Source organism: Gossypium hirsutum, chromosome D01 (assembly GCF_007990345.1).
Source record: "Gossypium hirsutum isolate 1008001.06 chromosome D01, Gossypium_hirsutum_v2.1, whole genome shotgun sequence".
Classification (NCBI taxonomy): domain Eukaryota; kingdom Viridiplantae; phylum Streptophyta; class Magnoliopsida; order Malvales; family Malvaceae; genus Gossypium; species Gossypium hirsutum.
The window spans coordinates 17,542,813-17,614,901 of record NC_053437.1 but is presented as its reverse complement, the minus strand read 5'-3'; the positions used below and the strand labels follow the sequence as shown (position 1 = coordinate 17,614,901).

The 72,089-nt window shown below is 33.5% G+C and overlaps 1 protein-coding gene and 2 long non-coding RNA genes across 13 annotated transcripts; 1 reads left to right on the top strand and 2 right to left on the bottom strand.

Annotated features, from left to right (window-relative positions):
- Positions 1 to 12,069: 12,069 nt before the first annotated feature.
- LOC121213891 (uncharacterized) lies at positions 12,070 to 13,042 on the bottom strand. Its single transcript, XR_005909414.1, has 2 exons — positions 12,973 to 13,042; positions 12,070 to 12,432 (listed from the first exon to the last, which is right to left on the bottom strand). It is a non-coding gene; the product is annotated as an uncharacterized lncRNA (long non-coding RNA).
- A 5,668-nt stretch (positions 13,043 to 18,710) lies between these two features.
- Positions 18,711 to 22,982, bottom strand: LOC121213890 (uncharacterized). Of its 11 annotated transcripts, none has more exons than XR_005909410.1 (7): positions 22,795 to 22,976; positions 21,426 to 22,389; positions 21,234 to 21,328; positions 20,710 to 21,030; positions 19,659 to 19,694; positions 19,007 to 19,258; positions 18,711 to 18,929 (listed from the first exon to the last, which is right to left on the bottom strand). It is a non-coding gene; the product is annotated as an uncharacterized lncRNA (long non-coding RNA). The 11 variants fall into 11 exon arrangements; XR_005909411.1 differs by having other exon boundaries at positions 20,710 to 20,775; positions 20,932 to 21,030; positions 21,426 to 22,970; XR_005909409.1 differs by having other exon boundaries at positions 20,710 to 20,772; positions 20,932 to 21,030; positions 21,426 to 22,969.
- Positions 22,983 to 68,067: 45,085 nt separating this feature from the next.
- Positions 68,068 to 70,039, top strand: LOC107917076 (cytokinin riboside 5'-monophosphate phosphoribohydrolase LOG1). Its single transcript, XM_016846461.2, has 7 exons — positions 68,068 to 68,612; positions 68,869 to 68,966; positions 69,054 to 69,084; positions 69,170 to 69,269; positions 69,344 to 69,414; positions 69,534 to 69,677; positions 69,759 to 70,039. Exons 1-7 carry the CDS (start codon positions 68,499 to 68,501, stop codon positions 69,852 to 69,854), a joined length of 654 nt encoding a protein of 217 aa, XP_016701950.2. The 5' UTR covers positions 68,068 to 68,498; the 3' UTR covers positions 69,855 to 70,039.
- The last annotated feature ends 2,050 nt before the right edge of the window (positions 70,040 to 72,089 follow it).

The window sequence follows — 72,089 nt, the reverse complement described above, 5'->3', positions numbered from 1 at the left end:
TGTGTGAGAAGGATCTTTCTCAACATTAGGTTTCCCCTATAGAATTCTCTGAGGAAAACCTTTTGGTTGTAAGCTCGCGTTATTTGCCTTTGATACATATGACTGTGCTGCATAGCTTTTAGCCTTTTCCTTTTGATCAGATTGGATTCATTCTGCCTCTTAGCTCAACTAACACCTGGAGAGAAAAGATTTTTACTGTAATGGGTAGAACTACCTCTATCCCTCAAACCAAAGAGAATGATGCTACTCCGGTAGGAATCTTGATAGATATTCAACCAACAAGGAGGGCAAATGGTAATTTCTCATGCCCGTCCTTGTAAGTCTCAGTCATCTTTGCAATTCATTGTCTTGTAATACAGTGACAAACCGTGGTGTCTGATTTTGAATTGATTACAGCTCTCAACTATCGTGTTATCATTCAAGTTCAATGCATTTTCCAATACCATCCTCTTGGAATTCTATATCGGCATATGATGACATTGACGTATGAAGCAGCCTCTAATGATCTCAAAAATGAAGCAATGCCCATTATAAGTCTTCGATAATGGTGATGACCATACCCTCTTTTACTCAAAATTTGAGTCGCTCTTTTCGGGTTTTCAACTCAAAACCACCTTTGGTCACAAAGCGCCCTTTACGGGTTTTCACCTTGGCCTCTCCTTTTCTTTTTCTCATTTTTTATTTTGATTTTTTCATCTAGGTTTTTCTCTTTTTCGTTCTTTTTTCTTTTTCTTTCATTTTCATTTTGACCTTGATTTTGATTTTTCTTTTTCTTCTTTGTTTTTTGATTTTTTTTGAGCTCATAGGGTTAGGCAAGTCCTCGTTATCCCTTTCGAAGAATACTCTTTGATATCGAACTTCTTTCATAGGGCCTTTTGGGGTGACACTGTAACTGAAAAATTTTGATTTTCCTCTTTCATCAGGATGAGATCAAACAAAACTTGAAGAGATGAAAACTCGACTTCAAATAGGCAAAGCTATGCTGAGCCAACGAGAAAGGCATTGCCCTGACAAAGAATTGCATCGTTCATACTGCAAAGTTCTGCGATCGCGCTGTTGTGCAGATTTCATTATCAGCGGTAAACCCAGGCATATCCTGGTATGACCATACAAAGGCCTCTTTGAACTCTAGAGGTGACTCGACGAGGCCCTACTTTGTTTCTCCGGCCATGCACGTTTCTTTGAGGTCGCAATCTCTATTATCTCCTTGTAGGGTAAAATTTCCTCTCTACCATCCTCAACAAGTCAGAAGATAGGTTACAATCCATGTCATTTTCAAAGTCACGAAATCCCTCTAAACACATGACTCGCTCAAAAGGAAAATCTGGGTCTATAGCAGAGTCATTCACGTAATTGATATCTGGGAACCCATAATAAGTACCGAAAAATGTACAAAATAATGTATAAATTCATGACTAATTATTTGTATCATATAATTATGAATGAAAGAATGATGTGGAAGATAATTTAAAAGAATAAATGAGTAATTATTTAAAAGAATGAAAGAATATTGGCTCAAAAATGAATGCAAAGATGTATTTTATTAGAATAATGACGTTCAGACATTAGTCTATTTCACAAAGGAATTTCTATCACTTTTAGGCTAAAAACAACAAAAATGTTCTGAACATTACTCTAAATAAGCAACAAACCTACAAAGAATTCTTCTGCAGTCCAATTGCTTAGAACGCTCCCAATTTTATAAAGGCGAACATCTAACAAGGTCCCTTTTCATTTGCTTTTTCGTCGACGTGATCATTTCCCACTCTTCTTCATGCATTGCATTTACTCCATTATTAATTATGATTGGGTAACGGATTTTCTACACTGGAGTCATCAAGCTTGACAACACCCATGTTAATGAGCCTTTCAACAAGCTTTTTAAAGACAGTGCAATTTTCTATCGAATGTCCCCCAATTCCCGCATGATAATCACACTGTGCATTCGCATCATACCACTTGGGGTACGGAGGTTGCAGGGGCTTTGAGTAAAAAGGGGTGACAATGCACGCATCGAATAAGCATTGATACAGCTCTTTGTACGACATCAGAATTGGTATGAACTAGAGCTTCTCAGTACTTGGTTTCATCCAGATTCTTATCTCAATGAACCTTGTTGACTAGTGACCCCTTTACCTGGATGACTTGCTGACCTTGAATAACCTGTGTTGTTCACCTCATTTTCTCTTCTCCTTGGGGTTGACCTCTTATTACTCTCTTCTGCCTCAATTTTTTTGGCTCTTATAGCATTCTCAATCATTTCACTATTCATAACTATGTCAGAAAAGCTTTTTGTAGCGCTTCCTAACATATGCGCAATGAACGGGGCTTTCAATGTGTTGATAAAGAGCATCATAGTTTCTTTCTCTAGGAGTGGCGGCTGGACTTGGACTGCAACCTCTCTTCACCTCTGTGCATACTGTCTAAAGCTTTCATTCGATTTCTTTTCCAAATTTTGCAAGGTGATTCTATCGTGGGTCATATTTGTTACATGCCCGTATTGTTTCATGAATGCCTGTGCTAGGTCCCTCCATGAACCAATTTCGATACGGCTCAACTGATTGTACCATTTTGACGCTGCTCCAATGAGGCTATCCTGAAAACAATGTATTAATACCTGATCATTGTTAATATACCCAGTCATTCTCCTACAGAACATGGTGATATGGGCTTCTGGGCAACTGGTCCCACTATATTTTTCAAATTCAGGCATCTTAAACTTGTGAGGGAGTACTAAGTCTAGAACCAAGCTCAGATCTTTTGTATCGATTCCATGGTGACTACCGGTTCTTTCCAAGGCTTTGAATTTTTCCTCCAACCATTTACACCTATCTTCCCACTATTTTCGCAATTCCGCGTTCGCCTTTCCTTCCTCAGCCGCTTCATCAAAATCCGGGACGGCAAGATTAACCAGATTATCACCAGGGTTAGGACCTGATCCGGCCAGAAAGTTCATTGGTAATGAAACATCGGTTTGAAACCTCTGAGGCCCAATTGAAATAGAGGATCTGGGCAGAGGTACCTCAGTTTGAACCTGCGCATACAGAGGCGTAAATCCTGGAGGATAGGAAGGTCTATCATTGTCTTCTTCTTCATCATTTATCATAGGACATTTCCCCTTATTTACACCTTTAGTCAGTAGATGTGTCAATTCAGGCATCGCATCTTTTTGAGCCTTGATCAATTTTTCCATCATGTCTTCTTAGATTTTATCTAGCCGCTCCTGCATTTGTACTTGTAGCCGTTCTTGCATATCCTTTTGCATTTGCTCCAATTTCTCTAATCTTTGATCCATTTCCTTAGTTTTGCGACGAGTACCGTAAGGATGTTTGGTTGGTTGGTTTTCCAGATTAGCTGAAATAAATTTTCTCAATTAGACCCTTTCAAAGGATTTTAATGCATGTAATGCAAATGTATGAAATGAATGCCGAAAGAGACGTTGAATCTGATTCAATTACATTTAGAAAAAATTTTTAGAAAGCAAATTCTTTTACATAAATCAGATGCATGCACGGCCTCTCCATTATATTCCAAGAGACAACATCGATCTTTTTTCACCCGCATGTTTGAGATAATCTCGCCAATTTCCAATAGATGCCACTGCTAGATCCTTTTCTTGATCTTGGTCGTGATCCATCATCTACCCATCTTTATAAGGCTCGTCAGCTTCTTTAAGGGAGTTGAAACATCGAAGGCTTCTAGACAGTCATCTTGAATCTTCGGGCCACGAAATGAAGTCACGAACTCTTTCATCGCTCTTCTTGTGTTTCTCAAAATATATTCAGGCAGCCGTATTGTTTTCCACTTTATCAAGGACACTTTATCAAGGAATCCGTATTCCATGACAAGCTTTCTAATTTAGTAATCGAACTTGAATCAATATCTCTTTCCTAAGATGCAAATGTAATGCAATCTCAATCAAAACACAACAAAAGGGTTTAGTACAAAACAGAAGTAAACAAGGAAAACAAAAAGAACCTAATCAGGTAACCACTAGGGATTTGGAGTGGCTCTACCTAGGTTAAGTTCCTAAGTCCACTATATGGGGTTTGGTTCTAAAGCCAAGGTACCCGAACCAGCAGATTCCTCGATCTTCAGCCATTATAGGCTCATACAGACCGAGTTCGGTTCAGGGCAATACATTTCCCTATGGCTGCACAGAGATGAATATCTCACGAAGACATAGGTACGGATGTATCCCGAAAGTGATTCACTATCCTATACGGAGGTGAAAACCTCACGAATGAGTAGCTTCTCACTCCCACTTAAAAGGACAAGACTAAATAGTCTTACGTAATATGATGCCAAAATATACAACTTAATTTACGATAATCATGCAAACAAGTGCAAAGAAAATATCGTAATTTTTCGAATCAATTTTCGACAATAAGACAGAAAACAATCAATTTTACGGCTTGACTCTCTTACTCCCCAGCGGAGTCGCCAAGCTGTCGAAACCATTTTTTTTGAAATTTTCAAAAATGGGGATCGAATTTGAAAATGGAAATCGGAGTCGCCACCGATCTTTTATTTTGGTGTGATCGAATCACCATTAAAAATGATTTTAGGTCTACGAATTTTGAGAAAACAGGTTCGGGAGTCGGTTACGCACGAGGAAGGGTTAGCACCCTCGTGACGCCCAAAATTGGTACCGAATTGATTGTTTAATGTTTTAATGTCAAAATTCTGAAAAGATTTAAAATTCGATCCTTTTATCTTGAATAAAATGAATTGGATGATAAGGTTCACTTATTCCAACGAAATAAATTGTCACACTCAGTAAATTAGAGTGCAACATTTCAAATCCTCGAAATTAAGTTTATCTTTTGACTTTTAAAATCTATGCATTCAAGAAGGATATCCGATTATTTGGGTCAAATGAGAAAATCAAAACCTAATAAGTTAGGGTTCGATTTCACAAAATTCCTAAATATCGAACATTGCCTTTATTTTTAAAATCCTCGTCTCGAGAAAATAACACGTCATATCCAATGCGTTAGGACACAACATGTCGAATTCCCGAGAATGAGTTTTTATTTGTGTTTTAATTAAAAAGGATGTTTGGTTTCTTAGATCCCAAGGAAGATTGGAATCCAGTAAGTTAGGGCACAATCTTTTCGAGTTTCAAAATACGAAATTTTGTTTATTTTAAAACCATATTAAATAAAATTAACTTAACATAAAATGGTAGGAATAAACACAATATTAACTTGTATAACAAAATGATGATGATAATACAAGCACAAATAATATACGCAATGATCACAAGAAATAAAATACATAAAATAAAAGAGTCAAGTATATGAGATAATAAATAAAAAAAACTAAAGCATTTCCTAAAAATAGTAACAAACATATGAATAAATAAATGAATAAATATTGAATAGAACGACAATAGCAATACAAATAATAAGAGATAAAATATCTACGTATGTATATTAGTAGATAAATTATAAAGTATACAAAAAATATAAGTACGTACATATATGAAATTCTAAAAGGTATATATATGCTAGTATGTATATATATACAAAATGAAGTCTAAAAACAGTATAAGTGGGTAAAAAATAATAATAATGTAAAAATCATTGCATAATATAATAGTGAGAAACAAATAAATAAATAAATAAACTAAGTTAATTTATGAAATAGCAAAATAACAGGAAAAGGCTAATTTGAATTTTAAGACAAATATTCGGGGCAAAATCGAAAGTGAAATAAAAAGGGAGGACCGAATGGGAAAAATGCACAAGTTCGGACACATGTCCGCTTTCAGTGTGCTGATGAGTTAGGGATCTGATCGAAGTCTAAGCAAAATTCTATGGGTAAATTTCAAAAAGGGTTAAAAATAAGCAACAGGACCAAATCGAAATAAACTGAAAATGCGGAAGAACCTGGATCGCAAATAACCCACCCGCACGAAAACACGTTGATCGTAGGTTGCGGGTCGGGTCAACACGAGGGTAGGAGGGGGTAAAACGGCACCGTTTGAACATGGATCCGTTTGGAATCGGAACCAAATATGCGGTATAAATTAAAAAGTTGAAGAAAACCAAACTGAAACAATACAAAACAAAGGAGGACTTGTGGCGTAAACAAACCAGAAAGGCTGGACGTGCGGATCCTTCCCCGGGTCGGGTCACCGCGTGGATCGGAGAACTAAATGGTATCGTTTTGAGGCTATTGAAACAAAGCCTAAACGGTACCGTTTCATTGTCTTCACAAAAATAAAAAAGCAAAACCCTGACACCTATTTGGCTATTTTGAAACAGATTAGTAGAGATCTCAGTCTCTCTACCGCTCGATCTCACCGTCCTTTTCGGAGACTCTCAGTCCCCGTCCACACTCCGATCGCGACGAAGCGGACAGGGATTCAACGACACTGAAATGAAGGTAAACTCTCTCACGTTATTTGCTTTTTTTCTTCTCAAACGTTAAACAAACAAGGAAAAGAATCAAAGAATCGAAAAAACTCAAATCACCTTTAGAAACTGCTTTCTATTGCTTTTTAGAACTTTTGATACAATCTCTCTGTGTTTTCTTTTTTCTTTTTCTTTTTAAATACAAAAGGCTCTATTTCTCTTATAGCTGAAATCCATGAAAAAATCCCCCTATCTTTTCTTTACATTTTTTCTTATTTTCCTCTTTTTGATTTGCTGTCGATTTCCACTCTTTTTTTGTCTGCTTTCTCTGCCTTGTTGCGTTTGTTTGTTTTTTGTCCTTTGTAGGTACGGGTACAGAGATCGTGCGAGAATGGGGCAAAGGGTACGGAGGAGTGGACGTGGAGGCTCGTAGATGTGGCACGTACGGAGGTGTGTGGGCGCGCGTACAAAAGCTCGTGTGTGAGGAGTGTCTTGGCAGCGACGCCTCAGCCATCAACAGCTAGGGTTTTTGCTGAAAGTTTTTAGTTAGTGGGCTTAGGGTTTTTTTGAGTTTGGGTCGTATTGGGCCTGTTGTAAATGGACTTGAACTTTATTTATTTATTTATTTTTGGGTTGGTTATTGTTTGCCTAGGCCCGGGCAAAATTTAGGCTTTACAATATTATCATATTATATAATAGTATATCATCTTGTTAGCAATTAAAACCAACTTAACCAACCAAATCGAGCCAATTAAATTTTGATTTTGGATCAATTCATAGTTATATATATTTATACTTTAAAAATAATTTATTACATTATGTAATACTATATCACATCTTTTAATAGTGGTACATAATATATTATTTATTATTTATCAGTATATTAGTTGAAATATACTTAAAGTTCCTATACTCTTCATATATTTGAAAGTCCGTCCTCCTAATATATTATATAATGTTAAATTATATCATATCATAAACAATATAGTAATAGTTTATATATATGCATTAATGATTAAACATTATAATATTATGCAATATTATATCTTTTATTGTAATATATAATATAACAATAGCTATATATATATTAATAGTTTTAGTAATAGTTATATATTATGGGGAGAGACCTACTCACACCGAGTAATTTTACACTCTTTCGTATCTATATGTATTAATAGTTTTAGTAATAGTTATATATTCGAATTTTTCAGTCTCGAACTTTCTTAACTCAAATTTTCTCTAACTCAAATTTTTTCAAGCTCAAATCATTACAAACTCAGACCCGCACAAACTAACTATTTAGAGAGAAAAAAATTGGTGATTTTAGTTTAATATCACCCTTGGAAAAAAATTGGAAATTGGCAGCCTGCTTTTGTTTAATGTGGTGGCAATGTGGCAAAGCGCGCTACTCTTGAAAAACACTCATTATAAAACACGTGTTTTAATCCGCCTTTAAGAAAAAATAAAAAAATCAATCGAGTCTTTGTTGTCTATAAAAGAAATTAATTAAATCTCTTTGGTAATGGTTTTTTCGATAAAATTAATTGACGAATTAATTAAATGGTAGCCCATGACATCTTCTTATTTAATCTTATATTTTTTCTAAAAATATCATTAAAATTCGTAAAAATTATTAAAATTAAAAAATATTAAAATTAGTATAAACTTATAAAAAATATAAAAAATCATAAAAACTTATAAATATTATAAAAATCTATGAAAAATATTATTTTTTATAAAATGAATAAAACATATAAAATATTTAATATTTTATAAAAACCTATAAAAATTCATACAAAATTATAAAAATATAAAAAATTCTAATAAATTTTAAAATTGTATGAAATTTATAAAAAAGTTATATAAATTATAAAAATTAGAAATTACAAGAAGAAAGTCATTTAAACACATAAAATCATAATGAACACATGACATCAGACCAACCATTGGATAATGGGAATAGTTGTTCGATCGTTAGAGTCATTTTCATGTTGAATTAATTGTTCTCAATCTTCCATAAAAAAATGATAATTGTAGGACCCTCTCCTTTTTATTGATAAATTATGATTTTTATTTTTAAATTTTTTAATCTCTAATTTTTTAAGTACAATATAGTAGTTTGGACCTTAAAAAGTTGAAAATTGTTTGCTCAGTATTGTATGATATGAGTATGTTTGCAAAGTATTGTAAGATATACCAAAAGTTGATAGTGATTACTAATCCCCTCATTGCGGGTGCACTCCAAAGAAGTAAATGGCTAGTCATAAAATGTGTTTTATTCCCATGAGTAAGGATCTCGACCACATGGTTAAAGGATGAGGTGAGCAACCATTAGGCCACACTTCATGGTTAATAACTTTTTAATTATATAGATGAAATAATAAATATGTAATTATATAATAAAAACATATATTTTAGATATAAATCATTATGTTAAATAAATTTGATTTTTAAAAACATCAACAAATTATTTTAAGATATTTTTCCTTGCACATAAAATTTTGTCACATATTGTGTGGTAAATTTTAATATTATATATTTGTATGCTTAATATTATATGTTTGTATGGTATTAAAATATTAGGTTTTTTAGGAAAAAATTTTAGTAATATATATATTTTTGCATGTAAACTATTATTATACAATTATATATTATATTTTAGTATTATATATTTGTGTTTTTTCACTTACATCGTGGGTATGATAAATTTTAATATTATAAAACTAAATAATTATTTTAAATATCATTATTTGTCTTAAATATAAGTTTTTATGTGAAATATTTATTTTTCCATCCATATCATGGGTATGAAAAATTTTATTATATATTTTTGCATGTTTAATAATATGCAATTAAATAATCATATTTAGTATTATATATTTTGAATGAATAATATTATACGATTATAAATTCATATTTTAGCATTATATATTTGTGTAATATTGTATGATTATATAATATTACAATATTTCACATAAATTTTATATACTAAAATTTCCCACACCCGTGACATAAATGGAAAAATAAATATTTCACATATAAGACTTGTATTTAAAAAATATATTTAAAATAATTATTTATAATATTAAAACTTACCATTACTCACAATGTAAGTATAGTAAATTCATTTTACATTTATGTCTGTTGTTAGTTCTTCCCAATGACAATTTTCTATTTGCCAACATCTTCAGTAGTATATTTGATAATCATAAGAGCCCCAAATTTGCTTTCCTTCCTTGTATGAAGACTAGACGTCAAAAAGTTCATTTGGAAGTGTGCAAATGATTGTGTGCCTACATACCTTATTAGCATGAACCAATAATTCTAGTTGCTTATATGAGGAATCAGTCGGTTTGCATTCTGTGAACGTGAATCCAACTTTATGCATATCTAGTATACAGAAGATGTGCTCTCGCCAGCTCTTGAAATTAGTCTCGTCAAAGGCTTCAATCTTAGAGATGTCAAGGATGGGCTTGGCATAGGAGAAAATATGCAGCATCAACACTAGCACGGTAACGACAGCAACATTGGCATTATTGGTTGTAGCATCGGCAGTAGGAGGGAGGTTGGTAGCAGAGTTGGCTATAGGATCCATAATTATCCATAAAATAGTTGCAAAATAAGCTTAAAACAAGCAAAGAAAAATATAAAAAAAAAAAACAAGAATCACTACTTGAGGTGTATAACATTGTTCTTAATGATACCTCACCCATAACGTATTGTTCAAGATTCAACAAATATTTCTGTTGTAGAAACGAACAGAGACAAGATGAACACTACAATACTCAACTAAGGCAAAGACTGATTGATAATTCTTTTGTTGTGCTTAGAAAGGTTGGCAAAACATGGTATTTATAACTACCATTGGAACGGCTATTTGTGATAATAAAGGAAATAACAACTACTTGAGTGAACATAGGAAGTTACAAGTAAAGAGAATGTTGGTGAAAGATTTAAGGAATTGATCAAATAAAAATAATTTGTTGAGAAAAAATTGACTTTTCCAAGGATCAATCAATATGTACTAAGCTACAAAGCTTTCATGCACACAAGCCCTTCTTCTCTACTAAATCTTACAAGCTCAATAACATATTATGACTTATAAACAAAATTCAAGAGTGAAATGCATCAATAAATTTTAAAGAAGAAAGTAGAAAGAAATAATAATGGGTGGGAGCTACTCGAATTCCTTGCTATGCTAGTTGTGATAATAGAATATTGGTTCATTTTATCCAAACAGTCTTTGGTGGACAGATGTCATTCCAATAATCTTTTAACTACTACTAAGTTCTATTACTTAGGGTGCGTTTGGTTCGCTGTATTGGATTAGAGGTGTATTGGATTAGAGGTGTATTGGGATTAGAGGTGTAATAGCTAATCCACTGTTTGGTTGAATGTAATGGAATAGAGGCGTAATAGTAATCTTGTGTTTGGTTGAATGGAATAGAGGTGTAATAGCATAATGGAAAAAACTAAAATGACTAGAATACCCTTAGCATAAAATTGTTTTGGTAAATGATTATTGTTATTGTTATTTAAATTATAATAAGATTATTATTATCAATAATAAATAATTTAATCATATTTAAACATAATTATTATTAAATATATTTTAATTAAAATATATAATTTAATAAAATTCTTAATAATTAATATTCTTATATTAATTTACTGAAATCATAATATATGATACTGTAAAATATAAATTAACATAATTATTATTAAATATATTTTAATTAAACTATATAATTTAATAAAATTCTTAATAATTAATATTCTTATATTAATTTACTGAAATCATAATATATGATACTGTAAAATATAAATTAACATAATTATTATTAAATATATTTTAATTAAAATATATAATTTAATGAAATTCTTAATAATTAATATTCTTATATTAATTTACTCAAATCATAATATATGATACTGTAAAATATAAATTAACATAATTATTATTAAATATATTTAATTAAACTATATAATTTAGTAAAATTCTTAATAATTAATATTCTTATATTAATTTACTGAAATCATAATATATGATACTGTAAAATATAAATTAACATAATTATTATTAAATATATTTTAATTAAAATATATAATTTAATGAAATTCTTAATAATTAATATTCTTATATTAATTTACTCAAATCATAATATATGATACTGTAAAATATAAATTAACATAATTATTATTAAATATAATTTAATAAAAATATATAATTTAGTAAAATTCTTAATATTAAATATTCTTATATGAATTTTCTAAAATCATAATATATAATACTACAAAATATAATTTAACATAATTATTATTAAATATAATTTAATAAAAATATATAATTTAATAAAATTCTTAATATTAAATATTCTTATATGAATTTTCTAAAATCATAATATATATAATACTACAATACTTACAAATTCTATTAATCTGGTCCTAACTTTAAAAAATTCAATAAACTTAACCTTCAATTTTACATATTATATAAATTTAACCATTATTCTTAAAATTCAAAAATAAAAATTAAAAAACTAAAAAATTTAAACATTTATTTTTCGATAAAAATACATACAAAATTCTAAAAATATTTATAAATAAATGAATATCTATTTTTCTCATTTTTTAACATGACATTTATTTATTAGAATAATAAATTTATAAATAAAACAATTTAAGGAGAAAAAGCAATGAAAAAGAATTAGACAAATTTAAAAAAATATTAAACATTAACTTGGCTGGATCTTGTACAAGGAAAACAAAGCCATTAACTTGGCAACCATACATCTGAAATAAGCATATGAAATTGAAGTTCAAAATAATCAAAGAAAATGAAGCTTCAAAATGTGTGACATTGAACACATAATCAATTACAGAAAAGTTGCTATGTTTTGGCACTAAAAGCAACCGCAAGCCACAACTACCAGCATGTCAAGGATTAAATTTGTTTTGGCACCAAAAGTAAACCACAAGTCACAAGAACCAGCATGTCAAGGATTGAATTTGTTTGGGCACTAAAAGCAACCGCAATCACAAGCCACAAGTACCAGTCCAACCCCTTAACCTACAGCTTAATTGCAGAAACCTTATGAGCCCTCAAACTGATATATATTGCTGAATCTTGGTAAGAAGAAGCAAATGAGAGAAAAGGGGTTTTCCAGGAATGAAAGAAACTGAAAATGAATACCTTGAAAACGGCATAATTAGAAAACAACATGCTCAGTTAGTAAGCAATAAAGAATATTTAGTTTAAATGACAGTAAGGAAGTCTAATTCATTATGCACTCCTTTGTGCTAATAGGAACCATTTCATAGTCGAGCATACGAACAATCAGAAACAGAAACTTATATAATATCCAAGGCAACACCAATGTTCGTGAAGAGAATTCAGAATTACGAACAGCCAAAAACAAAACTTGAAAATAACCTACATAAAAGCGTTCAATGGTATATTTCATATTTACTCCAGGCTAATGTTATTTTCTCCACCAATTTTAAAAACATTGAGCATGACTAACTATCCACAGAAGCAAGTAAGAAAACGAAATTCTAAATTCCACAAAAGAAACCAACTACTGCAAAACTTGAGAGCATCAGGAATAACCATTCTCTTGTCTTGTCATATGGTGCAAGAATCCCCTCATAAGCCTTCAATTCACACCAGCGAAAACTGCCACCCCATGCTTAGTCTTTGCAAGGAATCATCCTGCAATCAAAGAAAATATCAATTACCATAAGGACAGTCAAAATGAAGCCCAGTTATATACTCCATAGCATTTATGTCCTATGGTTCAGAAGTTCTCTAGTTTTCTCAAGATTATGAATCAGCCTTCATTTCTAAAGCATGAATATTCATCTTCATTTCTAAAGATGAATATCCATAGCATTTACTTGTGTACCAATACAAGCTTGCAGCTTGTTCATATCCATACTTAATAATAACAATAATAGTTAAAAAACATATGCTTTCTGGTTATTTAGCATGAAAATCCTAAAAAACAGAGACAAAACTATATGAGTTGCAGAATATTTGACCTGTTCCTTCTTATGCCTTCTTTAACAACCATTGTCCAACTCGACAAGCTCACCATCCTTGAGCTTTTTTCCAATGAATTTGAAGGCCCCATCCTGAAAGACATAGGCCAGCTTTCCAAGTTGGAACAACTGCCGCTTCACATCAACAACTTCACTGGTTATCTGCCACCATCTCTCATGAGCTGCACCAATCTTGTCACTTTGAACTTGCGGGTTAACCATCTAGAAGGAGACCTCTCAGCCTTCAATTTCTCCACCCTACAACACCTTAACACTCTTGATCTTGGCAACAATAACTTTACAAGTACCTTGCCTTTAAGTCTTTATTCTTGCAAGTCATTAACTGCTGTAAGATTGGCTAGTAACCAGCTAGAGGGACAGATATCACCTGCCATACTTACTCTGCGATCTTTATCATTCCTTTCAATTTCTACTAATAAACTAACCAATGTTATCGGGGCAATAAGGATTTTGAAGGAAGTCAAGAACCTTACTACTTTCATCCTCACTAAGAACTTCATGAATGAAGCAATACCCAATGATGAAAATATATATACCTTTGAAAGACTCGGTTTATATATATACTTTTGAAAAACATAAGACCTTTAGCATAATCCTAAATACTCTAACGGGATTTTTCATCATATAAACTATCAAAGTTATGTTACTTGCTAACTTACAGAGAAACAAAGAAATGGGTAATTTTCTTTTTGACAGAAAGCCCATTTCTGTAATAGAAAAATGGAGTTGAAAAATAAGTTTTAACAACTTCAGTGGTATAGGAAATGATCTTTTTCTTTTGTTAATTTATCAAACATGTGGAATGCAAAATGGAAAGTAAACAAAAAACATTACAAAAAGAAAATGGAACTCCAAAAACACTTAGGAAATTAGATAGCCAAACCACAAACACCAAACAATTAGAACTTAGAAATTTCTTCAAACACCATGCAAACCACACCTAAATCGAGCAAAACATGTTCAAAGGTCCTCCAAGATTTATGTTGACTTTATTTTTCATAAGAAACCCATGTTTTCTCTTCCTCGATGGATTAATCATTGCTTCATTAATTCAAATAAAAAATCAAAAGTCATCTCCAATTTCAATCAAAACATAAACCAAATTTCACACGAAACCAACAAGATAAAAGAGACAATACATAGATATACAAAAATTTATATCGATCCAAAAAAAAAACACCAGCAAGATTACCATAACGAAGTTTTTACGAGAAGTATGGAGCAACTTTCTTATTTCTTCCTTAAACTTGTCAAATTTCAAAGAAGCGAGCAACAGGTTTGTGATGTAAATCACTAATCACCTGCAATAGAAAAACAAAATGAATGAATGAATGAGCGAGTAAGAGAGAGAGCGAACGAATGGAAAAAAAGAATAAGCTAATTAAAGAGATGAAGCTTGATGAGGGCAAAAAAAGATTACCTCCCTTCCCGCTACTGTTTCTCAGTCGCTGCAGGAACTGGAAGAATGGTGAAGCCCTTTGGCTGTCAGCATACCTTTGGCCGGAAGAAGATGAAGGCGAATCGATTTGGCTGGAAGAAGATGTGAAAACGTGAAGGTGAATCGATTTGGCTTGATTTGAGGATATGAAATCGATGGGATTTTTTTTGGGAGAAGAAGGCAGGCTATTTTGGTCTCAAAATTAAAGAAGAAAACGATGAATAGCCATTACAAACTAAAACCCAGGAATCCCTATTACAGCTGCTGAGGGAATAGGTAAGGAATAGCAAAACCTCCGATTCGGTAAACGGTGAACCAAACGACGTATTGGGTGGGGCCACCGAATCGGGGTGTAATGGATTAGCCATTACACCCAACCAAACATGGTGTTAATTTTGGGCCTGATTTTGTTTTTCGAGGTTGGGTTTACTTGTAACATCCCTAAAACTTATGTCTGGTTTAGTTAAAATCACTCCTCAAAGGGACAAGTTTGGAATAATTGAAAGTTCAATTCAGTTAAGGGTAATTTGTTAAAATAGTCACTTTTGTTTACCCCAGGTTATATGTTAGTCACTTATGTTTGAAATGTTACGTTTTAGTCATTTACATTATCGTGTTGTAACATTTTAATCACTAAGTCGTTAATCGTGTAAGGTAAGTTAACTTGGCACATTAAATCATAATTTCAAACAAAATTTTTTGGTTAATTTATACAATCGGTCCCCATATTTTTTTTGTTTTGAGCAATTTAATTTTTTATTTTATGTTTTCTTTAACTTTCTTTTTTTTTTATTCTCTTCTGCTTCTCCCTCTGTTTTCCTCCGTTCTCCATTTCTTTTAACGTAGTTTTTCTATGTTTTTCATTTGTTAAAACTAGTCCCTATACTTTTATATTTTTGAACAATTTAATTTTTTTGAGTGAGGCGAGCTCGTGGACTAGTTTTAACAAATAGGAAACATAGAAAAAATAGATTAAAAGAAATGAAGAAAGGAGGAAAACAAAGGGAGAAATAGAAGAGAATGGAAAAAAAAAAGGTAAGTCAAAAGAACATAAAAGAAAAAAAATTAAATTGCTCAAAATGAAAAAATATAGGCCAATTGTAGAATTTAACCTAAAATTTTCATTTAAAATGATGATTTAATGTGTCACGTCATCTTACTGTTACACCATGAACGACTCAGTGACTAAAATGTTACAACACGATAACGTAAATGACTAATACATAACATTTTAAACATAAGTGCCTAAAATGTAATCCGAGACCTACAAAAATGACTATTTTGATAGTTTACCCTTCAGTTAATTGGAACATTATGTTTAACATTCTATTATTATGTAAAAGTGAATTTATTTTCCTTCAAATAGAATATTCTTTTGAAAGTTAGTTCACATAATCACTGAAAAATGATTGTGAAAACTGAATTTCGTGTTTAGATAAAATATAAAAATAAATTGCTGATTGAATCTTAACTTGATTGATATCAATATTATTGTCGGTGTAGGAAGACTTGAGCTCGAGCATGCTGAATCATATTTATCTTCCTATTAAAGAGTTTGAGAATGATTATAGGTAATTGTTGGCTTCGTATCAAGAAAAAAGAAAAGACAAATAAATTATTAAGACAAAATTATCCTTATATTATTTTTGGCTCAAGTATTAATTTGTTCAAGGTATCCAACATTTTTTTCAATGCTTTTATAATTAAATAAATCAAATGAGTGATTCTCAATTTAATCAATTTCACAAGTTTGCTCTCGGTTCAACTAGCCAAAATTTTTTTAAAAAAAAGTGAAAATAGGAAACAAATTAGAAAAAATAATTTATTTTAATGTCACTATTTTAAACTTTAAAAGTGAAATACTTTGAATTCACTTATATATTTTAGATAAAAATCATTCCAATTTGTGTTGTAATTTATACGACTATAATACAAATGAGATGGCAGCTTTTACAACCTAATCCCTCAACCATACTCAACCCCAACCCTAAAATAAAAAATATCATTTTCTAAACAAATTACATTGCTTTTTAAAGTAACAAAGAAACAAATAAACTTAAGCTCTTTTTTTTTTACCATTGGATGTTGAAAAAATCTAAAAATAAAAAGAAATATTTGATTCGATGAATCTAACTGATTCACGAATTAATTGATTAAATTTCTTATTTTAAATTAATATCCCGATCGATCAGTCAGATTTCAACAACATTAATTTTTTCCCCTAATCTACAATAATCTTACTTTTATAAGATTTGTTATATTGTATTTTTATGATTATGAATTGATGGTTATTTTTAAAAAAAAATTATATATGTATGTTTCTTCTTCCCTTGTACGATATTATATACTATATTTAGAAAGCATACATATTAAATGTGTAATAGGCCCAATTTGCCTGGCCCATATACATCACATATATAAACTAAATAAAATAGAATAATAGTCTAAAAGTCCAAAAGTCCAAAGAAATAATTTTTTTAAAAAAACAGCCTAATAACACCTAACCCAATACAATAGGTACAATTTCAAAATACCCAAAGCCCAAAAAAATACTACACCCAACAGACCCTAGGCCCGGATCTTCCAAGCTCAGCCCGAATCAGTGGAGCACCCCAGAAGCTTCTAGGGTTTCTCTGGCGCCGCAGCAGACGTCTCCTCGCTTTCCCGCACGTGCCATGCCTCGACCCTCGCGCATGCGCCATCGCCTCCATACCTTCACGTCCGCACCCCTGCTCTCCGTACCTGCAAGAGATGCACAAACAAGCAGAAGGCAGACAACGGCACAAAAAGGGGCAGAAAAAAAATGCTAAGAGAACAGAGAGGGGGGAGGGCGATTTGTTTTGATTTCATCTTTATTTTTTCATTTTCTTTTTTTGTAAATAGATAATATAAAAAGGACCAAAATATGTTGTAATACCCACGCAATCAGAATACAAAAAACACACCAAAACGGTGATTCCTTTTTTCTTTCTGCTTTCGAAGTTTTTTTCATCTTCTACATCCATCGATTTTTTTAAGGCAACAAAAAGGAAAAGACTTACCTCGCCGCCGGACCTCTTGCTCTTTCTCCGTCGTCATCGGAGTTCGGGAGCAAGGTTCGGAGAGCCTCCGAAAGGGGGCGATGAACCGTCGAGCGGCGCATTGAGTAAATCAATTATAAATTTAAAAAAAATTAAATTAGGGTTTAGTGTTTTGGGTTTTTAAGGAAAAATCAAATAAATTAAGGTTTGGAGTTTAGGGTTACTTAATTAAATTATTTGTTAATTCACTACACCAAAACAGGCCTTTTAGTGCCGCTAAAAGTATTTGCCGCGCTATTGAAAGCGCCGCAAAAAATGCCGCTGTTGTTAATGCCGCAAACATTTGCGGCGCTTATTCCACAAACGCCGCTAAAGATCATGACCTTTAGCGGTGCTTCTCCCACAAACACCGCTAAAGATCATGAACTTTAGCGACGCTTTTTGACAAACACCGCTAAAAACATGATTTTTAAAAAAATATTTTAATTAAATAATATTTATTTCTATGATAAATATTATATTATGTTTTGTTTTTTAAATTTAAAATTTAAACTATATACTTTTAAGGATAAAAATATTAATTAAATTAAAATTTCTATTAAAATTTTAACTTTAAAGCTAAATATAAAAACTAATGAATTTAAATTTAGAATTAAAATATTATGTTTAAATAAATGAGCACCTAAAATTCCAATCAATCCTAACGAATAATAAATTCACATATCTACCATATTTTTTTAAATTCATGTCAATATTATAAAATTAAAGAAACCAAATTATACTAAATTAAAATCAAATGATAATAAAAGGACTAAAACCATAATCAGATTGTAATAAAAATCAATCTTTCTTGCCTGAAATGATGAAAATATCCAGAGTCAAACACATTTCTATCCAGTAGGAAATGAGAAAAGAAACTGATTAGAAGAATAATTCAAACAAATCCTAAATCCAAATATTCAAAGATTCAAAGTTAACATTGCAAACAGGTGCACCATTGTAAGAGGGTCATCCAAATCTCTAAGTGCATCAATAAATGTTGGATACCTAAAATACCAAACACATTTAGATGCCTGCATCAAGAAGAATGCGTCCTATGATCAACATTGTGACATTCACCGCACCTGTATTGATAGCTCCTCCTAGGAAGAAGCTGACTGCACCAACAAGGATGCTGGCTCGACGCCCTTTGTTTCTAGTAACATAAGAGGCTCCAAATGTAGAAAGAAGGCCTGCGAAGTAGAGCAAAGACGTAAAAAGTGTGAGGAGCTGGTTATCATATTTGCAGTAGTCAGTTTCATGAAGATGTGCTTGTTTCCTTCTATATATCTTTGGGACGAATTCCTTCAAGAAATCATCCATGGAAGTCACTCCACCTGCAATCAATATTAAAAGATAAACAGTGTCATCATCTTGAAATAAGCATCTTATTGAGCTCTTTTGAATCAAATAACATAAATCTTCTAACAAACAGAAACAAATACATAATCTATAATGCAAGTAGCTTAGGAATCATTGATAATCCCCAAATACCAAATATATAATATATGAAGATGATATTTTGATGATTAAAGAAATTGTGTAGAGAGGGTTCTTCTCAAGACATCGTTTTGATTGAAAAGCAAATCAGTAAATCTGGAAGATAGGATACAAATCTAAAAAGATTTCAGCAATTGCTAATACTTAATATAAATGAATAGAATTCATAAACAAGCTGTAGAAAAAAACCAATGAAAAAAAGGAAAACAAAAGTGAATCATAGAAAAGAAATCTGACCAGAAACACTAAGATCATATCCAAAAAGAGATCCCCCTGTAGCAGCAACAAGGCAAGCAAATATAAAATAATTGGTAATCTTAAGCGACATTTAAAAGGATTAATGTACACTTAACAAGCAAAGTTACTAAAATAAAATTTACAAATTGACTTGAAATGGTGGTAACCAAGAACAAACAATGAAACAAAACCAGTAAATATGCGGCCTTCTCGATTATGGCTAGGCCATAAAAATAATTATAATAAAAGAAACAGGTGTTGTGCTAGACAATAGACTACAGTGCAAAATAACACTACAAAATAGATAAATTTGTCTAGAAATTTTATGAACAGGGTTTTATCTTATCCAGCTGAATCAGGATTTAATGAAGCTTTCCCTTAGATGAACAGTGCTGGGACAAAGTACCATCATGCTAAAAGTAAATTAGAATTTATTTACTCTTTTATTAACATTACATACAATTTTCAAAATAGAATAATACACATATTTTCATCAAAGTAGTACAACTTTTATTTTCTCTGCTAAATTCTGGCCACATATTGAGAAAACTGCCCAAATAATAGATTCAGAATTGCATTAAAATAAAAATAATCTCAAACCACATCCATTTTAGAACAGAAATTGGTTAATTTAGTTTTGGTAACTGAATTGTAATAGGAGAACATTATTGTTATAAATGATGATGATGATGATAATGGATGTTGTTCCAATTAAAAGACAATTGCAAAAATAGGTTTATTTTATCAATGGTGAAAATGAAACAATAGTGAATAATTACTGACACTTGATGATATTCATAGCTGCCTAAGAATACCATTTGAAATGCTTGCTTGAAAGTTACTTTATCACCATGTAAAATAGATAGAGACACTACAGGAGTAAGGCATGAAGGAAAAAAATCGGCTAAAAGTATAGTTACAACTGATCTGGAAAAATTAATAGAATTTGAAGCTAACAACATATGATTTATATTGAAAGGAAATTCACAGTCTTTTCAATGGGACAACTTTGTCAAGAAACACCAACTATCTAAAGAATGAAGGTACATACCTTGTTTTCCATAACCTGCAGTTACTTTCAGTAGGCCCCCAAGGTCAATGCGTCCAAGGTTATCTACTTAAGAACACCATCATGCTCATATCTCAAAAAGTGTAATTTTGACTACAAGTTTTAGCATCAAATTCATGAAAAATATTGAACATGCAGTATAAATTAGAATGACACTTTTATTTCCCCTTTGAGAGCCGACAAAGAGCAGTTTAAAGAACCAACCTTATGCTTTGAGCCGATTAGACCTGGGATGCTAAAACCATCCAATTGGAATTGAACTTCTAATCCTTCTTCAACATGATTTCCATAGACATCGAACATCTACAAAAGCACATTATCGTGTTAGTAATATGAAGACCACATGTCCAGTGTATAATTTCAGATTACAATCTTATGGCCTATGTGCCACTGTTTCCACTCACAACCACAGAAAAAGGTTATAAGAAAGAGAGAGAAATAAAAAGAGGCCCTCCTTCTATGTGTAGAACCAAACAATTAGCATTAAAATAATAACAAAGTCTCACCTCTAGCACAAACTGCTCAATTAAAAAACTTGGGAGTAATTGCTTTCCAGGAAGTCATGAACTGACTTCGATACGGTGTAAAGCTCCAAGAGTAACTAATATGCGCCAAAAAAAATAGTACAAAATAAATGATTAGACTTGTTTCTAAACTAAAGCTTTTGCTTGCAGAATAATTAATGTAGAGCAGAATACCTTGACATTCCAAAGGAATTGATGTCGACTCATCTTGAATATATATCATCAAGGTGGCTGCATAATATGGCCGGATTGAATAAAATAGCCAGTGTAGCTTCAGCAGTCAAGCTAAAAATATTCAATATACTTACCAACACATGAAGCACAATCACCAAACCCATGCCATTTTGAAGTTTTGATACAAGTATGCCTCTGATGCAAGTATGTTCAATATTTAGAAGTTTGACATTATCCCTTTCTTATTTATCCATCACATGTAAAACAATATTTAGAAGTATAAAGCTTATATATAATATATTGGCCAATCAAGTTTGACATTATCCTTTTCTTTTTAGTAAAAAGTTCAATCATCTAGGTTTATCTAAGTCTACTGCCTTACAAAAAATAGCACCAAGACACACAAGGCGTCTATGCCTCATTAAATGGGCCTCGCCTGGAAAGGTCTGAGGCATTTTTGTTGAATGCTGCAAAGGCACAGACGCACCTAGGTACATGCCTTGACAACACTGACCCTACCATTCAGCCTCAAACAAGGGACCCAGATTTCATCCATCCATGTAGCAAGTAAATTATATATGCTAACTATATACCACAAATTCAAATTCAAAGCTAAAAAATACTACCAAATATCCCTATCTCCAGAAAAAAAAGCAAAAACACAAACAATGGTCAAACAAAAATCATATATACAGCAAAAAAAATCTACACGCAAACAGGGAAAGCCCATAACAAAAAAAAAAAACAAATTATAAACATAAAAGAAGAGGTAAATTTGTAAAGTTACCCTCATACGATCAAACAAAATTGAGGGAGTGATGAGCTTATTGTTAGGCAAAAATTAAAGGAAGAATGAAATGTATTCACTTGAAACTCGAATGATTGGAGGAGAGCTCTTGAGAACAACTGATAGTTGGCAAAGATCTTCAGATAAACGACATCTTTGAACAGCAGAAGAAATTAACTGACAATACAAAAAATGAAAGGAAATTAAAGAAAAAGAAGGATATTAGAGTGGATTAACATATTATTATTTGGTTTTTTTCCAAACCTAAGATTGCTTAAGGTATCAATTAAAAAATTTCAGAAGAACTGAAAACATCAATGAAAACCCCAATTTTCTAAACACCAAACCAACATAACCTAGAATTCAAAAGAAAAGAGAAAATAAATTATAGCAGATCTAGAAATTAAAGAAAAACACAAAAATAAACAGCCAATGAGAAAATTTAAAAAAAAAAACACAATGTCGATTAAGACTGAGAAAAGACTGATATTTTATTCAATGTAAGGAGCAGCTAAAATAGAAAAACAAGGGACGGGAATTTGGGGTTTTCCAGCAACGAAGAGACTGAGAAAGAAAAGGTACATCGTCTGGTAGAGAGATGGAAAGCTAGGTTCCTTTGATAGGGTCAGGTGAAGAGGAAAGAGAGAAAGGGAGAGGGGAAAGGGTAACAGGAGAAAGGACTTGGTGAATGGAAAGGGAACGGGTATCAAAACAAAGTTCAAAATATTGTCGGCCATAGGAAGATTAAGGATTTCACAGGGAAAATTTTGGGTAAAATGACGTGATTTTGTAGATTAAAATGATTTTTGTGGCGTTTTTTGTTGCTTACTTTTTGCGGCGTTTTTTTTAAAATGGAACAAAAAATTATTTCATTTTGAACAAAACGACGTTGTTTTGCTCTAGTAAAAATTTTTTATTTTGTCTATTAAAAATTATTAGTTAAGTGATTTTATAAAATATTTATTATTATTATTTTTTATAAATTAAATTTTTATAAAAAAAACTAAGTACTCTCAAAACATAATATTTAAATATATCAAATAGTTTCAACCATTTAATCTAAATTTAGATTAAATATTTTTAAATATAAAAACATTAATTAATTGTATAAAACTTCATCATTTAACAAATCTAAAGTAAACCTTACATCTTAAACCATTTAATATATATAAAATTTGTCTATTATCTCTTAAATAATTTAAACTATAATCATAATTTTAATATATTAAAATTAAAATTATCTCTTTTTACAATTATATAAGAAATTATTTAATATATAAATTACAAAACACCAATTAATCTAAACCCTAAACCCTTAGTCTTCTATCTCTTAAACCCTAAATCATAAAACATAAACCCTAAACCCCTAACCCCTCTTTTATAATTATATAAGAACTTAATTAATATATAAATTAAAAATACTAATTAATCTAAACCTTAAACCCTAACCTGACCCCGAATCTCTAAACCTTAAATCACTAACTCTTAATCTCTAACCTCTAACCCCAAACCCTTAAACCCTAACTACTAACCCCTAAACCTTATTCAATATATAAATTAAAAAACACTAATTAATCTAAACCTTAAACCCTAACCCAAATCCCTAATCCCTAACCCCTAACCCCTAAACATTATTTAATATAAATTAAAACACACTAATTAATCTAAACCCTAAACCCTAACTTAACACCAAATTTATAAACCCTAAATCACAACCCTTAAACCAAAATCCCTAATCCATAATCCCTAATTCCATAATCTATAAACCTTAAAATTATAACTCCTAAACCGGCCTTAAATCCTAAATTAACCATATACCCTAAACCATGTATATTAAACCCTAAACTATAATGATAATTAATTAAATATTTTAAAATTAATACTATCGTATCTTTTACAATTATATATGAAATTATTTAATATATAAATTAAAAATCAATCAGTCATATACCCCAAATATTTTAAATAATAGTACTTTAATTTTTCTATTTTTAACAAATATTTTTCTATGTTTTTTATTTCAAATTATTTCTACATGTTATTATTTCAAATTTATCTATTTTTAACAAATATTAAATTAAAAATAAATTGAATTTTAATTAATATAAATAAAAAAATTAAATAGTAAATAGACAGATAAAATGTTTTAGCGGCGCTTTTTCCAAAAACGCCGCAAAATCCCCGAGCATTAGCGACACTTCTTCAAAAACGCCGCTAAAGCCCTGAGCATTAGCGGCACTTCTTTAAAAACGCCGCTAAAACCCTGAACATTAGCGGCGCTTCTTCAAAAATGCCGTTAAATCCCAGAGCATTAAACGCCGCTAAAGCCCTGAGCATTAGCGGCGCCTATTCAAAAACGCCACTAAAGCCCTAAGCATTAGTGGCACTTCTTCAAAAACATCGCGAAAGCCCAGAGCATTAAACGCCAATGGCAAAAGTGTTTGAAACCCATAAGGTGATGGGGATTGGTAAAAAGAAGAGCTCTCCGACGGCCCCTCGTGCGATCCCTTGTGCGACGGCGGCCTATAGATCAACGGTCAACTCGGAGTAATCGAAAATAGAGATGAACGGAGCCATGCATTCCAACCTGCCATAGGACTAGAAAAAGGAAACATATAAGGGTTAGGATACATAAAAGGGCTAGGATACGCACCTGGCATCATCTGAAAAGGCTGTACTATGGGTGTTGTCGGTTGAAGTGTTGGGCTCGGTGACTGTGTGGGTGCTGTTGCTAGGCTTGGTGATGGGTCGGGTGATTGTGTGGGCGCTGTTGATGGGCCTGCGTCGTCATCCCTTCTTTTTGGATTTAAAGAGCCATGTCATTCCCTTTGGACAAGCAATTGCCGCCGCCTCTCCTCTTCCGACAGTAAATATGGCTTGCCATGGATCCTAAACCATGGCATGTATTCTGGTACGTACGCTAACTCTGGAACGATGATCGGTTCCCGAGTAGGTATATAATCATACCGATCTTCCCACATTTGGATATAGTGTGACCAGAATCTCGGCCAATCCGTATGTAATTGTCGTAAGTCGATTCTGTGATGATCATCCAACACCTCAGGTGCCACGAGAATCGGTTGTCGGAATCCAAATTGCTGTAATATTCTGTTTGACTGATGCATCTCCACGATAGCATAGTTGACCAATGGGACCTTCACATGCCAAATGTTCAGATTTTGAAAGAATTCATCCAGAATTACTGCCCGAATTACCGGATCCTCATATGGTGTCCATTGAAACTATATGACCATGATGAAAATATTAGTTATATACATAATACTAAATCCGAATCGACTATCTCATTATGTATATCTATTTTATTTAATACTTGTGCTTCCGACAGTTGGTCTAATAGAAGCCGTATATCTTCAAGAGAGGTAGGTAATCCAACATAACTTGCCAAATGGTTCCACCTAATTAAATAAATTTTTAGCATACGGTTATATTTTAAATCTACGTAATAGTTGTAAAATCTAATATAAAATTTACCTCGTTATGAGTGGGAATGTATATGGGTGGTCCACTCAAGGACGTAAAAATGGAAAGTAAAACCGTGCCCATAATTGCAGTAGTGATAGGTAACCTCCGAATTTCACTTTATTCGGTCGCGTCGCCCCGCACATCTCCTGGTACAATGTTGCCAACACAGCAGACCCCCAACTAAATTCACCAGCTACTCTAAAATCAACGAGCTTCAGCAGCCATCTCAGATGTACAAGGTTTCGTGACAAGTCCGGCTTCAGATAACCTCTAATTATCTCAAGAATGTATGCCCGAGCATATCGTATTCTTTCTAGTTCGATAGAATCATCATCCGGCTCCGGGAATGTGTCTCGTAACCAGCCCATCTCGATCCGACCTCCGTTAATATTATCCAGAATAGCACCCAAAAGCTCGTAGCATACCGCTCCCTAATCACCAGATTGAACGGACCCGGTGACTATGTACTCGTCAAAAAAATAGCTGTTGGTACTGTTCATACACGGGGAAAACGCTTCCTCAATGAAGCGCTTTGTTCACGTGGACACAAAGCGCGCCCTCAAGGATGTGTTTTCTATCCACGTGGATAAAGCGCTTCCTTGAGGAAGCATTTTCTTGTTTTATCCCCTTACAACGCGCTGATGTGGACGCGTTTTGGGGGAAATTGGTCCATTCTGGTAATTAATTTAGGACCTGGCCCATTTCGGTAATTTTAAAAATAAAAGGGCTTTTATTGGTAATTTGCCCTTGTTAAATACTAGCATATATAATATAATTATAAAAGTTCATTCTTCTTTTATTTTCAGCCTTTTGCCAACGAAATCTTGCTATTGGCCCGATAAATAAAAAATAGATCGAAATCCAGTAAACAGCACGTGTTTAGCCGAATCACACCTTCAACTGCTTTGCACTTGACTTTACACTTTAGACTACCTTTTATTGGTATTATTAAAAATCGGTATGCTTATTCCAAAGTAAATTAATTTTTAATAAAATATTAATTTATCAAAATATTTTAAGGTAATTAAAATAATTTTAAGGGACTTTGTTATATAAGTTTCGAGACATGAAAACTTCGAAGCAAAGCTCTTTTTCAAGAATTGTTTGTCTTCAGGCACTGAGTAGTATGTTTAGAGACAACTGGCAACTTGTCTTGAGACATGGCCTGCCAATAGTTATATGACGACTATTTTTCAAACGTACAAGGATAATTTTTAAGCTCAAAGTTAATGCTTTCAACGAGTAGATTTCATCCCAACGATCATAAACGTCCACAAACTTGTTCTTTGATATTAATACACTTCAACACTTGAGAGATTAGAGATATCTAAGCATCAAGATCAATAGAAAAGTATTCAAATATTTATTCTTTCATTTCTTTTGTAAATATTCTCTAAAAGCTTATTGTTAGATATTTTATCACTCTCATTTCATTTCTTTGAGAGCTTAATTTTGTAAACTCATACCTTGTAGAGGTCTCTTTGTTTACTCTTTTTCACATCACAAATTGTAAATTGGAAGGGTTTTAGTTGAGTTATAAAAACTAAGAAAAGTTCCAGTTTAATAAAAGATAGATAGAGAAGTTTCTATTTAAGTCTTGTGAATAATATAGGGATTGTAAAGGTTATTCCTTTTTGTTAAAGGTAACAATTTAAGTATAGTGAATTGAGAAATTCTTGGTTAAGGTATACCAAAGTAGTGGAGGTAGTCAATAGGGTCAAACCACTATAAATCGAATTGTCCAAACTTTCCCCCCTTTCCTCATCATGTAGAAAAGTTTGAGAAAAAAAATTAAAATACCAATTCACCTCCCTCTTGGTATTTTCGAACCAAACATTATTTATAAAGCCATCAACTATGTCTCAACTCAGTTAGGAAATTACAAAAAAAAATATTTACAAAGTAAATTATATGTTTATGTGAGTGTTTTTATCTTTTTAAATCAATAAAATTTTATCCATAATGGGATTTGAACCAATGATAATATAAAACTTTTTTTCATTTACCATTTAAACTAAAGCAAATTTTAGTTTTTATATGCAATTTTAATAAATATATTTGGTATATAAATTTTTATATATTAATAATATCGTTGATTAAGTTGATGTCACAAATTAATGACAAAACAATGATAAATAATTGTATTCATTTAGTATTTTTAATTTAACGTGTTTTGTGTTCAAATTTCGTTTTACTTACAAAATAATTTATCATTTTCATTTTAATATCGTATATATTTGATATTTCATGTGCTATGATTAATTAGATCCAACTCATACATTATTATTATTTATTATATGTTATGTTTAGATACATTTTCAAATTTTAAATATATAATTTTCATAAAAAATGCCCAAGAGTATAGAATAAAAAGTGAATATAAAATAATAAAGTGTGCCTCAAAATTTGTAAATTCTTTTTTGTAAGGTTAATATTTAGTGGATTGGTAATATATTTTATAAATTATCTTGAAAAATAATCATGTATCTTTTCTAAATATTTATTTTTAACATTTATAAATTACTTGTTAATTTTCGAATTTATTTATAAAGTCTAAAAAATTCTAATAATAATACATTTTTTTTATAAAATAAGAAGAAGAAATATTTTTTTTGGGGGAAAAAGAGGTTCACATGGGATGGAGGCTTTATGGGTTACCTTTTAAGAAATACACGTGTGAAAGAAGTAGTTAAGTTGTCCATTTTTCAAACAACCGTCCAAAGTCTTCAGTAAAGTAGATTCTAGTGTTTCCACTAGATGTGCTCATGGGCCGGGCGGCCCGGCTCGACCCGACGGCCCGCTCGAAATATGGGAGGGTTTGGGTAAAAATATAAGTCCGAAATATGGGCTTAAGCAAAAAAACGAGGCCCGTTTAGAAAACGGGCCGGGCCTCGGGCACTACTTTTTTGGCCCGGCCCCGGCCCGATATAATAAATATATTTATTTTTTTAATTTTAAAATATTTTTTACATACTTTTTTTTAAATTTTTTAATTTTAAAATATTTTTAAAATACTTTTTTTAATTTTTTTTAATTTTAAAATATTTTTAAAATATATTTTTTAAAATTTTTTTAATTTTAAAATTTTTTAAAATATTTTTAAAATATTTTTTTTAATTTTTTAAAATTTTTAAACTAAAAATGGGTCGGGCTGGGCCGAGCCCGGGCTTATGATTTTTTTCCCGGGCCGAGCCTGGGTAAAATCTTAGGCCCATATTTCGGGCCGAGCCGGGCCCGGGCCTAGGACCCGGGCCAAAATTTTTTATGGGCCCGGCCCGAACCCGGCCCGGCTCGGCCCATGAGCACCTCTAGTTTCTACTCCTCACTTGTGACGGCATATTCAATTATAATTTTTTAAAAAGTAATCTTTAATATTTATATATGGTTTTAATTTTAAATTTATATATATAACTATTTTCTAAAACATAATGAATCCATATAAAAATATTTTAAAAATCTAAAAGAATTAATATATAATTAAATATATATATATATATATATATAACATAACTCCTTTTTTTTCTAAAAAAAAGTTCTTTCTTCTCTCAAGTTCTCTGTTATTGGGCCGAGTTCTGGTCAGGTTTAGTCAATGGGATATGATTATTGAAAATGTAATAATGTAATAATTGGTATATTGGAAAAGTAATAAAAAGAAATATGAGAAAGTTACATTGATACCTTAATTTATTATATACTTTGATGGTAAATTTTGAAATTGCTTTTTATTCAAATAAAATATAAATTTAATTAAATAAAATTAGCATAACAGTTATAATATTCTATATTTGAAATAAGTTTATTAAATTATAAATACGTACATAAAAGTAGTTGATTAATATTTAGATAATTATGGTTTTTTATGCTGCCTAATTGCTACTGAAGTTAGTAGAAAGAGAAGGGTTACAAAATTGAATTGGTATTAAAATCAAGATGGGGCATGCTAATTATTATGGATATGAATGCCCTTAACCTGAAGGACAGTTTATTGATGGCAAACATCCATCCAAACACATTTACTTTATACTTGGTAGTATAATAGTACAACTTTCAATCATTATTGCTGCCAATGTAATTAAGCTAAGATTTAGTGCAAACTTTCCATCATATATAACAACAGCCACAAAGGGTCCAATTACATTCCTTGTAATCCTTTAATTCAAAATAACTGTAATGATAAGATTAAATATTATAGTAATACTGTAATATGAAATAGAACTCAACCGTTCATTCAAATCCACCAGTTTAACCTCTCTATTTTTTTTTCTTTGTATTGTCAATTTCAAATAATGGTGATTTGATTTGATGGCACATAGTTTTAGAGAAATTTATACTATTGGTATTATCTATTTATTGAATCAAAGTCGGGTGCAATATCCTTATCATATTGAATGATAGCAACACTGATACTGCTATACATTCTTGTTAGGTTATTTCCTATTCTACCTTCCAAACCATCATCCACCAAATTAAATGCTTTTACTTTTATTTTTTAATTATAAGATTAGACACGTGTCAATTTATACTTCCAACTTTGCCACTTTATTACACTCAAATAATTTCTTGAACTTTTAATTGGTAGTTAAATAACTTATGCCCAAAATACTTTTTCTTTAAAGGAAATGACCCAGATACCCCTAATATTGGTGATGAGTGGGAAATGATCCGATAACCCTATCTCTTTGGTAAGACCAATGACCGTTACGAAACACGAGGCAATGACCAACAACATTGGACCCAAACAAAAGAAAATAAAGGCAGTTCACATGGATGGTGTTACCCCTCAATTTATTTTTATTTTTTTATCATTATTTTATTGCCCTTTCTTTGTTAAATTCTTAATATCCTACTACAATCATATGCCTCTTTCTGCATTTCTTCTTCACCAAAGTTTTAATCTACTCCACCCTCTACTTTTCTAACTAAAATCAGATAGTCATAGTTTCATTCACATTTTATTTAAAATTGTGGGTTCAAGAAATAAAATTAAAAAAGTGAATATTAAGTGTCTTATAAAAATATAATAATATAAGACACATGTTGTTCAAGTTTACTTATAAAATAAATAAAAAATATATTATTAGTGTATATATATACAAGTACTCTTTAAATAAAAGGAGGGGCTATGGCCTTCCTTGTGACACTTGTCTTTTTTGAATTATATGATAGTGGTCAAATATCATTTTTGTTTTTGTACTATATTCAAAATTGGGATCTTCATTACAATACCATTAATTAATTTAGATAATTTATTCTGATTAAACGTTAAATTCTTTTCTTAAATTTAGATATGTTATAATGTCTTTTTCTTATTACATGGTTATTAAATAAGTTTTTTTTTGTAAATTTGATGTATTTAGTATAATTTAATGATGTCAACAATTACGTTTAAATTTTTAAATTAAAAAAATGGAGCGGAAGTTTAAAAGTAAAAAAAGTTAAATGAAGATGTATAGAGAAATAAAACTCCAAAATTTGACCCCACCCACTCCGATGGGGCGAGACAGTTATTTGTAACATGAGCATTAGAATTAGTCCAAACTTTTCATAAATAAACAAAGGGATGTATATTGGAAATATTGAGACGTTTCTGATGATATTCATATTAAAAAGAAAAGCTAAAAGAAAGGGGTGAAAATGGATTACATTGGCTTTTGTCTTTTGCATCAACTCTGATTGGGACACCACGAATAATGGTTTTTATAAAATGTTATACCATAGATTCGTTAAGAAATGGATCTTCGAAATTTTTAATGAATTAAGACATGTTTTAAGGGTGTTGAATTTGTAAGGGAATAGCGGTGCATGGTCGGGTTTGATTTTCATGCACTTGTTATATCAAAACCTCAACGCCGACAAACATAAATCAATGTTTTCTTAAAGCTCTATCATTACTTGATGATCAAGAAAGAAAAGATTCGGACACACCATGTTGTTTTTATTTAATATTCAATTAATAAAAATTACGTTCATGAATCAACCAATGTGGTCTAATTTTTTTTACAGTTTATTGTATTGCGAAATTAAACTCATATTAAGTAAGAATTCGAAATAGTTGAAGCTAAAACGCATACATGGTAAAAACATAAAGTTAGATTAAAAAAAGACTACAAGATTTAGGGTTTCAACCTTCGTCTATCTCATTGGCAACTCTTGTCATATACGGTGATAAATTCTTTAATTAATTTTAATATTATTTGTCGGTGAAAGTAAAATTAAAAAATGGAATCATTATTATTTTTTAGAATATTAGGATAATTACGTTATCTAAAATTTTGAAATATATTTCTTTTTCTCTAATTGAAGTATTTATTATTCATTATATTACAAAGCTAATATTAGAATAATATGTTTTGTTTTAATTTTTTATTGAAATTTGAATATTAAAAAGTATTACTAAAATTACACTTTTTATTCATGTTAAATTACACTTTCACTAGTTTTGAACAAACAAAAATCGTATGTATTATTTACTATATTATTAAAATTGAAATTATTAAAAACAAAAAATACTTTTGTATCCATGCTAAATTAATTTCACTAGCTAATGAGGTATTAGTTTTATGACAAGGCTGAAGTCGTCGAAATTTTGAGATCTCACATTCAAGTCTCATTTTGTGTAAATGTATGCATTCGGTTCAAGATTTATTACAGGTTAATTAGTAGTAGTTAATTATTTAATTTAGTGATTGTAATGATTGGCAGGGATTGTTATAACTTTAAAAAAAATTATACTTCCGCTCTTTCTAAATAATAAAAATACCATTATTTTCATTATTATTATTTAAATTACACTTTATATACATGTTAAATTACACATTCACTATGATTTTAATTTTTCAGTTTTGATTTATGCTTTTATTTTTATTAAATAATATAAAATATGCATGAAATTAGATAAATTTTTGAACCAATAAAAATACTTATTATAGTTCATTATATTACTAAATTAACATTAAAATGATATTTATTATTATTATTAAAATTTGATATTAAAAAATTATATTTTTTTAAAATAAAAATTATATTTTACTAAAGTTGAAATTACATTTCGTATCCATGTCAAATTACACTTTTAGTGTATTCCGATTATATAAAGCTCAAACTTACCACTATAATGAACATACGAGTATTTTCATTCAATTAGTAATTAAAAAATCACAAAATAAATAAAAATTAAATTCTATTATCATTTTCAAATAATAATTATAGTTTATTTTGACTAGTTATCTTACTCGTGCGAAGTATGAGAGATTTATTATCTTAATCTTACATAATAATAGATTGAAATTTTTGAAATTCAAAATATATATCACTGCCAATGAAATTTTTTGTTTTAATTAGGTTTTGATGTGAAAAAACTAAACATTAATAAAATAATGAATGTAAAAGTGTGATTAAAAAGGAAAAAGAAATTAAATATGAAGAAACGTGTATATTTGGTGGGAAAAATTGGATTCAACTACACCCTCACTGATAGATTGAGGTTTGGGTGTGCAAGATAATATGTAGAGCGTTAATATTTTGTGTTGTCTAAGTTGTCATTATATGCACATATTAATTCCTTTCTGTCGTTTAATTGGGCTCGTATGTTCCTCTTTCCTTTATTCAACCTGATTTATCATTATCTTTAACAATTTTTCCCTTCCGACCCACAAACAATGGATTCAATTATGATTAAGTGCATAATTTTGTGGATTAGTATGGAGACTTCCTAATGTATACTATTAATGCTTTCAAGAACAGATTTTTATTCATCTTTTGTAAGGAACTTCATGAATCGGGGAACAATGAACATATTGCATTCAAGTCTAAAGTTGAAATTAGTGAATTGCACTTGGAAGATCAAGAATCTTCTTTAGTTTGATGGCTTCATGTTCCTGTCAAAAACAGTTTTATTTAGTAAGAAAAAAGGAACCATGTGTAATTATTAAGTGTACTAAAAATGTACGAACCCCAGACTCAATTTCCCACAATTGTTTTGCCGTTTAATTGAGAATTCGTCTTACAATTCTATCGAATAGAACAAAAAAGTTGTTGTGGTCTCATCCACAACTATAATACTCAATTTAAACCTGAAATTTAATAGTAAACAAAAAAATTTGTTGATAAGTATGCAGATATTGAATTATAGTTTTGTATAATGATAAATTTGTAATTTTATTTTTTGGAAAATAACTTTATTATTATTATTATTATTATAAGAAGAACGGTATCCAGGAATAGGGAGTTGAATAAGATCACCATAATTGTAACATTTAACACCTTCCACTTGCTCGACCTTTTCCCTATGAATAGGGTACGTTAAGTAGAACCGGTCAAATTTCGTATCAACTATTGTTATAGTTGCTCGACATGCAAAATTATGTATCTGTTATATATTTTAAAAAATCTAGATAAAAGTTAACAATGACATAACTGTAGAATGAAGTGCGTAATATTTGTTAAAATAAATATTTTGTCTCATAAACATACAATAATACGAAATCGATCAATTTTGCAATGCATACTCTGTTGGTGAATCATATTTCTGCAAGAGATGTGTTCTTGGAGGGTGTTGTGAATTCCTCAATTGCGGAGGTAGAATGGATGAATTGAAATATTGCATGTGGATTATAACTTGTATATTTTGAATAACGATGGTGATGATTTATCATTAAATGTTTTGTGAATGTTTAGTTAAAGGAATAAAATTAAAACAACTGTGAATCTTTTAAGAATGTTCGAATTCTTGTAAACCTTTGTCGATACTGTAGAGGACAATGTGTGATTATCTTTATAAAGGTTATAGTCAACTTCAGTAGAATAAATATATGATATGAGCTTACTATACCAAGATATTTTAATACAATTGTGCAAGTAACAACAATGACCATGATTTCATTTTGTTCCTCGAGGAGCACATCTTCACATGATTCCCAAAGTGTGATGTGCAAGAGATTAGCACGGCGTCAAGAAGTAATGAAATCTATAGTGGATTTTTAGTACAAATAATAAATAAATTATGTCGAAACCATTTTTTTGAAAAACAAAAAATTTAGGTTGTCGACTTTAAAAAATGAAAATTGGGAGTCTCCATCAATATTTTATTAATGTGTGATTGGATCACCTTAAACAATAGCTTTGGTCTACGAATTTTAGAAAAATAGGTCCGGGGGTCGGTTACGTATGAGGAAGGATTTGCACCCTCATTACGCCCAAAAATTGGCACCTAATTAATTAATTAATGTCTTAATGTCGAAAATTTGAAAAATATAATCCTTAACAAAAACTTAAAAAGGTTACGTATTTAGACCCTTATCATTTCAGACAAAGAAAATGCCACACCCACTGCGTTAGGGCACGACATTCTAATTTCCTCAAAGATGAATTAGGCCAGAATACTCGTGTAATAAAAATTTAAAAGAATATCCATTTATTCAAGATTTAAGAAATCGCGGTCCAATACGTTAGGGCACAATTCCTCCAAAATCCCAAACTCGGAATATTTCATTTATTTTTTTTTGAAAAAATTTTCATTTCGAGAAATCAATACGTCACATCCAATACGTTAGAACACAACGTGTTGAATTCCCAATAATGAGTTCTTATTTTTTTGATTAAAGAGAAATGCTCGATTGTTAGATTTAACGAAGAAAATCGGAACCCAATACGTTAGGGCTCAATTTCCTTGAAAATCCTAAAAACAAGCATTATCTCAATTTTGAAAATTTTCTATTTTTAAATTTGAGTAAAAGACGATGTAACGTTATATTATATGTGCAAATATCGTGATAACAAATACAACAATAGCATAGAAATAATATAAACAAATGAATATAAAATAATGACATGCAAAAGATATCAAATAAATAGGCAAGATAATAATAAAAATATGCAAACATAAATTAATAAGCAAATGATAAACAACAAAAAAATATACATGTACACATAAAAAATACATAAGTTAAAAACAATTAAAATAATATCAAAATTAATTAAATAAATTAAACATGTGTATATAAAATATACGAAAAATATTAGTTTTTTCAAAGGTATAAATACATGCTTATAACCTATATATATAAAATAATGATAATTACTTATGAAAATTATAAAAATAAAAAAACAAATACATTATTAAAAATATTAATTTTAAGAGAAAGATGAAAAAAAAGACTAAATTGAATCGCAAGTAAAATTCTGGGGTAAATCCCCAAATAAATAAAGTCTAGAAGACTAAGTTGAACGCACGAATTACATAGAAGGGCTGGAAGGGCAATTTTACCTTCTCCTCTAAAACGGCGCCGTTCAACTGGATTAGATTGGAATTTAAAATAAATTAAAGGCCGAATACAAAAAACCTAATTGGGAATATATTAAAAGGCGGAGGGGTCAAAAGTGCAATTTGCCCCTCTGCATAAAAAACACGCGGACCCTAAAGTGGATCGGGTCGGATTCGGGTCGGGTACTCAAAACGACGACGTTTTTGTGCGTATGGAGGCCTTCCAAAACGGCACCGTTTTAGTACCGTATATAAGCCTCCCTTCCTAAAAAAAAAATCATTTTAAAACATTTCTAAAAAAAAACCAAATCCTTTTTTTAGAACGCTCCCAGCCTCTCGTTTCTCCGGCCATCGATCGGTCATTGGCCCTTCGTCAGCCACCGCGCCGGCCGCCGATCTCCGGCGCTGACACCACCGTCTGCGGTGGCCGAGAAAAGGGAAAATCTCCCTTTTAGCCTTCTCGACACCCTTATGCCCAAATCCCGGCTTAAATCCTTCAAAACGCCAACAAGGAGGTTCCAAAACAACACGAAACCTTTCGGTTTCCAGCCACCGATCCTCGGGGGAGACTCCCTCGACCGTCGTACGGCGTTTCCAAAGAGAAAATGTTGTTTCTCTCCTTTATTCTGATTTATAATAGTATATAAAAAATAAATAAATAAATAATAAAATAGAATAGAAAACAACCTTAGATTTCGTTTGTTTCACTGTTTGTGTTGTAAAAATTGTGCCTTTTTTATTGATTTTTTCTTTATTACAATGTTACAATGCTATTTTATAGCCGTATAAAATAAATCTAAAAAGGAAAGAAATCTGTTCTTGATTTGATTTACAAATATTTTTGATTCACTTTCCATTTTCGTTCTTCCTTAATGCGCAGGTGAAGACCGAGGACGTTCGTGGCTTGCGGCGCGAGATGTTGCTGTTGCTAGGGTTCCAGAAACTATTCTCACCATTCAGGCTAAACTGTAATTGGGCTTTGGGTTCGGGTCATTCATTTTAGGCCTATTTCACTGTAATTGGGTTTGGGTTTTGGGCTCGTTTAGTTGTAAAAGGACTGTTTTATATAAGCCGGGTAAAATTGAAGTATTATAGCTGCCCCTCTTTGCTTGTTATCGTATAACGGAAACGGAGCAAAAACTTTAAAAATGCCCAATTTTACCCGGTCGTGCTAGATCTTGGTACTTCTCTTTTTCAAGTAGCGTCATTCCTTCCTACTGCATCTTCAGAGGTATAGGAACTAGTGCTTCAATCTACTCCACCGCGATATCTAGGGGATAGAATTTGTGCCCTGTAACTTTCCAAATGAACAAAATTTGCTATCTTAGTCTGCTCCACTGCAATCTTCAGGGAAATAAGACTAAATGCGATCTGCTCTCTGTAACTTCAGAGAGATAAGATCTGTGATTTCAATCCTCTCCACTGAAACTTCAGGGAGATAGGATTACCAGCTTTAATCTGCTCCACTTCAACTTCAGGGAGATAAGATTTGCCATCTTCAATCTGCCTCACTGCAACTTCAGGAGGATAAGACTTGCTTACTTAGTCCGCTCCACTGCAACTTCAGGGAGATAATACTAGATGCGATCTGCTCTCTACAATTTCAGAGAGATAAGATCTAAAGTTTTAATCTGCCCACTGCAACTTCAGCGAGATAGGATTATTGGCTTTAATCTGCTCCACTGCAACTTCAGGGAGATAAGATTTGCCATCTTCAGTCTGCCTCACTGCAACTTCAGGAGGATAAGACTTGCTTACTTAGTCCGCTCCACTGCAACTTCAGGGAGATAAGACTAGATGCGATCTGCTCTCTACAATTTCAGAGAGATAAGATCTAAGGTTTTAATCCGCCCACTGTAACTTCAACGAGATAGGATTACCAGCTTTAATCTGCTCCACTGCAACTTCAAGGAGATAAGATTTGCCCTCTTCAGTCTGCCTCACTGCAACTTCAGGAGGATAAGACTTCCTTACTTAGTCCGCTCCACTGCAACTTCAGGGAGATAAACTCGATCTGTTATCTTCACTGATCTACTCTCTGGGAACATGACCTGTATAATGAGCCTAATTATGCCTAATGATTAGGATATCATAAAATGAGTGAAATGCTCCTAACTAGACACGTGTAAATGACGTTTGAATGAATGCAGAATGTTATTTTTCAAGGATTATCATTTCTTGAAGTTTATTAAGGCTTTGTCGTTGATGCCTTTTGCTTGGCTGATATCTCCAAAAAACGCTTAATCAAATTGCCCCCCATTGTGCACTTCAAAGCTCAACCCTCTAGGACGCATAATTTGTATTATATTCCTTCCCCCGTGACTTTAAGAGTAGGAAAATTTGGCTCTTCTTAGTCTTCTCCTATCGTAATTCAAGGATACAGATTATGAAATTTATTTACACCACTCTCAGGGTGTTCTACCAAAGGCTCACGCCCAAATGAGGAGCTTTCTTTCCATAGGGGACTTCTTCCTACCCCATCAAGACTTCTTGCTGTCTTATTCACTATTTAGACAATCAAATCCGAAAAAGCAATCTTAATTTAGACTTTTTCCTTCTTAGGCTCTTTATCTTTTGAACTCGGGGTGTTTTAAACAATAGTCCTGTTTCAGGTTACCAAATTATTTAGAAATCCCCAGAGTAATATACCAAACTTCTTTTATGAAAGTTTATTAGTCCATCCATCATTATTCTAATGCGACATGCTTGCGCAAAGATCAAAAGAGATGAATTAATTCAAGAGTTTATTGATAGTAAGTGTCTTGAAATGAAAAAGTATTCAAGAACAGCAAAGAATGAAGTATTTACAAGAACCAACAAATTTGGTACAAATAATATGAAGACTAGGTGCTTTGGATATCGCCGCTTGAACTTCTCCGTGCAAGCCCAGAACCATTCTAAATTTAACATATGTTTAGGGGATCTACAGTACTTTGCCAATACCCCGAGACGTCGTATATCCTTTTATCATTGACTTAAGTGAAGCAAGATCACCATATGCCCCAATTTGACAATGTTTGAGCTGCCTTTTTCGGGTTTTCAACTCAAACCCCTTGGTCGCAAGGCGCCCTTTGCGGGTTTTCACTTTGGCCTCTCCTTTTTCTTTTTTATTTTTTAGGAAATCAGAGCGCCCTTTGCGAGTTTTCACTTTGATTCCTCTCTTCCTTCAAGAGAAATATTTCTTGACTGAATCTGAATTTATAAGATTCGGAAGATTTTTTCCATCTATTTCACTCAAAATCAAAGCACCTCTAGAAAAAGCCTTTTTCACAACATAAGGTCCTTCTCAGTTTGGCATCCATTTCCCTCTGAAATCTCTTTGTAAAGGGAGGATCTTTTTCAAAACCAAATCCCTTTCATGAAATTCTCTGAGACGAATCTTCTTATTATAAGCTCGCATCATTTGCTTCTGATACATTTGACCATGACGAATGGCTTTTAATCTTTTCTCTTCAATCAGGTTCAGTTGATCATACCGATATTGGATCCATTCGGCCTCATCCAATTTTAACTCAGCCAAAACTCGGAGGGAAGGAATTTCAACCTCAATGGGTAAAACTGCCTCCATTCCATAAACCAACGAAAAAGGTGTTGCCCCAGTCGAAGTCCTGACAGATGTTCGATAAGCCAAAAGAGCGAACAGTAGCTTCTCATGCCAATCCTTATAAGTTTCAACCATTTTCGCCACAATCTTCTTAATGTTTTTATTGGCCGCCTCTGCTGCACCATTTATTTTTTGAGCGATACGATGACGAATTATGGTGTCTGATATTGAACTGATTACAGACTTCTGCTATTGTGCTGTTGTTCAAATTTAATGCATTGTCAGATATAATCCTTTCAGGCATTCCATATCGACATATGATCTCTTTCTTCAAAAACTTACTGACTGCTAACTTCGTGACATTAGCATATGAGGCTGCTTCTACCCACTTAGTAAAGTAGTCAATTACCACAAAAATGAAATGATGTCTATTAGAAGCCTTCGGTGATATTGGTCCAATGACGTCCATACCCCACATGGAGAAAGGCCACGGAGAAGTCATCACATGAAGAGGAGAAGGAGGCGCGTGCATTTTGTCCCCATAAACTTGAAATTTATGGCATTTCTTGGCATGATTGATGCAATCTCTTTCCATAGTGGACCAGTAATATTCAAATCTCATAATCTGTCTAGCCATGGTAAATCCATTAGCGTGCGTTCCACAAACACCCTCATGGACTTCTTCTAAAATTTCCTTATCCTCTACAGCGTCCACGCACCTCAACAATACTCGATCCTTTCCCCTTTTGTATAGGATCTCCCCATCTAAGACATAGTCAATAGCTAGTCTCCTCAATGTCCTCTTATCATTCTCCATTGCCTGATCAGGATATTCGCGATTCTTCACATATAGCAATATATCTTGGTACCAGGGGCGATTATCATTCTCCACTTCTTCAATGCTGTAACAGCGGGCTGGGATTTCATAGCTACTAATTTGAATGGGCTTCATGTCCTCTAGCTGATTCACTTTAATCATGGAAGCTAAAGTAGCAAGAGCATCAGCCATCTGATTTTATTCCTGTGGGAGATAACAAAATGTAATATTGTCAAACTCTTCGATTAATTCCAAAAGCAATCTCCGATAACGGATCAATTTAGGGTCTCTTGTCTCCCAGTCCCCTCTTAGCTGGTATATTACCAATGCTGAGTCTCCGTACACCTCTAATGTCTTGATTTTTCGTTCTATGGCTGCCTGTATACCCATGATGCAGGCTTCATACTCAGTCATATTATTAGTGCAATTAAAGTCTAATTTACTGGTGAAAGGATGATAATCTCCATTTGGAGACACTAGGACTGCCCCAATCCCATTGCCTAGTGCATTCGATGCTCCGTCAAAGTTTAATCTTCAAGAGTGATTTTCTTGGGGACCTCTTCAGCATTTACCACATACATCAAATCTTTATTTGGGAAATCAAAGTCTAGAGGCTCATAATCTTCCAGAGCTCTGCTAGCCAAGAAATCTGCTATCGCACTCCCCTTAATGGCCTTCTGACTTATATATACGATATCAAACTCAGAGAGCAAGATTTGCCATCTAGCCATTCTTCCATTCAATGCTATTGACTCCATCATATACTTCAAAGGGTCTAATTTTAAAATTAGCCAAGTCGTATGATAGAGTAAGTATTGCCTCAACCTCTTGGTCGTTCAAATCAGTGCGCAACATAATTTTTTGATAGGCGAATATTTCATCTCACAATCAGTGAATTTCTTGCTGAGATAGTAAATCGCCTTTTCCTTCTTTCCAGTGACATCATGTTGACCCAGCACGCATCCCATAGAATTGTTGAACACCATTAAATACAAAATCAAGGGTCTATCTGGGCTGGGTGGTGACAGAACTGGAGTATTGGTTAAGTATTGCTTTATTTTTACAGAGGCACTCTAGCATTCTTCGTTCCAAACATCAAGATTATGTTTCTTCAAAAGGCAAAATATGGGATTACATTTCTTGGTTAATTGTGAAATGAACCGAGCAATGTAATTCAGTCTTCCTAAGAAGCCTCGAACTTCCTTCTGGGTACGTGGTGGCGATAAATCTCGTATTGCCTTGACTTTGTCTGGATCAATCTCAATTCCCTTTTCGCTGACTACGAAGCCTAACAACTTTCTTGACCTGGCTCCAAAAGTGCATTTTGTCGGATTAAACTTGAGCTGGAACTTCTTTAACCTTAAAAACAATTTTCTTAGGACCTGCACATGCTCCTCCTCTGTTCTGGATTTGGCAATCATATCATCAACATATACTTCAATTTCTTTGTGCATCATATCATGAAACAAGGCAACCATGGCTCTTTGATATGTTGTTCCCGCATTCTTTAATCCGAATGGCATCACCTTATAGCAAAATGTTCCCCACAAAGTAATAAACGTGGTCTTTTCCATATCTTTCGAGTGCATCTTTATCTGATTATATCTTGAGAATCCATCCATAAAAGAAAACAGCGAAAATCCTGCTGTATTATCCACCAGAGTATCAATATGTGGCAATAGAAAATTGTCCTTTGGACTTGCCTTGTTCAAATCCCTATATCCACGCACATTCGTACTTTTCCATCTTTTTTAGGGACTGGAACGATGTTGGCTACCCATTCAGAATATTTGACCTCCTGTAAAAACCCAGCATCGAACTGTTTCCTAACCTCTTTTTTTATTTTGAGCACAATATCAGGCCTCATCCTTTTGAGCTTCTCTTGAACTGGTTTACAATCCTCTTTTATAGGTAGGCGATGTACTACAATGTCTGCACTCAATCCGGGCATATCCTGGTATGACCATGCGAAGACATCTTTGAATTCTTGGAGTAATTCAATGAGGTCTCGTCTCGTCTTTGTGAAGATCTCTGTTCCAATTTTCACCTCATTTCCTTCTTCCAAGCTCACAATTTCTACTGATTCTTTGTGAGGTAGGATTTGCTTTTTCTCTTGTTCTACCATCCTCAACAAGTCCAAAGATAAACCACTATCTCCATCACCTTCAAAGTCATGCGATCCCTCTAAACACACGTTTTGTTCAAAAGAGCACTCTGAGCTCGTAGCGGCGTCATTCACATCATTGATACACAAGGACCTAATATGATTACAAAAGAATGTATGAATTTATGTACAATTATTTGTGCAATGAAATAATATATTCACTTGTATGGAAAGAATGAGGGAATATTTACTCGAAAAATTTGCAAAGATGTATTTTATTAAAATAATGATGTTTAAACATAAGCCTATTTCACAAAAGAATTCTTGTTATTTCTAGGCTAAAACAACAAGTTTGTTCTGAACATTACTCTGAGACATTTCTAAAGAATTTACGTATTTCTTCCGCAGTCCAATTGTCTAGAACACTCCCAGGCTCATAAGGACGAATGTCCAGCCAGCTCCTTTCTTCATTCACATGCTCATGAATGGCATTGATGTGCATATTTACCAACGTCTCATTGATATTTTCCTCAGCCGATTTCTTTCTCTCATGATTAATAACTCCTCCATATACGAAAGTTTTGGATATGTGGGGAATTATCATTGGCTCCCACTTAGCTTCATTCCCATTCAGACGCGCCCTTCTTCTTTTCTGCCTTTTTTCTATCTCCTTCTTTCTCTATCCTCTATCTGGCTTGTATCCTAAGCCAAAGTGACCTTGCTTTTCTTTCAGCATTGGAACCTCAGTCCTCCCTTGGAGATATCTCCCTAGCCCTCTTCCGGGTAAAGCTCATTTTCCTACCAACAACTGTAAACCCATCTCTGTAGTTTTGGATAGTTTTGGCACCAAAATTTTGCTCCCTTGAGGAACAAATGCCGCATTTACAAACTCTAAAGATCAAAATAAGCATTCTACTGACTCGTCATTGGTCTCCACATATGGCGTCTCATTGGATACGGCTGCTATTATATCCTCTTCAGCATTTATTGTTACTAGCCGACCCTCTGACACTAACTTCAACATCTGATGTAATGATGAGGGTACTGTCTCCGCCGAATGTATCCACGGTCTTCCTAATAAACAATTATAGGAAGGTTTGATGTCCATCACAATAAATTCTATCTCATAAACTGTTGGGCCAATCAGTAGGGGTATCTCAATTCTTCCCATGGCCTTTCTTTCTGTACCGTCAAACGCCCTCACTACATTTTGACACGTTTTCATGTGCGAATTGTCTATGGGTAGCCTATTAAGTGTGAATAACGGTAGTATGTTCAAAGCTGATCCATTGTCAATCAATACTCTCGGCAAAATATGCCCCTTGCATCGTGCAGTGATATGCAAAGCTTTGGTAGATCCCATGCCCCCAGGAGGTATTTTATCATCATTGAAAAATATGAAATTATCAGCACTAATATTATTGACCAACTGATCTAGCTTGCTGACAGAAATATCCTTGGACACATAGGTCTCATTTAGCATATTCATCAACGCATTTTGATGTACTTCTGAATTCAAGAGTAAGGCTAGTACAGATATGCGGGCCGGTTGTTTATGCAACTGCTCGACGACATTATACTCACTATGCTTTAAAATTTTGAGGAATTCCACAACTTATTCCTCCTTCACTAGCTCAACTATTTTCCCTTTTTGCTCCCCTATTATGTTCCATTTCATAGATTCTGGATTGGCACTCACACACTGGTTCTTTGGAGTCTCTTTTCCTGAGACAGTTGTATTGCACTCGTAGCTCCATGGAACCTTCTTACTGTCCTGGTAAGGAAAGGTTGCAGGTTTCTTTATTATGATCATTGGTATTACTGGTGTTCTCACCTCACCCTTCTTTGGTCGCGAAATAATGACCACAGGCTGCACTACTCTTGGAACCTTTGAGGACTCGGACGTGCAAATACTCCCTTCCTCCTTAACTTCTTCATAAAATTCCATCTCCTTATTATCCACCAGGCCTTAAACCAAGGCTCTAAATTCTGCACATTCCTGGATTTCATGTCCCCCATTGTGATGGAACTCACAGTAATTTTCCATCCTTTCGAAGCTTCCCTCTGAATTCGGAACAATCAATCCCATTTTTACAATATTTCTCCAGACCCACCTCAAAGGAATTTTCACTTCTGCTATATCTTCCTTGATTTTTCTACCCATGCTCCCACCTATCATGTTCACTCCGTTATGATTAGGTAACGGATTTTCTGTACTGGGTGAATCATCCAATTTAACCACACCCAGGCTTATAAGTCTTTCCACCAGCTTCTTGAACACCGTACAATGTTCTATAGAATGCCCCTCAATTCCCGCGTGATAGTCGCACTGTGCATTTACATCGTACCACTTAGGGTATGGGGGCTGCAGAGGTTTCAAGTGGAAAGGGGAAACTACGTGTGCATTGAATAGATTCTGATATAGCTCCCTATACGTCATTGGAATTAGAGTAAATTGAATCTTCTCTGTATTTTATCTTGTATCAGATCTCTGCTTTGATGATCCTTGCTGGTTAACAGTAATTTTTCCTGGCTGATTCACTGTAACTGTCTTTGAATATGAACTTGCGTTGTTGACCTCGTTCTCTTTCTTCTTCGAGGCCACCCTTCTGCTACTTTCTCCAGCATCTATTTTCCCGCTTCTGATAGTATTTTCTATCATCTCACCATTCATAACTATGTCGGAAAAACTTTTAGTAGCACTTCCTAACATATGTGTAATAAATGGTACCTTCAATGTGTTGACGAAAAGCATCGTCATCTCTCTTTCTAGAAGAGCCGGCTGAACTTGTACGGTAACCTCCCTCCATCTCTGCGCGAATTGCCTAAAGTTTTTGCTTGGTTTCTTTTCTATATTCTGTAGAGTGATCCTATCAGGTACCATGTCAGTCACATGACTGTATTGCTTTATGAACGCCTGTGCCAAATCTCTCCATGAATTAATCTGGGTACGGTTCAATCAATTGTACCACTTGGATGCTGCCCCTATGAGGCTATCTTGGAAGCAATGAATCAAGAGTTGGTCATTATTGACATAACCGGTCATTCATCTGCAGAACATGGTAATATGAGCTTCGGGGCTACTGGTTCCATTATATTTCTCAAACTTTGGCATTTTGAATTTGTAAGGGAGCACTAAATCCGGAACCAGACTCAATTCTTTAGCATCCATCCCATAGTAGCCTTCTGCACATTCCATCGCTCTAAATTTCTCTTCCAGCCATTTGTACTTTTCCTCTAGCTGTTTTGGCAATTCATCATTCATTTTCTCCTTTCCAGCCGTCTCATCGAAATCAAGAATAGCAGGATTAACAAAGTTGGCTCCGGGGCTAGAGCCTAATCCTGCTTGGAGATTCATTAGCTTTGCAGCATCACCCGGAGGATTAATAGTAACAGAGGACCTACGCGGGTATATCTCAACTTGTTGGGGGGTAAAGTCCGGAGGATAAATAGGTCCCTCATTGTTTCCTTCTTCAATATTGAGCACAAAGCCTTTTCCTTTATCAGTTCATTTGCTGAACCACTGAGTTAACTGAGCCATCATACTCCCTTGAGATTCCATCATTTTGTCTATCATCTTTTGCTGCTCATTCATTTGCTTTTGAAGCTGCTCCTGCATTTCCTTTTGGGATTGTTCTAGTCTTTCCATCATTTGATCCATATATTTAGTTTTCGATCGAGTACCGTGTGGTGCTCGGTGGATTGGTTGGTTTCCAGATTAACTAAGGAGTGATTTAAATTAATTAGAATCCCTTGATGTATTTCTTAATGCATATGAAACAATGCAATGCATGAAATGAATGCAGAAAGGCGTCAATTTTGATCCAATTCCATATAAGAAAACTTTACTAGAAATTAAATTCCTTTAAATAAAGTGAATTACAAATAAGACTTTGCCCTAGTACCCAGAACTCTAATCTTTCTAAGTAACAAAGCTAATTCTTGTCCCCGATCTGATTCTAATTCATACTTCACACTCAGCGTGTCAGCCTGTACTGCTAAAGTCTGTATATGATCAGCTACTTCTCGAATCTGGACCACAGCTTCCTCGATAAGATGATATCTGCTTCTAACTTGACTCTGAAAGTGATGAAGTTGTTCATTCTTATGACTCTCGTTTGCTTTCAAGTGCTTGATCTAGATCTCCCAATTTTGCAGCTCCGTTTCTATCTCTTCGATTCTTTTTTTCATTTCTTCAATCTTGCTCAAGCTAGCTTTCAATTCTTTTGTCGAATTTCGATTTCGATATTGACGAAGACATCTTTCCAACACAACCACCTTATCTTTTAGCTCGCCTTTTTCTTTTTGGCTTTCTGACCTCTTTTCTAAAAATTTGTTTCATCTCTACATCTCCAGAAATTTCTGTTCCCATCTATCGGCTTTGTCCTTTTCTTCTCGAATTTTTGCTCGCCATTGTTCTGAAGTCTTTCCCAGCCCAGCAGTTCTCATTGACAAACGCATTCTTTTATAATCTGTCTTCATACTACCCAGCTCTTCCTCAGCCTTGTTTTTCTCTTTCTTTAACTTCTCATTTTCAAGCTTCTGAACGTCTATATCCAATCTTAAGTTCGTCTTTTTCGCCTCTATTTTCTCTATCTTTTTCTCCAAATCCGCATTTCTCCTCTCAAAATCTTGCCTTATGATTTCCAACTCAGAAGGAATGACTCGCAAATGCTCTTCTACTGACTGGCTGTCTTTCTGATTTAACTTAGGTGTATTATCATTAATCCTCCTAGCCCACCATTCATGATACTCAGGAGTTGTCATTGGACCCACAGTTAGCCTCTTCATTTGGCGAGTTTGTTTCCACGCACTAGCCATCTCTTGAATCTTCTTTCTATAACCATCATCCTTGTACGAAAATTCACAATCAGCTATCCCTTGGGTCGCAGGTATAAATTGCATTGACCTATATTGCCTTAGCACCAATAATGGGGCATATCCAGTAGCTCCCCAAACCCCTAGCAAAGGAACCCAATCAAAACTACTACACCTATATAGGATCTCATCTGGAAGTAACCAATGAGCTCTCCACTCAACGTCCTCCTCTCGAAGATTTTGAGGAATTGCCATCCACTTCTCCTTCGAAATGTCGTCTCTCCTTAGCGTAGCGACTATCTCTTTTAGTGGTGAATAATTTTCAGAGAAAACCCGATATGAAACTTTATCCACCTTCCAAAAGTGACTATGAAACCTTGCGAGTAGAAGCTGTGCACATCCAATAAATCTACCTTCGCTCGTCTTCCGGCATGCACTCAATGACCTGAAAGTTTTTTCCAAAATTACTGGAATCGGTGTAACCTTCTTATCGAGCCGGTCGAATAAATCAGTGACTGCTTCATCCACATACCCCAAGGCTTTTGGGAAGACAACCAAGCCGTATATACTTAAAGCAAAAACATCTAACCTTTTCCTTACATCCGGGTGTGTGAGAATTGCATCTTTCAAGCTTCTCTAAGGAACGCACTTACTATCCCCCTTTTGCTTAATTTGTGCGACAACCCACTGCTCACTCATTCCTGTTACACTCATCAACTTCTTTGAAAAAGTTGGTACGTTTATCGCTCTCGAATAGACCCTATCCACTTGAAACTTTGAACATCGAAGTAAAGCCATATATTCCTCTATCGTAGGCACCAAATCGACCTTCCCAAACGTAAAGCAGCTGTAAGCAGGATTCCAGAACTGGGCGAGGGCTTGAAACAAACGATTGTGTACCTTTACATCAAGTAAATAAGGCAGATCCCCATAATTATTATAAAAGAGCTGTCTAACCTCATCACTCCACTGACCCCAAATTTTCTTCAATTCCTTCAAATTGTTTTGAGTTACGCTGATATGCGTAAAGTCCCATAACTCCGATATATGCCCGTCAGCCAAACTATCACCCTTTTCTTGCTGTGTTGTTTCAGAACAAGTTCGGACAGCCGTATTGTCCTCTACTTTATCAAGAAACCCTCTTTCCATGATAAGCCTTCTATCTAGCAACTGAATGTGAACTGACGCCTTTTATGATGAAATGAAATGCCATGTCATGCAATCAAAATAAAACATAAAAAGTCAGTATCTCATAAAACATAAGATATAATCAAGAAATAGTAAAATTCCTAATTGGATATCTACTGGGGTTTAGTATAGTTCTACCTAGGGTGGATTCCTAAGGTTCATTATATGAAGTTTGGCTTCTAGTGTAAAGGTACCTAAACCAGTAGATTCCTTAATCCTCACCCATTATAGGCTCATATGGATCGAGTTCGGTTCAGGGGAATACATTTCCCTATGGCTGCACGGAGATGAAAATCTCACGAAGACATAGGTATGGATGTATCCCGGAAGCAATCCACTACCCTACACGGAGGTGAAAACCTCACGAAGGCATAGCTTCTCACTCCCACTTAAAAGGGTAAAATTGTTCAACTCATGAAATGTATAATGCAAACAATATTTAAGCAATAAGATAATGAATGCGAAAGGATGTCATGAGTTTTTTAAAAATTTATTTTCTCGACAATAAGACAGAAATTAATCAACTTTGTGGCTCGACTCTCGTATATAATTCCCCAGTGGAATCGTCAAGCTGTTGAAACCATTTTTTTGAAAAACAAAAAATTTAGGTTGTCGACTTTAAAAATGAAAATTGGGAGTCGCCACCAATCTTTTATTAAGGTGTGATTGGATCACCTTAAACAATAGCTTTGGTCTATGAATTTTAGTAAAACAGGTCCGGGGGTCGGTTACGTTTGAGGAAGGATTTGCACCCTCATTACGCCCAAAAATTGGTACCTAATTAATTAATTAATGTCTTAATGTCGAAAATTTGAAAAATATAATCCTTAACAAAAACTTAAAAATGTTACGTATTTAGACCCTTATCATTTCAGAAAAAGAAAATGCCACACCCAATGCGTTAGGGCACGGCATTCTAATTTCCTCAAATATGAATTAGGCCAGAATACTCGTGTAATAAAAATTTAAAAGAATATCCATTTATTGAAGATTTAAGAAATCGCGGCCCAATACGTTAGGGCACAATTCCTCCAAAATCCCAAACTCGGAATATTTCTTTTATTTTTTTTTGAAAAAATCTTCATTTCGAGAAATCAATGTGTCACATCCAATACGTTAGGACACAACGTGTTGAATTCCCAATAATGAGTTCTTATTTTTTGATTAAAGAGAAATGCTCGATTGTTAGATTTAATGAAGAAAATCGGAACCCAATACGATAGGGCTCAATTTTCTTGAAATTCCTAAATACGAGCAGTATCTCAATTTTGAAAATTTTCTATTTTTAAATTTGAGTAAAAGATGATGTAACGTTATATTATATGTGCAAATATCGTGATAACAAATACAACAATAGCATAGAAATAATATAAACAAATGAATATAAAATAATGACATGCAAAAGATATCAAATAAATAGGCAAGATAATAATAAAAATATGCAAACATAAATTAATAAGCAAATGATAAACAACAAAAAATATACATGTACACATAAAAAATACATAAGTTAAAAACAATTAAAATAATATCAAAATAAATTAAATAAATTAAACATGTGTATATAAAATATACGAAAAATATTAATTTTTTCAAAGGTATAAATACATGCTTAAAACCTATATATATAAAATAATGATAATTACTTATGAAATTTATAAAAATAAAAAAACAAATACATTATTAAAAATATTAATTTTAAGAGAAAGATGAAAAAAAGACTAAATTGAATCGCAAGTAAAATTCCGGGGTAAATCCGCAAATAAATAAAGTCTGAAAGACTAAGTTGAACGCACGAATTACATAGAGGGGCTGGAAGGGCAATTTTACCTTCTCCTCTAAAACGGCGCCGTTCAACTGGATTAGATTGGAATTTAAAATAAATTAAAGGCCGAATACAAAAAACCTAATTGGGAATATATTAAAAGGCGGAGGGGTCAAAAGTGCAATTTGCCCCTCCGCATAAAAAACACGCGGACCCTAAAGTGGATCGGGTCGGATTCGGGTTGGGTACTCAAAACGACAACGTTTTTGTGCGTATGGAGGCCTTCCAAAACGTCACCGTTTTGGTACCGTATATAAGCCTCCCTTCCTCCAAAAAAAATCATTTTAAAATATTTCTAAAAAAAAAACCAAATCCCTTTTTTAAAATGCTTCCAGCCTCTCGTTTCTCCGGCCATCGGTCGGTCATTGGCCCTTCGTCGGCCACCGCACCGGCCGTCGATCTCCGACGCCAGCACTACCGTCTGCGGTGGCCGAGAAAAGGGAAAATCTCCCTTTTAGCCTTCTCGACACCCTTATGCCCAAATCCGAGCTTAAATCCTTCAAAAGGCCAGTAAGGAGGTTCCAAAACAACACGAAACCTTTCGGTTTCTGGCCACCGATCCTCAGAGGTGACTCCCTCGGCCGTCGTACGGTGTTTCCAAAGAGAAAAGGTTGTTTCTCTCCTTTATTCTGATTTATAATAGTATATAAAAAAAATAATAAAATAGAATAGAATAGAAAACAACCTTAGATTTCGTTTGTTTCACTGTTTGTGTTGTAAAAATTGTGCCTTTTTCATTGATTTTTTTCTTTATTACAATGTTACAATGGCTATTTTATAGCTGTATAAAATAAATCTAAAAAGGAAATAAATCTGTTCTTGATTTGATTTACAAATATTTTTTATTCACTTTCCATTTTCGTTCTTCCTTGATGCGCAGGTGAAGACCGAGGACGCTCGTGGCTTGCGGCGCGAGATGTTACTGTTGCTAGGGTTCCAGAAACTATTCTCACCATTCGGGCTAAACTGTAATTGGGCTTTGGGTTCGGGTCATTCATTTTAGGCCTATTTCATTGTAATTGGGTTTGGGTTTTGCCGTTTAGTTGTAAAAGGACTGTTTTATATAAGCCGGGTAAAATTGAGGTATTACAAATTAAATGCATTATATACATAAAACATACTTAGCATCTGTAAGTTGTATTGTCCTTTGCAGCCCACATATTTCTTAATTCACTATTTCTTATAATTTCTCCAATTGACCTATAACATCTGTATAATATACAATGAATAGTCTAATTATAATGATTATATAAATATATATGATATGATAGGTGGAAATATGTTTATTGATAGATAACTAACCTATGATACATGTGTTATTTTTCAACCGAGAGTCGATAGAATTAAGTGAAAAAAATTTAAATTTGTGAAATATTATTGAAGTAGTGCTAGCAATAATTGGTTAAATGAATGTGTTAGACTATGTCAATCCATTTCCTTTTTCTTCTTCTAACCTTAGTTGCTGCTAGTCGAAGAGCTCCACCACTAGTGCTCGAATGAACACAAGACCACCACCAAATGGCAGGTCTTTATACCCTTTATTCATCCTTCAGTTTAGATTTTCCCAAAAAAGCAACAAAAACCTACAAAACCCTAAGTAAACGTTTGAAGCTGAAAACCTCAATACGTTGATGCCCACCGTTAGATCTTCGCAAGCTCAAGATATGTTGTTCTCCTCAACCTCTTCTCTACCTTGGTTGTTCGGATTGTTGAACGAAGCTCTAATACCCAAATAATCACGAAGCCCTAAAAGATGAGTTCTCTCTATGCTTTTGTTTTCCCTTTTTTTTATTATTTTTGTGATTTTTTCTTTTCTTCTTGCTTTCTATCTTTTTCTTGATTTTTTATTTCATTCTTCCTCTGTCGTAGGTTTAGGTTTAAGGCTTTTTTATTTTCTCTTTTTTCGGTGTGTGTGGGGTGAGGCTATGGTTAGGGTTTGGTTTAAGTAAAGAGTGAGGTTGATTATAATTAGAGGTGTGCATGGGCCGGACCGGGCTCAACTAAAAATTTAGGCCCGTTTCTAAAAAATTAGCCTAAAATTTTTCCCAAGCCCGACCCGGATAAAAATGTTAAAACCCGGGCCCGACCCGGCTCGCCCATATTAATTTTTATATTATCTTTTATATAATTTTAAAATATATATAATATATCAAAAATACTAAAAATATCAAAATAAATATTTCCGAACAAATTGAAAATAAATTTTTAAAAATATGTATACTTAAATAACATTAAGATAGATGCAACTTAACAAGTAAATGCCTCTAAAATAATAATAATAAATTAACAAATGTCTTTAAAATAATAAAAAAATTAACAATAAAATAAGTTTTATACAATATTCAAACAATAACAACAAAATAGTAGCAACATAATAGTCAAACGGTAGCAAAATAGGGAGAAAATAATAAGAAAATAATATTAAAAAACAAAAAAAAAACATATTTTTTTGTCATTTAGTGAATTCGAGCCAGGCCCGGGACAAAAATGTCTTACCTGAGGCTGGCCCATTTTTTAAACGGGCCTTAATTTTTTGTCCAAGCCCATTTTTCAGGCCTATATTTTTGTCGAAACCCTCCTACATTTTGGGTGGGCTTTCGGGCCGGGCTGGGTGGCCCGACCCATGAACAGGTCTAATTGTAATGAGCAAAGGGTGGTCAAGGGTGGTGAAATAGATGGCCTGAATAAGGTGGTGAAAATGGAGTGAATTGAGGTAGTATGGTAGTGTGGAGGAGATGGTGTGCATGAGTGGAGCTGAGAATCGAAAGAGAGCCAATAGGGGGTTGATGATGGTTGGTTGGTGGCACTTTGGTTTCAAGTGATGGTGAAAGCGAATACAGGTTAGTGGCGATACGTGTCGGTAAGGACGAAGATGATTGTTGAGTGGGATTGTAGTGGATAGGAGTTAACGGTGACTTGGTGCAGGAGAGGTGGTTACTTATGTCACGGGTCTAGACTTTCAATCTCACAATTTGTGTGGCCTTAGGCAATTCCCTTGCTCCAAATGTGCCTAAATCAGCCTAACTCCCACAAAGTGAGGATTCTCGCAGAATTCTTCTAAGGCATAAGAAGCAAACTCAAGCCAAAAGAATGCTCAAAAGAACATAATAACCACAAAAAAATAATGCACGAGAGGTGTTTGAGTAAATGCTCTCAATTATATTCCCTTTCTCCAAGAATACAAAACAATGGGTGATTTACAACCAAGGGGAGGCTTTCTATTTATAGTTGAGCTCCCCCTAAGTCGACGATATAGATTCAATTACATCGACGGATAAGAACAAAGCATATTTGCAATTAAGGGATTTACATAACTCCTAGATTACAAAAAGAAATTGTTGACACCATTTTTTTGATAAAACGAGGCCGACTTGGATTTTAAAAATAAAACGAAAATAAGAGTCGCCACCAATCTTTTTTACTTAGGTGTGATCGGATCACCTTATAACTAAATCATTTTAATAAAAATTTAAATTCATTAAAATGATAATTTTTGGTCTTATAAAATCTAGAAGACGGGTTTGGGAGTAGGTTACGCACGATGAAGGGTTAGCACCCTCGACACGCCCAAAATTGGTTCATTGTTGATTAATTAGTGTCTTAATATAAAAAATGTGTAAATATTTTAAAATACGACCCTTATATTAAAAAAACTTGTATAAATCAAACTAGCTGTTAAGACCCTCTCATTTCGGAAAGAGAAAATGTCATACCCAATGACTTAAGGCATGATATTTCACCTCCTCAAAAAATGAGATTGTCCAAAAACTCGTGCAATAAAATTTAAAAGGATATTCAATTGTTTAAGTTAGATGAAAAACTCGCAGCCCAATACGTTAGGGCACAACTTCTCAAAATTCTAAACATTGAATATTGCCTTTATTATTTTTAGAAAAATCCTCATCTCGAGAAAACAATGTGTCATATCCAATGTGTTAGGACACAACGTATTAAATTTCCGATAATGAGCTTTTTATGTTTTTTGATTAAAGAGCATTCTTGATTATTTAGATTCAACAAAGAAAATTGGAACCCAATACGTTAAGGCTCAATCCTCTCGAAGATCCCAAATTCCGAGTATTGCTTTTATTTTCAAAATTTTCTCTTTTTTACGAATTTGGGTAAAAAATTATATATGACGGAATAACAATTATGATAATGTAAGTAAAAATAATACGAGCAATAACAAAAATGAACAAATAAAAAGGTCAAATTAATAACATGCAAAATAACAAGTATATAAGCAAGTAAAGTTAAAACATTCCTTTAAAATACTAATGAAAACGTAAATAAATAAATAGAATGAATAGAATTAAAAAATATAAAAAGATACATATGTATCTATATATATCTGCGTTTACGAAAATAAAATAGGTATATAGATATATGTAGATATGTATATAAATTAATATATATAAAAAAAACATATGTATATATACATATAAATGTAAATGAGTTATAAAAATATATATGTACATATATATATTGTAAAAGGTATGTATGAATATATGTATATAAAAATTATAAAGTATAAAAAATATATAAGTAGGTGTATATATATAATAGTATTGTATAAAAATATTATTGATTTTTTAAAAACATAGAAGTATATATAAATAAAATTTCTTAAAAATGCATTATAAAATAAAATCATTAAAAATATATAGACAATATTGAATTAATATAAAAAACATAAACTAATATATTATGAAATTAGACATGATATATGATAAAAGAATTAAAATAATAATCCATAATAAAATAAAATAATATGTAAAAAAAGGGTAAGTAAATGAATGAACTAATACAATGATAATAACTATAATAATAATAATTATTATAATAATAACAATAATAACTTAATTAGTTTAATGATAAGAAAGGACTAAATTAAAAATAAACAAAATCTCAAGGGCAAAATTGAGAGAAAATAAAAGATAAAAAGATCAAATTGAACACACGGATGACGATGAGGGGTCGAATGGGAAATAATCCCATCCTCCAAAACGCATAGTTCCATTAGGGATTGGAATGTGATGAAAATAAAATTATCAAGCTTAATTGAAAGAAATAAAAACAATCAATAGGATCTAATTGAAACAGGTGTAAAATATGAAAGGACCAAGATGGATATTCTCCTATTTTAAAAGAAAACACGCAGATCCCTGGGTGCGGGTCGGGTCGCGCGCGGGTCGAGCAAAACGGCACCGTTTTGGCACTAAAACCCCCAGGTGAAACGACTTCGTTTTATATGTGCTATAAAAGCCAAAATTTATTCAAAATTTTTCATTTCTCCCTTCTTTAAAACAGAAAACAAGAAAACCTCTCTAACTCCCCATTCACTCCCTATAGCCCGGCCAAAGGCAAGGCCATCGGCCGCCGCATCGGTCGCCGGCCACCGACAACAGCGTCGCCGTACGCGGTGGCTGAAATAGGGTAAAACTTTAGATCTAGCCTTTTCTAACCTCCTAAGCCCGAATCTGTGTTTAAAATCCCCAAAATATTAACCAAAAGGCCCTAAAAGCTCAAGAAACCTTTCAGTTTTCGGCCGCCTATCCTTGGAGGTGACTTCCTCGATCGTCCACAGTTTCAGAGAACCGAATATAGGTCAGTTTATGACTCTCTTTTCCTGTTTGTTTTACTTTTTGTATATGTAAATGTAATGAAAACAAAATAACAAAAATAAAATAAAAACGACGAAGCGGAAAAAAAATGGCAAGTATAAACCTTTCGGGCTTTCTATTGAATTTTTCTTTCAATATCCGATTCTCTTTTTTTTTGTATTTTGAATCGGTTCCTTTACATTGTTTGGTTTTTGGGCTTATATAGCCGATTACAAATTTTTTTTCTTTTACTTTTCACTTCTGTTGCCTCTACTGTTCTTGTCTCTGTCCTCTTCCTTTGTTTTGTCTTGCAGGTCATGGGGTCAACGGGCAGAAACTTTTGCCATTTTGGTGCAAGGCTGACAAGCAGTGGCAGAGGAGGCGTACAACAGCATATGGGAGCAACAAGGGCTGCGGTGCCCTAGGGTACTCTGGAGGCTAGGGTTTTCTGAATCATTTTAAGTTTTGGGCCACTCGGGCCATTAGGGTTTTGTAAAATTGGGCTAGGGTATTTTGGGTTAAATTTTATTGTAAATGGACTCTTTTTGTTTATTCTTTGGTCTTAGGCTCGGGCCAAAATTGGGCCTTACAGCTGACCCTATTTGCTCGTTGTCGTGTAACGAGGACAGAGCAAAGACATCAAAAGGGACTAATTTTGCCCGGTGTTGCTGAATCTTGACTTCCTTTGATGCTTCTCTTCTTCAGGTAGCCTCCTTCCAGTCTACTATGTCTTGTTACTTCGATGCGTTCCATCGCGCTTCAGAAAGATATGACTTGTATAGTTAATCTGCTCCACTGCAACTTCAGGGAGATAAGTTTGCTCTCTTTAGTCTGCTCCACTGCAACTTCAGGAAGATAAGACTCGTATCTTCAACTTGCCCCACTGCAACTTTAGGGGGATAAGGTTAGTGATTTCAACCTGCTCTATTGCAACTTCAGAAAGATAATGTTTGATATGATCCGCTCTAGTGCAACTTCAGAGAGATAAGATCTGCTATCTTCAACTTACTCCACTGCTGCTCAGGGAGATAGGACTAGTGGCTTAAATCTGCTTCCCTACTATCTTGGGAAGATAAGATTCGCCGTATTCAATTTGCTCAACTACTACTTAGGGAGACATGATTTGTAATCTTCAACCTTCTCCACTGCTGCCCAAGAAGATAAGGCTGGTGCTTTCGATTTGCTTCACTGCCAGTACAGGAAGACGAGATCTACAATCTTCGACCTACTCCACTGCTACTCAGGGAGATAGAACTAGTGGCTTAAATCTGCTTCCCTACTACCTTGGGAAGATAAGATTCGCCGTCTTCAGTCTGTGTCAGGGAGATAAGATTCGCTGCCTTCAGCTTTAATCTACTGCTTAGGGAGACATGATCTGTAATCTTCAACCTTCTCCACTACTGCCCAAGAAGATAAGGCTGGTGCTTTCGATTTGCTTCACTGCCAGTACAGGAAGACGAGATCTATAATCTTCGACCTACTCCACTGCTACTCAGGGAGATAGAACTAGTGGCTTAAATCTGCTTCCCTACTACCTTGGGAAGATAAGATTCGCCATCTTCAGTCTGTGTCAGGGAGATAAGATTCGTTGCCTTCAGCTTTAATCTACTCCGCTGCAACGCCAGGGAAACAAGATTCGCTACCTTTAGCTTTAATCTATTCCACTGGAACACCAAAGAGATAAGATTCGCTGCCTTCATCTTTAATCCACTCTACTTCAACTTTAATTTATTCCACTGCAATACCAGGGACACAAGATTCGTTACTTTTAGCTTTAATTTATTCCACTGCAAAGTCAAGGAAAGAAGACTCGCTATCTTCTTCAAATTGTTCCACTGCGACTTCGATGGTATAGGGTTTATGGTTTCACCGATCTGCTCTCTTGGGAACATGACCTGTAAAATCCATTGCATGGACCTATTTATGCCTAGTGTTTAGGATGTCATGATTAAAATGACTCAAATGCTCCTAACTAGATTTGTGTGTATGATATTTGCATGAATGCAGAATGTCATTTTTCGAGAATGATCCCTTTTTAATGTTTGGGTTGTCATTGCTCATTGTTCGTTAAGGTTCTATCACTGATGTGTTGTCATGCCTTCTTGTTCAGCTAGTAAATTCAACAGAAAATCCAAAGAAATAGTCACAATTTAGACTATTCTTTCTCAAATGCTTCCAACCTCTAGGTTTGGTTACTTCTAAACAATAACACTGTTTTAGGTCCTCGTACTATTTAGAAGCTTTCAGAGTAATATGCAGAACTCCTTCTGCTTGAATATTATCAGTCCATTAATCGTTATTTTAATGAAAAATACTTGAAAAAGATTATCAAAATGGACAAGATGAAATTTTGTTGAGAGCAAAGCTCGAAATGAATAAATCAATCGAGATAGCAAATTTTTCCAAGAATAAATTGATCAAGAAGGCATATTTTGCCAAAATACAGAAATGAATAAAATGGAAATAGGTGCCCCCAGACATCGTAGTATAAGCTTCTCTGCCCCAAACTTCGTGAGGACTCTTTCGAACTTGATATGTGTTCAGAAGTCTTAGAAGACTTTGTTGATGCCCCAAGATGTAGCATCTCACATCCTTACTAATTCAGAGAGGACAAGACTACCGTATGCCCCATCTTCGATCAAAGTTTGAACTATCCATTCCTGGGTTTTCAATTCAAAACCCTTTAAGTCTCAATGCGCCCTTTGCGGGTTTTCACCTTGGCCTCTCGTTTTTCTTTTTTCTTCTTTTCTTTTCTTTTTCTTTTTCTTTTTATGAAATGTTCTTTGATTGAATCTGAACTCATAGGATTGGGCAAGTTCTTGTTATCCCTTCCAGTCAAAATCAACATTTTTTCAAATAAGGCCTTCCACATAAGGTCATTCTCAGTTTGGTATCCACTTCCTTCTGAAGTCTTTTGTAAGGGGAGGATCTTTTTCTATACCAGGTCCCCCTCATGGAATTCTCTAGGGTAAACTTCCTTGGTGATCTCATATCTTTTACTTTTGGTGCATTTGACTATGACGAATAATTTTAAAACTTTCTCTTCAACCGGGATTAGATTCAAAAGCTCCAAGAGAAGGAATCTCAGCTTCAATAGAAAAAATCGCCATAAGCCAAAGTGAAAGGCGTTGCCCCGGTAAAGTTTTATTTTTTTTGTTTTTTTACCCTGTCGTTCATCTTTGGGCGATATGGTGTTAATTTTGAACAGACTACAAACTTCTACTGTCTTACGATTGTTCAAATTTAATGTACTGTCTGATATGATCATTTTGGCATTCCATATCTACATATGATTTCCTTTTCAAGAATTTACCGACCGTAGACTTTGTGACATCGGCATATAAGGCAGCTTCCACAAAGATGAATTGACGACTGCTAGGAACTTTTGGCGAGATCAGCCCAATGACATTCGTGCCCCCATAGAGAAAGGCCATGGCTTCCATTGATTCTTTGTAAGGTAGGACCTGTTTCTCATTTCATTCTCCCATATTTAACAAATCAAGAGATAAACTACGGTCTCGGTTGTCTTCAAATTCATGAGGTTCCTCTGGACACATATCTTGCTCAAAAGAAGGTTCTGAGTCAATAGTAGTGTCGCTCATATTTTTGATATCTGGAGACCTGCTGTATGGCCGAAGGTAGATCTAAAAAAGAATCTAAGAATATTTATCTATATAGTATGATTATGAATGAAATGGCAACAATGAAAGAATATTTGCTCGAAGTAAGAAACAAACATGTATTTTTATTGAAATAAAGATATTGGACATAAGTCTATCTCACAAAAGGATTCTTATTGCTCCTAAGCTTAGAATATTAAGCGTGTTTTGGACATTACTCCGAATTAGCTCTAAAAATACAAGGATCTATTCCGCAGTCCCATTGTTCAAAACACTTCCAAGTGTGTAAGGGCAAACGCCTCATAAATCCTCTTCCCCGGCTCCCTCTTCGGATGCGGCGTTAACATTCAAATTCCCCAACATTCCACCCGGGGCTTTGGTTTCTTCAAAGAATTCCAACTCTTTATTATCCATTAGGCTTTGCACCAAGGCTTTGAATTCAGCGCACTCTTGGATTTCATGGCCTTCCTCAGTGTGGAACTCACAGTAGCTCCTCATCCTTTTTGGTCTCTTCTTCAAATTCTGAATGATTAATCTCATGTCTATCATTTGTTTCAAAACTCATTTCAGTGGGGTTTTTACTTCTGCAACATTGGTTTTGGTATTCTTCCTTCCATTCTTAATTATCACGTTTACCCTTGGGTCTGAATGACTGGGTAACGGATTTCCTGCCACATTAGGTCCAGATGGATCGTCAAATTTTACGATGCCCATCTTGATAAACCTTTCAACTAGCTTTTTAAATGTAGTGCAGTTTTTAATCGAGTGTCCCGTTGTTCCGGCGTGGTATTTGCATTGGGCGTTCGCATCATACCATTTCGGGAACAGAGGTTGCATGGGTTCTGAGTAGAACGGAGCTACTACATGCGCATCAAATAGATTCTGATATAAATCTTTATATGTCATCGGGATGGGTGTGAACTGAAGCATTTCTGTGTTTGGCCTCGAGTTGGATTCTTACTTTGAGGGACCTTGATAGCTAGCAGCTACCGTCCTTGGCTGGCCTACAGTGACCGATTTTGAATACCCTTTATTATATAAGCTCAGGTTGCTCACTTCATTTTCTTTGTTCTTTGGGGTTGATCTTTTGACAACTTCCCCCGCATCTATCTTCCCACTTCTTATGGTGTTTTCAATCATCTCTCCAGACATTACCATATCTGAGAAGCTCATGGTAGTGCTTTCTAACATGTGGTTAATGCTTGGCGCTTTCAGAGTGTTGATGAAAAGCACCATGGTTTCTTTCTCTAAAAGAGGTGGCTGGACTTGTGTCGCTACCTCTCTCCACATTTGGGCATATTGTCTGAAGCTCTCACTTTGTTTCTTTTCCATGTTCTGCAGTGTAATTCTATCAGGTGTAACGTCTGTCACGTGGCCATATTGCTTCATGAAAGCCTGTGCCAAGTCCTTCCATGAATGGATATTGGCACGGCTCAACTGGTTGTACCATTTGGTAGCCGACCCGATTAGACCATCTTGGAAGTAATAAATTAACAGTTGATCGTTATCAAATATCCTGTCATTCTTCGATAGAACATCGTGATGTGGCTTCAGGACAACTAGTCCCATTATATTTTTCAAATTCTGGAGCCTTGAATTTCAGCGAGAGTACTAGATCTGGGACCAAACTTAGATCCTTGGCATCAACCCGCAATGGTAATCAGCATTCTCCATTGCTTTGAGTTTTTCTGCCAACCACCTATACCGATCTTCGAGTTGCTTTGGCAGTTCTACCATTACTTTTTTTTATTTCTGCCATTTCATCTAAATCAGGAACTACAGGATTGGTTGGATCGTTCATTGGATTGGAACTTGAGCTTGTCGGGTAGTTCATTGGCGTCGAGGTACCATCCTAATATCGTTGGGGTCTGTTAGTAGCGGGCACCCCTTGTAGATGCGCATCGGGTTGGGTCCGGACGCTTATTAGGGTAAAACCTGAGGGATAGGTAGGGTTTTCATATTCATCCCCTGAATTGACTACAAGGTCTTTCCTTTTATCTCCAGCTAATAGCTGCGCTAACTGGCTCATCAAGCTCTTTTGGGATTCTTGCATGTCTTGTTGAATTTTATCCAATTGTTCCTGCGTCTGATCTTGCATCTCTTTTTGCAGTTGTTCTAATCTTTCTAATCTTTAGTCCATTACTTTCGTCTTGAGATGGGTACCTTAGCAATGTTCGATTGGTTGACTCTTGTTGGTTTCCAGGTTAACTGAAATAATTTTACCTAATTAGGGTCTTTTTGTGAAAATCTAATGCATATGATGCAATATAATTCAAATGCATGGAATGAATGCAAAAAGAAAGAGAGGCATTGATTCTAAATTTAATTCCATTAGAACAACTTTTCTAAAAAATAAAATTCTTTACATAAAAGAAATTATATATGCGGCTTTGCCCTCATATTCCAGGCGAAGGCATCGATCTTTTTCTTCATATACAGATGCTAGGATCAAATCTTGTGAATTTTCCAAAATCTATCTCTACTATCCCCTTTTTGTTTAATCCGAGCCACGACCCATTGATCACCTTGCGATGTTTTTTAGTTTCTTTGAGATGTGACAACTCTCGAATATTTTTTATTGGTTTGAATCCTCAGGCAGCGAAGCATAGTCGTATATTCCTCCACGAACTTTCAACATTCTCTCATTGTATTTAATCAGACCATATTCGAGCAGTCGCATTATATTCTACTTTATCAAGAAATTCATCTTCCATGACAAACTTTTCTATCTAGCAATCAAATTTAAATCAACACCTCTTTTCTATGATGAAAATGCAAAGCAATCATAAACAAAACAAAACAAAATACGTCAGTATAGAAGAAATAAAGAATAGAATAGAACACCTATCTGGGTGACCACTAAGGTTTGGCGTAGCTTTACCTAGGGTAGGTTCTTAGGGCTCTCTATATGCGGTTTGGTGCTAAGGCAAGGGTACCTGAACCAGCAGATTCCTCGATCCTCACCCATTATAGGCTCATATGGACCGAGCTCAATTCAGGGGAATACATTTCCCTATGGCTGCACGGAGATGAAAATCTCACGAAGACATAGGTACGGATGTATCCCGGAAGCGATCCACTATCCTGCACGGAGGTGAAAACCTCACGAAGGAGTAGCTTCTCACTCCCACTTAAAAGGGTGTGACCAACGGTCATGCAATGCAATGTGTGGAAATATAAAAATTTAAAATACAAAACATGATGAAAACTATAACTCAAAATAGGATCATATGTTAAAGATCAAAATTTCAACTTTCGGCAAACAAGACAAATTAATCAATTTACGGCTTGACTCTCTTATGATCCACAGTGGAGTCGCCAAGCTGTTGACACCATTTTTTTGATAAAATCGGGTCGACTTGGATTTTAAAAATAAAACGAAAATAGGAGTCGCTACCAATCTTTTTTACTTAGGTGTGATCGGATCACCTTATAATTAAATAATTTTAATAAAAATTTAAATTTATTAAGATGATAATTTTTGGTCTTATAAAATCCAAAAGACGGGTTCGGGAGTCGGTTACGCACGATGAAGGGTTAGCACCCTCGACACGCCCAAAATTGGTACATTGTTGATTAATTAGTGTCTTAATATAAAAAATGTGTAAAGATTTTAAAATACGATCATTGTATTAAAAAAACTTGTATAAATCAAATTAGCCATTAAGACCCTCTCATTTCGGAGAGAGAAAATATCATACCCAATGAGTTAAGGCATGATATTCACCTCCTCAAAAAATGAGCTTGTCCAAAAACTCGTGCAATAAAATTTAAAAGGATATTCAATTGTTTAAGTCAAATGAAAGAATCGCAGCCCAATACGTTAGGGCACAGCTTCTCAAAATTCTAAACATTGAATATTGCCTTTTTTATTTTTAGAAAAATCCTCATCTCGAGAAAACAATGTGTCATATCCAATGCGTTAGGACAGAACGTATTGAATTCCCGATAATAAGCTTTTTATGTTTTTTTTGATTAAATAGCATTCTCGATTATTTAGATTTAACGAAGAAAATTAGAACCCAATACGTTAAGGCTCAATCCTCTCAAAGATCCCAAATTCCGAGTATTGCCTTTATTTTCAAAATTTTCTCTTTTTTACTAATTTGGGTAAAAAATCATATATGAAGGAATAACAATTATGATAATGTAAGTAAAAATAATGCGAGCAATAACAAAAATGAACAAATAAAAAGGTCAAATTAATAACATGCAAAATAACAAATATATAAGCAAGTAAAGTTAAAACATTCCTTTAAAATACTAATGAAAACGTAAATAAATAAATAAAGAGAATGAATAGAATTAAAAAATATAAAAAGATATATATGTATCTATATATATCTATGCGTTTACGAAAATAAAATAGGTATATAGATATATGTAGATATATATATAAATTTATATATATATAAACACGAGTATGTATATATACATATAAATGTAAATGAGTTATAAAAATATATATGTACGTATATATATATTGTAAAAGGTACGTATGAATATATGTATATAAAAATTATAAAATATAAAAAATATATAAGTAGGTATATATATAATAGTATTGTATAAAAATATTATTGATTTTTTAAAAACATAGAAGTATATATAAATAAAATTTCTTAAAAATGCATTATAAAATAAAGTCAGTAAAAATATATAGACAATATTGAATTAATATAAAAAAACATAAACTAATATATTATGAAATTAGACATGATATATGATAAAAGAATTAAAATAATAATCCATAATAAAATAAAATAATATGTAAAAAAAAAGGGTAAGTAAATGAATGAACTAATACAATGATAATAACTATAATAATAATAATTATTATAATAATAACAATAATAACTTAATTAGTTTAATGATAAGAAAGGACTAAATTAAAAATAAACAAAATCTCAGGGGCAAAATCGGGAAAAAATAAAAGATAAAAAGATCAAATTGAACACGCGGATGACGAGGAGGGGTCGAATGGGAAATAATCCCATCCTCCAAAACGCATAGTTCCATTAGGGACTGAAATGTGATGAAAATAAAATTATCAGGCTTAATTGAAAGGAATAAAAACAATCAAAAGGATCTAATTGAAACAGGTGTAAAATGCGGAAGGACCAAGATGGATATTCTCCCATTTTAAAAGAAAACACTCGGATCCCTGGGTGCGGATCGGGTCGTGCGCGGGTCGCGCAAAACGGCCCCATTTTAGCACTAAAACCCCCAAAGTGAAACGACGTCGTTTATATGTGCTATAGAAGCCAAAAATTATTCAAAATTTTTCATTTCTCCATTCTTTAAAACAAAAAACCAGAAAAACCTTTCTAGCTCCCCATTCACTCCCTAGAGCCTCGCCAAAGGTACGACCGTCGGTCGCCACGTCGGTCACCGGCCACAGGTGACGGTGCTGCCGTACGTGGTGGCCAGAAAAGGGTAAAACTTTAGATCTAGCCTTTTCTAACCTCCTAAGCCCGAATCTGTGTTTAAAATCCCCAAAATATTAACCAAAAGGCCCCAAAAGCTCAAGAAACCTTTTGGTTTTCGGCCGCCTATCCTCGAAGGCGACTTCCTCGACCGTCCACGGTTTCGGAGACCCGAATATAGGTCAGTTTATGACTCTCTTTTCCTGTTTGTTTTACTTTTTGTATATGTAAAAGTAATAAAAACAAAATAACAAAAATAAAAATCAAAAAGACGAAGCGGAAAAAAAATGGCAAGTATAAACCTTTCGGGCTTTCTATTGAATTTTTATTTCAATATTCGATTATCTATTTTTTGTATTTTGAATCGGTCCCCTTACATTGTTTGGTTTTTGGGCTTATATAGCAGATTACAAAATGTTTTTTTTCTTTTACTTTTCATTTCTGTTGCCTCTACTGTTCTTGTCTCTGTCCTCTTCCTTTGTTTTGTCTTGCAGGTTATTGGGTCAACGGGCAGAAACCTTTGCCGTTTTGGTGCAAGGATGACAAGCGGTGGCAGAGGAGGCGTACGGTAGCACATGGGAACAGTAAGGGCTGCAGCGCCCTAGGGTACTCTGGAGGCTAGGGTTTTTTGAAACATTTTAAATTTTGGGCCACTCGGGCCATTAGGGTTTTGTAAAATTGGGCTAGGGTATTTTGGGTTAAATTTTATTGTAAATGGACTCTTTTTGTTTATTCTTTGGTCTTAGGTCCGGTCCAAAATTGGGCCAAAATTGGGATTTATAGTTGAGCTCCCCCCAAATCGACGATATAGATTCAATTACATTGACGGATAAGAACAAAGCATATTTGCAATTAAGAGATTTACATAACTCCTAGATTACAAAATGAAATCTTATCAGATTAGATATCTTATAAGATTACTTTTCCTATTTACCAAGGTAGCCTAATTTCTCATAATTGCCTCACTAGGCTATCAAGGCTTCAAGTAGATAGGCCTCGTCACTTGTTCTTCGAATCAGGCCAACTCTCGTGGGTTAAATGAGCCCCATTTTATATGTTGACCTCTATGAGACATCTTTTGTATGATGGTCACGGGCTTTGGATTGTGGCCAATGACACTTGTTTGATGTTAATGAATGGTGGAAGTCGGGTAGTAATGTGTTGAGAATAGAGTTGTTCATGGGTCAGGTCTGGTTAAGGCCTGATTACAAAAGTTTTCAAGCCCATGCTCGCTTTTGGTCGAGGCACCCAAAAAGCCCATTTCACTATTAAAAATTAAAAAAATATTAAAAAAATATATTTTTAATTGATTTTTTATATATTTTATAATTAAATTTAAATTTAAAAATATTTTTTATTATTTAAATAGAACTTGGTTGGACTGGATCGAGGTAAGGTTCAAAAATCTTTGCCCAATCTTAAGTGTATATGGGACTCTTAGCAAATATATCAAATTTTCTAGGGTTATACCTCATTTTAATGAATTGCAAGGACATGGATTTTATTACTTATTAGATGAAAAATCAAAACTTAGGGAAGTAACTAAAATAACGTAATATAAGTGATTAAATTACAAAATTTTTATTTTAAATATTTTGAATAAATTTAGTAATGAAAAGAAAATGGCAACATGAAGATGAAATCCAGTTGAAGTGAAAGGGAGGCCCAGTCTGTCGAATCAGAGACAGCAGCATAAGTCGCAACCACCAATACAGCTGTTTCACACACATATCTATACTTCCCAGTCTCTCTCCTCATATCGTACAAAAAGGATCTTAACCCTTCCCTTCCAACTCTTTTAAATATAAAATAAGACTCCTGAATCTTTTTATTTAATCCATCTCTTTCCAACCTTATGGATACCCAAGTGTTGTAAATCCCTATTTTAGAGTTGTTTTAGGTAAATTTTTTTCCAGGAGTTAATACATGTGCACGTACACTTCCTCAATAGCTTTCGGCCTCTCTGATCATATAGTTGTCCAAGTGGGACAGACTAGAATTCATGGTATCACGTGTCCACAATTCGACTTGTTCCTTTTTTTAAAAAGATGAAATCTAATAATTTCTTTTTCTCCAATTTCCAAGATCTCCCTCCCACCTTCATCATCAATTTGCAATTTTTCTTAGTTTGCAGGCAGCCTGTTTTCATTGTCAAACATTTAGTTTTTTCTTACATAATTAACATGGGCAGATTATATATAATCTCCAGCTTGTGGGACATTTACTATCAAAGGACAAACTTCTCTCTCTCAGAAATTATTGAACAATTAATTATTGTCCCACTGCACCAATTGTTTTTCTTTTTTTCATTTCCAAAGGTTAATTCAACCCCACAGAAACAAAGGAGACCAAATTCCAAAATTCAAACTGTTTATTCTAAGATAATGTTTGATTACCATGTTGTTTTAAGCCAAGATCCTCGGCTAAAGATTTTGATTTTTTTTTTTAAACGAGAAAAAGTGTGGTGGAGCAATCTCTGATTTTGTTTAATCTCTTTTTTGTCTTTCATATTCCTATATAAAAGTGTTGTCACGTCAATATTTTATTCTAAAACACTATATTTCCAATTAAGACTAATCTCTTCCATTTGTCTTATCCAATCATTTTAATTAAAAGCTTGTCAAATTATTTTCTCTCTATATAATTTGTTACAACGTTTTTTTTAAAATTCAATTAATTTATATTAAAATTTATCACACTAAAAAATTTGCCTTTAAGAAAATAATGTATCATATATAAATGGCAGTATTTCCCTTTATTAAAAATAAAAAAAAGCAAATGGACTTTTTATAATGATGAGAAACTACATAAATAATAATGGGTATGTGAATGCTGTTTTTTTTACATAATAAATTTGTTGGTTATATCTTTTTTGAATTTAATAAGATAAAAATAATTGTATTTTCTTAATTAGGGCTGATTTGATAATTTTTCCACTTAAATTGGTATCTAGTAACTTATTTATTAGAAAATATGAAATCTTCTCTTTTTTTTTTTAAAAAAAAAAAACTACGATGGGGATTACAGTGTAACAGAAAAAGATAAAAGAATATAATTTATTTTTTCTAAGTTTGATATATTATTGCCTAAATTAAAAACATTGAATAGATCATCATGCAAAATGATAGCGTATATATATATATATGATATGGAGTGGGAATGAAGGAGTAAATAGATTTGGGGAGTATAAGCTAGTGTTTATTGGTTGTTGGAGTTGATCATCTTAGATAAGTGTGCGAGTGAGCCATTTTAATTTAAATCAGTGAGAAACTATCGTGAATTGAGGCGTAGTTGAATCCACAAAACAAGGGAAAGGGGAGGGATAAAATTACAAAGAGAATAAAATGATAGCTCAACCGAGCCTGCACAGTGTTTGAAATGAGAAGAGTTTGACAGGGACGTAGGGAGGTGATGTGTTGGATTGTGGGGCAATGGGGGGAATTCAGTGTGATTTCATATATAAAATGGCAAACCATCACACCATTTTCTTTCATTCCTCCCTGTACTTTTGGCCTTTGATTTCTCAACAGTTTGCTGCTGACTCTTGTTGCACTGAGCAAACAGGAACCAGAATTACTATTTGAAGCCTTTCCTATTATGGAAAATCATCGCCACAATTCAAGATTCAAGCGTGTATGCGTCTTCTGTGGTAGCAGTCCTGGCAAGAATCCTAGCTACCAGCTTGCTGCTATTCAACTTGGCCAACAACTGGTACATATAAATTCTGGGTTCTTCTCTTATTACTTTGAGAAAACTTGTTTTGCAGTTTGAGTTTTGATTATATGTATCAACGGCTGATGAGTTGTAAAGTCATCGTCTGATTTGCTCCGTGATGGTTTGGAATAGAGGAGGAAATTAATGTGGAAAAGCTGAAACGAATAAAATAGTGCGGTTTACTGTATGTAAAGGAGTAATTGCAGAGAATTAAAGACGTAAAGTTTAATAATGGATAAAATAAAACGTGCAGGTTGAAAGGGACATTGACTTGGTTTATGGTGGAGGAAGCATTGGCTTGATGGGGCTCGTCTCTCAAGCAGTCTTTGATGGCGGCCGTCACGTGTTGGGGTAAATTGTACTGTTATTCTACAGTTTGAAGTTTCAGTTGCAGGCCAGGGACTATAATTTTAACCCTTTTCTTTCAATTCCCTGTAGGGTAATTCCCAAGACACTGATGCCAAGAGAGGTAAAAATCAACACTAATTGAACTTGGGTCTCCAGTTGATTATCAAAAACCCTTCTTTATAAAAATTTGGATTGTTTAATTTCAGCTAACAGGCGAGACCGTGGGAGAAGTAAGAGCTGTATCAGGAATGCACCAACGTAAAGCTGAAATGGCTCGTCAAGCTGATGCCTTTATTGCCTTACCAGGTTTGTTAGTTTGTTTTTGTAAAATCCCAATTTTGTTTTTAATTACCAAAATTTGATTTTATTTCAACTCCCAGGTGGTTATGGAACCTTGGAAGAACTGCTGGAAGTGATCACTTGGGCTCAGCTAGGAATCCATGACAAACCTGTAAGCTACTTTTTCCAACTACAATTATTCACATGCAAAACACGTGCATCTATCTATAAAATTGAAACCCCAAATTGTAAGTAACAAGCATTTTGTTTTGGGTGGAAATTGAAAAACAGGTGGGATTGCTGAACGTGGATGGCTATTACAACTCACTCTTATCATTCATAGATAAGGCTGTTGATGAAGGGTTCATAGCACCAGCTGCCCGTAGCATAATTGTGTCTGCCCAAACTGCCCAAGATCTAATGTGCAAGCTCGAGGTACATTTCATTTCCCCAAATAGTAAAATTATATGAACCGTCCATTTCCTAATTGGGTTGACATTTTTTTTTTGACCCCAGGAATATGAACCTAAACATTCTGGGGTGGCCTCCAAGTTAAGCTGGGAAATGGAACAACAACTGGGTTTCACTGCAAAATCAGACATTGCTCGTTGACCCCACCACCCTTTCTTGCAACAGTAGATTCTTACAATCCCCAACAGAAAAAAGAAAGAAAAAAAACATAATAGATGCTAAGCTCCAAGTTCCAGTTTGGAAGCTGTGAAGTATTTGTTGTTTGTTATTTGGTTTAATTTCATTAGCATCTGACAAGGACAAAAAACATTGTCAGTGATTTTAAATTTATTGTCATTGTTATTACGTTTCTTGAAGGGTGGGTTTTTGCCTTGTCCTAAAGTTTCGGTTGCAATGGGACAGGGAAGAAGCAGCAGATGGAACACACAGCAGACACTATTCCCTCCGAAGCTATACCCATATAATTTTGTTTCCAACATGCAGATTTTCAAGCACATACCTATTATATTAATACCATTTTGATCCATACAATATAAATCACATGCACATAGTTATTTCCTACTTCCTTTGTAATCTCACACAACACATAAATTAACAATATTAAATATTACAAACACTAATTAATTCATCTATGCATAAGCGCTGAATATTTCATGGTCTCGGCATTTGGCAATGTGATTAAGACCTTGCTGCCATATTTATCTCTTTCATAATTTAAGTATTAAGCATACCACCAATAGAATTTTAAAAAATCACACAGTGTTTGTTTATAGAAAAAATTATACGGGGACAATTTATGAATAAGCCAAATAGCAACTCATATATTATTTTTAGACCTCATCTCCCTGCTTGTCTTGTTTAGCTGAGCGATAAAGTTGTTTTCAAGTAAAGTATTGGATTCCAACCAAAAAAAGAGTTTGCTTTCCTCTTTTTCCACTTCATTTTTATGTTCATTGCATTTAGGTCCCCTGCTTGGCTTTTGGGATCAAAATTGCAGTGAAAAAGTATTTTTTTTCTTTTTTCTTTTATCTAAATGTAAAAGTAAATATTCTTATTTAGATTAATTATTTAAAAGTATAAAAAAATTAAATTAATTTATAATTTAAATATATCATTTAAAAATAAAGAACAAATCTAAAGGTGACCCATATCTCAACATGAAATCGACATAATATGAATATCATAAAAGTACCTACAAAATAAAGCTAGCGAGTAGGCTCGCCCACAAAAAGAGAAGAAAAAGGATGCATTTTTTTTATTCTTAATTTTGCGTTGAATTTTTTTTTATGTTTAAAGTGTTGTTTAAATTTATAAATCATATGAATTTTTTTCGTATTCGCCATATTCGAGATTTGAACTTATATCTGTCCGTAAGTATGCTATGTGACTTGTCATTAATCCAATTCTTATTGGTAATTCATATCAAATTTTTAACATATAAATAATTTGTTTTATGTATATTTTGTCATTTTCATATACTTGTGTTGATCGTGTTTTAATTATTTTTCATATGATATATCTATGCATCTCATTGTATTATTTATTTGACATAATTTATCATTATTATTTCTAAACTTATTTATATAAAATAGTAAAATTTAAATAAATAATTATTTAATATAATAAAACATAAATTTAGTTACAATTAATTATTTAAAAATTTAATATAATATTATTTAATCAAACTAATTACTAAATTATTAAAAATTAATCTAAATTTATAATAAATATATAATAAACACAAAAATCAAAATTTTTTACCTTCTCAAATAAAGAGGTTTTAAAAAAGAACAGGTGTCTTGGAGGCTAGACTTGTACAGTGCTTCATTGTTTTCTCCTTTTATATATTAGTAACGTATTCGTTAGAGGCAAGCATTGGTTTTAGCAAAGATGCTTGAAAGGTTTAATGATGGATATAGGTAAGAAAGGCGGTGAGGGGTAATAATGGTTGATGATAGATGGTTTTTCAAAGACCAAAGTTGGGAGTCAAAAAGAAGACCACGTTCGAATGGAAACTGGAGATTAGAAAAAGGTCGACCACACGTGTTGCAATATCCCAATCACAAAGGGCAACGTATGCTGAAAAAAGATGCGAGTAATGGTGGTGGGGCGACCCTTTCTCCCCAACAATTTTATGGGCGCCGATTACGGTTAGCTTTTGATGGCTGTGTGTCGGTAGATGCGAGTCCTTGCGTTGAGGTGGTGAGCGGTAATTGGCTTAGGCCTTTATGCTTGCTTACACTTTGGGACTGTCCTTTTGATCACATTTCCTATCCTACACTTTTGTTATAATAATGTCTGGATAAGCATGGATTTTGATGATTGTCATGTACTAAGTGAATGGTTAACTCATGTCCCTCCCCTGCTTCTTATTAT

What these genes read in the sequence shown, in the direction of transcription:
- LOC107917076 (XM_016846461.2), top strand. Translation starts at nt 68,499, where the DNA reads ATGGAAAATCATCGCCACAATTCAAGATTCAAGCGTGTATGCGTCTTC. An exon ending in TTCAACTTGGCCAACAACTG is followed by an intron (nt 68,613 to 68,868) that starts GTACATATAAAT and finishes TAAAACGTGCAG; the next exon opens with GTTGAAAGGGACATTGACTT. An exon ending in ATCTAATGTGCAAGCTCGAG is followed by an intron (nt 69,678 to 69,758) that starts GTACATTTCATT and finishes TTTTGACCCCAG; the next exon opens with GAATATGAACCTAAACATTC.